At 43.0% G+C, this 72,089-nt stretch overlaps 1 long non-coding RNA gene and 11 other non-coding genes across 12 annotated transcripts; all 12 read left to right on the top strand.

The window, feature by feature from the left end:
* Nucleotides 1–40,341: 40,341 nt before the first annotated feature.
* On the top strand, nt 40,342–44,837 carry LOC109746116 (uncharacterized). The gene is made up of 2 exons (XR_002228692.4): nt 40,342–40,847; nt 44,030–44,837. It is a non-coding gene; the product is annotated as an uncharacterized lncRNA (long non-coding RNA).
* Nucleotides 40,944–41,039, top strand: LOC120973026 (small nucleolar RNA Z43). The gene has a single exon (XR_005767153.1). It is a non-coding gene; the product is annotated as a small nucleolar RNA Z43 (small nucleolar RNA).
* On the top strand, nt 41,671–41,757 carry LOC120973094 (small nucleolar RNA U31b). Its single transcript, XR_005767214.1, has one exon. It is a non-coding gene; the product is annotated as a small nucleolar RNA U31b (small nucleolar RNA).
* Nucleotides 41,918–42,022, top strand: LOC120973058 (small nucleolar RNA Z107/R87). The gene has a single exon (XR_005767181.1). It is a non-coding gene; the product is annotated as a small nucleolar RNA Z107/R87 (small nucleolar RNA).
* On the top strand, nt 42,110–42,205 carry LOC120972931 (small nucleolar RNA R30/Z108). The gene has a single exon (XR_005767064.1). It is a non-coding gene; the product is annotated as a small nucleolar RNA R30/Z108 (small nucleolar RNA).
* On the top strand, nt 42,258–42,342 carry LOC120973104 (small nucleolar RNA snoR31). Its single transcript, XR_005767223.1, has one exon. It is a non-coding gene; the product is annotated as a small nucleolar RNA snoR31 (small nucleolar RNA).
* On the top strand, nt 42,384–42,483 carry LOC120973044 (small nucleolar RNA snoR31/Z110/Z27). Its single transcript, XR_005767168.1, has one exon. It is a non-coding gene; the product is annotated as a small nucleolar RNA snoR31/Z110/Z27 (small nucleolar RNA).
* On the top strand, nt 42,524–42,604 carry LOC120973064 (small nucleolar RNA snoR77Y). Its single transcript, XR_005767187.1, has one exon. It is a non-coding gene; the product is annotated as a small nucleolar RNA snoR77Y (small nucleolar RNA).
* On the top strand, nt 42,663–42,842 carry LOC120973028 (small nucleolar RNA Z112). The gene has a single exon (XR_005767155.1). It is a non-coding gene; the product is annotated as a small nucleolar RNA Z112 (small nucleolar RNA).
* Nucleotides 42,990–43,108, top strand: LOC120972918 (small nucleolar RNA SNORD14). Its single transcript, XR_005767055.1, has one exon. It is a non-coding gene; the product is annotated as a small nucleolar RNA SNORD14 (small nucleolar RNA).
* A 2,030-nt stretch (nt 44,838–46,867) lies between the features above and the next one.
* LOC120973095 (small nucleolar RNA U31b) lies at nt 46,868–46,954 on the top strand. Its single transcript, XR_005767215.1, has one exon. It is a non-coding gene; the product is annotated as a small nucleolar RNA U31b (small nucleolar RNA).
* Nucleotides 46,955–47,082: 128 nt separating this feature from the next.
* Nucleotides 47,083–47,186, top strand: LOC120973060 (small nucleolar RNA Z107/R87). The gene has a single exon (XR_005767183.1). It is a non-coding gene; the product is annotated as a small nucleolar RNA Z107/R87 (small nucleolar RNA).
* Nucleotides 47,187–72,089: the final 24,903 nt, after the last annotated feature.

The following is a 72,089-nucleotide window of genomic DNA, read 5'->3' as shown; positions in this document are numbered from 1 at the left end:
GTCCGTAGGCAGTAGCTAGATGGCTTCTTCTCTCTTTTTGATTCTCAATACAATGTTCTCCTTGATGTTCTTGGAGATCTATTTGATGTAATGAATTTTTGCGGTGTGTTTGTTGGGATCCGATGAATTGTGAGTTTATGATCAGTTCTATCCATGAATATTATTTGAGTCTTCTTTGATATATTATATGCATGATTATTATAGCCTCGTATTTCTTCTCCGAAACCTTGGTTTGGTTTGGCCAACTAGATTGATTTTTCTTGCAATGGGAAGAGGTGCTTTATGATAGGTTCAATCTTGCGTTGTCCTCACCCAGTGACAGAAGGGGTAGCGAGGCACGCATGTATCGTTGCTATTAAGGATAAAAAGATGGAGTCTAATCCTACATGAATAGATCTTGTCTACAACATGTCATCGTTCTTATTGCATTACTCCGTTTCTCCATGATCTTAATACACTAGATGCATGCTGGATATCGGTCGATGTGTGGAGTAATAATAGTGGATGCAGGCAGGAGTCGGTCTACTAATCTTGGACGTGATGCCTTGATGTCTACTAGACAACCTTCTTCTTGTAGACATTGTTGGGCCTCCAAGTGCAGAGGTTTGTAGGACAGTAGCAAATTTCCCTCAAGTGGATGACCTAAGGTTTATCAATCCGTGGGAGGCTTAGGATGAAGATGGTCTCTCTCAAACAACCCTGCAACCAAATAACAAAGAGTCTCTTGTGTCCCCAACACACCCAATACAATGGTAAATTGTATAGGTGCACTAGTTCGGCGAAGAGATGGTGATACAAGTGCAATATGGATGGTAGATATAGGTTTTTGTAATTTGAAAAATATAAAAATAGCAAGGTAGCAAGTGGTAAAAGTGAGCGAAAATGGTATTGCAATGCTTTGAAACAAGGCCTAGGGTTCATACTTTCACTAGTGCAAGTTCTCTCAACAATAATAACATAATTGGATCATATAACAATCCCTCAACCTGAAATAAAGAGTCACTCCAAAGTCACTAATAGCGGAGAACAAACAAAGAGATTATTGTAGGGTACGAAACCACCTCAAAGTTATCCTTTCTGATCGATCTATTCAAGAGTTCGTAGTAAAATAACACGAAGCTATTATTTCCGTTCGATCTATCCTAGAGTTCGTACTAGAATAACACCTTAAGACACAAATCAACCAAAACCCTAATGTCACCTAGATACTCCAATGTCACCTCAAGTATCCGTGGGTATGATTATACGATATGCATCACACAATCTCAGATTCATCTATTCAACCAACACAAAGAACTTCAAAGAGTGCCCCAAAATTTCTACCGAAGAGTCAAGATGAAAACGTGTGCCAACCCCTATGCACAAGTTCACAAGGTCACTGAACCCGCAAGTTCCAAAACATACATCAAGTAGATCACGTGAATATCCCATTGTCACCACAGATAAGCACATGCAAGACATACATCAAGTGTTCTCAAATCCTTAAAGACTCAATCCGATAAGATAACTTCAAAGGGAAAACTTAATCCATTACAAGAGAGTAGAGGGGGAGAAACATCATAAGATCCAACTATAATAGTAAAGCTTGCGGTACATCAAGATCGTGCCATATCAAGAACACGAGAGAGAGAGAGAGAGAGATCAAACACATAGCTACTGGTACATACCCTCAGCCCCGAGTGTGAACTACTCCCTCCTCGTCATGGAGAACGCCGGGATGGTGAAGATGGCCACCGGTGATGATTCCCCTCCGGCAGGGTGCCGGAACAGGGTCCCGATTGGTTTTTGGTGGCTACAGAGGCTTGCGGCGGCGGAACTCCCCATCTAGGTTATGTTCTGGAAGTTTGGGTATATATAAGAGGTGTTGGCGTCGGGAACAAGTCAGGGAGGTCTTCGCGGCAGCCACGAGGTAGGGGGGTGCGCCCCCACCCTCGTGGGTGCCTCGGGACTCTTCTGGTCCATCTCAGATACTCCGTGGGCTTCTTCTGTTCCAAAAATAACCTCCATGATTTCAGGTCAATTGGACTCCGTTTGGTTTTCCTTTTCTGCGATACTAAAAAACAAGGAAAAAACTGGCACTGGGCTCTAGGTTAATAGGTTAGTCCCAAAAATCATATAAAATAGCATATAAAACATCCTAGATGGATAATATAATAGCATGGAACAATCAATAATTATAGATACGTTGGAGACGTATCAAGCACCCCAAGCTTAATTCCTGCTCGTCCTCGAGTAGGTAAATGATAAAAACAGAATTTTTGATGTGGAATGCTACCTAACATAATTATCAATGTAATTTTCTTTATTGTGGCATGAATTTTCAGATCCGAAAGATTCAAGACAAAAGTTTAATATTGACATAAATATAATAATACTTCAAGCATACTAACAAAGCAATTATGTCTTCTCAAAATAACATGGCCAAAGAAAGTTCATCCCTACAAAATCATATAGTTTGGCTATGATCCATGTTCGTCACACAAAATATTCAAATCATGCACAACCCCGGTTTCAGCCAAGCAATTATTTCATACTTTAGCCTTTTCAAACTTTTTCAACTTTCACGCAATACATGAGCGTGAGCCATGGACAAAGCACTATGGGTGGAACAGAATATGATAATGGGGGTTGTGTGGAGAAGACAAAAAAAGGGAAAGTCTCACATTGACGCGGCTAGTCAACGGGCTAGGGAGATGCCCATCAATTGATGTCAATGCAAGGAGTAGGGATTGCCATGCAACGGATGCACTAGAGCTATAAATGTATGAAGGCTCAACAAAAGAAACTAAGTGGGTGTGCATCCAACTTGCTTGCTCATGAAGACCTAGGGCATTTAAGGAAGCCCATTGTTGGAATATACAAGCCAAGTTCTATAATGAAAAATACCCACTAGTATATGAAAGTGACAAAATAAGAGACTCTCTATCATAAAGATCATGGTGCTACTTTGAAGCACAAGTGTGGAAAAAGGATAATAACATTGTCCCTTTTATTCATTTTCTTTTTTGGGGCCTTTCTTTTTTTTGCCTTTTTTTGCCTTCCCTTTTTTTTGGGACAATGCTCATAATGATGATCATCACACTTCTATTTAATTACAACTCGATACTAGAACAAAATATGACTCTATATGGATGCCTCCGACGGCGTACCGGGATGTGCAATGACTCAAGAGTGACATGTATGAAAAAATTATGAAGGGTGGCTTTGCCACAAATACGATGTCAACTACATGATCATGCAAAGCAATATGACAATGATGGAGCGTGTCATAATAAACAGAACGGTGGAAAGTTGCATGGAAATATATCTCGGAATGGCTATGGAAATGCCATAATAGGTAGGTATGGTGGCTGTTTTGAGGAAGATATATGGTGGCTGTATGGTACCGGCGAAAGTTGCGCGGTACTAGAGAGGCTAGCAATGGTGGAAGGGTGAGAGTGCGTATAATCCATGGACTCAACATTAGTCATAAAGAACTCACATACTTATTGCAAAAATCTACAAGTCATCAAAGCAAAGTACTACACGCATGCTCCTAGGGGAAGGGTTGGTAGGAGTTAACCATCGCGCGATCCCGACCTCCACACATAAGGAGGACAATCAAAGAGATACCTCATGCTTCAAATTTGTTACACAACACGTGCATGCTACGGGACTCACAAACCTCAACACAAGTATTTCTCAAATTCACAATTACTCCACCATGACTCTAATATCACCATCCTCATGTCTGAAAACAATCATAACGAATCAAACTTCTCATAGTATTCAATGCACTTTATATGAAAGTTTTTATTATACCCATCTTGAATGCCCATCATATTAGGACTAATTTTATAACCAAAGAAAATTACCATGCTGTTCTAAAAGAATCTCAAAATAATATAGGTGAAGCATGAGAGTTCATCTATTTCTTCAAATAAAACCACCGCCGTGCTCTAAAAGGATATAAGTGAAGCACTAGAGCAAATGACAAACTACTCCGAAAGATATAAGTGAAGATAAATGAGTAGTCGAATAATTACGTAACTATGTGAAGACTCTCTAACATTTAAGAATTTCAGATCATGGAATTTTATTCAAACAACAAGAAAATGCTAAAAAAAGAAAATGACGCTCCAAGCAAAACACATATCATGTGGTGAATAAAAATATAGCACCAAGTAAAGTTATCGATGAACGAAGACGAAAGAGGGGATGCCATCCGGGGCATCCCCAAGCTTAGGCTCTTGGTTGTCCTTGAATATTACCTTGGGGTGCCTTGGGCATCCCAAGCTTAGGATCTTGCCACTCCTTATTCCATAGTCCATCGAATCTTTACCCAAAACTTGAAAACTTCACAACACAAAACTCAACAGAAAACTCGTAAGCTCCATTAGTATAAGAAAATAAATCACCACTTTTGGTACTGTTGTGAACTCATTCTAAATTCATATTGGTGTAATATCTACTATATTCCAACTTCTCTATGGTCATACCCTCCGATACTACTCATAGATTCATCAAAATAAGCAAACAACACATAGAAAACAGAATCTGTCAAAAACAGAACAGTCTGCAGTAATCTGTAACTCTCGAATACTTCTGTAACTCCAAAAATCCTGAGAAATTAGGAAGTCCTAAGCAATCTGTTTATTAATCTTCTGCAAAAAGAATCAACTGAAAATCACGTTCTTGTGATTTATTAAAATTATTTTCGTGCGTGCAAAAGTTTCAGTTTTTCAGCAAGATCAAATTAACTATCACCGTAGGCTATCCTAAAGGTATTACTTGGCACTTTATTGAAACAAAAGCTATAAAACATGATTAATACAGTAGCTTAATCATGTGGACACACAAAAACAGTAAGGGTAAATATTGGGTTGTCTCCCAACAAGCGCTTTTCTTTAATGCCTTTTTAGCTAGGCATGATGATTTCAATGATGCTCACATAAAAGATAAGATTTGAAACATAAAGAGAGCATCATGAAGAATATAACTAGCACATTTAAGCCTAACCCACTTCCTATGCATAGGGATTTTGTGAGCAAACAACTTATGGGAACAAGAATCAACTAGCATAGGAAAGCAAAACAAGCATAGCTTCAAGATTTTCAACACATAGAGAGGAAACTTGATATTATTGCAATTCCTACAAGCATATATTCATCCCTCATAAAAAATTTCAGTAGCATCATGAATGAATTCAACAATATAACCATCAAATAAAGCATTATTTTCATGATGCATAAGCATAGAAATTTTACTACTCTCCACATAAGCAAATTTATTCTCATGAATAGTAGTGGGAGCAAACTCAACGAAATAACTATCATGTGATACTTTATTCACGTAATCAATTTGAGCATTAAAATCATGATGACAAGTTTCATGGATATCATTACTCTTTATAGCATAAATTTCATCACAATAATCATCATAGATAGGAGGCATGCTATCATCATAATATATTTTCTCATCAAAACTTGGGGGACTAAAAATATCATCTTCATCAAACATAGCATCCCCAATCTTGTAGCTTTGCATATCATTAGCATCATGGATATTCAAGGAATTCATACTAACAACATTGCAATCATGCTCATCATTCAAAGATTTAGTGCCAAACATTTTAATGCATTCTCCTTCTAGCAATTGAGCACAATTATCGGAATCCTTATTTTCACGGAAGACATTAAAAAGATGAAGCATATGAGGCACCCTCAATTCCATTTTTTTGTAATTTTCTTTTATAAACTAAACTAGTGATAAAACAAGAAACTAAAAGATTCGATTGCAAGATCTAAAGATATGCCTTCAAACACTCACCTCCCCGGCAACAGCGCCAGAAAAGAGCTTGATGTCTACTACACAACCTTCTTCTTGTAGACGTTGTTGGGCCTCCTAGTGCAGAGGTTTCTAGGACAGTAGCAAATTTCCCTCAACTGGATGACCTAAGGTTTATCAATCCGTGGGAGGCGTAGGATGAAGATGGTCTCTCTCAAACAACCCTGCAACCAAATAACAAAGAGTCTCTTGTGTCCCCAACACACCCAATACAATGGTAAATTGTATAGGTGCACTAGTTCGGCGAAGAGATGATGATACCAGTGCAATATGGATGGTAGATATATGTTTTTGTAATCTGAAAAATATAAAAAGAGCAAGGTAGCAAGTGGTAAAAGTGAGCGAAAACGGTATTGCAATGCTTTGAAACAAGGCCTAGGGTTCATACTTTCACTAGTGCAAGTTCTCTCAACAATAATAACATAATTGGATCATATAACAATCCCTCAACGTGCAACAAAGAGTCACTCCAAAGTCACTAATAGCGGAGAACAAACAAAGAGTTTTTTGTAGGGTATGAAACCACCTCAAAGTTATCCTTTCTGATCGATCTATTCAAGAGTCCGTAGTAAAATAACACGAAGCTATTCTTTCCATTCGATCTATCCTAGAGTTCATACTAGAATAACACCTTAAGACACAAATCAACCAAAACCCTAATGTCACCTAGATACTCCAATGTCACCTCAAGTATCCGTGGGTATGATTATACGATATGCATCACACAATCTCAGATTCATCTATTCAACCAACACAAAGAACTTCAAAGAGTGCCCCAAAGGTTCTACCGGAGAGTCAAGACAAAAACGTGTGCCAACCCCTATGCATAATTTCACAAGGTCACTGAACCCGCAAGTTGATCACCAAAACATACATCAAGTAGATCACGTGAATATCGCATTGTCACCACAGATAAGCACATGCGAGACATACATCAAGTGTTCTCAAATACTTAAAGACTTAATCTGATAAGATAACTTCAAAGGGAAAACTCAATCCATTACAAGAGAGTAGAGGGGGAGAAACATCATAAGATCCAACTATAATAGCAAAGCTTGCGGTACATCAAGATCGTGCCATATCAAGAACACGAGAGAGAGAGAGAGAGAGAGAGATCAAACACATAGCTACTGGTACATACCCTCAGCCCCAAGGGTGAACTACTCCCTCCTCGTCATGGAGAACGCCGGGATGATGAAGATGGCCACCGGTGATGATTCCCCCTCCGGCAGGGTGCCGGAACATGGTCCCGATTGGTTTTTGGTGGCTACAGAGGCTTGCGGCGCGGAACTCCCCATCTAGGTTATGTTATGGAAGTTTAGGTATATATAAGAGGTGTTGGCGTCGGGAACAAGTCAGGGGGGGTCTTCGAGGCGGCCATGAGGTAGGGGGCGCGCCCAGGGGGTGGGGCGCGCCCCCACCCTCATGGGTGCCTCGGGACTCTTCTGGTCCATCTCCAATTCTCCGTGGGCTTCTTCTGGTCCAAAAATAACCTCCGTGAATTTTCAGGTCAATTGGACTCCGTTTGGTTTTCTATTTCCGCGATACTCAAAAACAAGGAAAAAACAGAAACTGGCACTGGGCTCTAGGTTAATAGGTTAGTCCAAAAATCATATAAAATAGCATATAAATGCATATAAAACAACCTAGATGGATAATATAATAGCATGGAACAATAAAAAATTATAGATATGTTGGAGACGTATCATGCCTATATACATGATCATTTCCTTGGATATCGCCATATTATTTGCTCTTCTATCAATTGCCCAACAGTAATTTGTTTACCCACAGTATGCTATTTTCTCGAGAGAAGCCACTAGTGAAATCTAGGGTCCCCGGGTCTATTTTCTATCATATTGTTTTCAGATCTATTATTCCAAAAACCCAAAAATACCTTGCTGCACTTTTTCTTTATTTATTTTATTTTGTGTTTTTGTCAGATCTATTTATCCAATCTCATACAATTTAATCTATCTCAATACAGGGAGGGATTGACAACCCCTCTTACGCATTGGGCTACAAGTATTTGTTATTTGTGTCCAGGATCCGTTTACATAGTGTTGCTTGGTTCTCCTACTAGATTGATAACCTTGGTTTCATAGCCGAGGGAAATACTAACCGTTGTTGTGCTGCATCATCCTCTCCTCTTTGGGGAAATACCAACGCAGATACAAGCAATCAATCACCACTTTTCAAATATCATTGGGAAATAATATATGGAGTTGAGCACCATGTTTAAGTAGAGATTACAGCAGAGAGAAGAGGTGTTACACCGCTGTATAGAGGGGGAGAGAGTTGGTGTTGACGGTAGCAAGATTGTTGATGTAGATCGCCGTCATGATCCTTGCCCCGGCGGCACTCCTGCGCCACCGAGAGAGAGGGGGAGAGAGCTCCACTCCTTCTTCTTCTTACTTGGCCTCCCCCTAGATGGAAGGAGAGTTCCCCCTCTGGTCCATGGCCTCCATGGCGGTGGAGGGGCGGGAGCCCCTCCAAGATTGGATCTCCCTCCCTGTTCTCTTCTGTTTCGCGTTCCCCAGATCTGGCCGAAAACCGTTCTTATATTTCGGGAGATCCGTAACTCTGGGCTGAGATTTTAACACAATTTTTTTTCCAGATATAAGCTTCCTTGCGCCCGAAGTAGAGCTCCAACCGACGTACGAGGTGAGCACAACCCACCACCACGCGCCTGGCACCTAGGTCGCGCCCTCGTGTCTTGTGGGCTGTGTGGGCCTCCGTTTGCGTTGATTCCAAGTCGCAAAGATCACATATATTCCAAAATAATTCTCCGTAAAATTTTATTGCATTTGGACTTCGTTTGATATGGATTTTCTACTAAACAAAAAAAAACATGCAACAAACAGGAACTGGCAGTGGGCACTGGATCAATAAGTTAGTCCAAATAAATCATATAAAATGTTGCCAAAAGTATGTAAAACTTGTATAATATTGGCATGAAACAATCAAAAATTATAGATACGACGGAGACGTATCAGTATCCCCAAGCTTAATTCCTGCTCGTCCTCGAGTAGGTAAATGATAAAAAAGATAATTTTTGATGTGGAATGCTACCTAGCATAAACTTGATCATATATCTAATCATGGCATGAATATCAAGACATAAATGATTCAAAGCAATAGTCTATAATTTGACATAAAGACATCAATACTCAGGCATCCCAACAAACAATCATGTCTTCCAAAATATCAACGCTAAAGAAAGTTATCCCTACAAAATCATATAGTCTTGTCATGCTCTGTCTTCTTAACACAAAGTATTTATCATGCACAACCCCGATGACAAGCCGAGTCATGGATATAGCACTATGGGTGGAATAGAGTATGATGATAGGGGTGAATATAGAGAAGACAAAAAAGTAAGAAAGTCTCACATCGACGCGGCTAACCAACGGGCTGTGGAGATGCCCATCAATTGATATCAATGCGAGGAGTAGGGATTGCCATGCAACGAATGCACTAAGAGCTATAAGTGTATGAAAGCTCATCATGAAAACTAAGTGGGTGTGCATCTAATCCTATAATGAAAAATTCCCACTAGTATATGAAAGTGACAACATAGGAGACTCTCCATATGAAAAACATGGTGCTACTTTGAAGCACAAGTGTGGTAAAGGATACTAACAATGCCCCTTCTCTCTTTGTTTATTATTTTTTTATTTTTCCTTTTTTTCTTTTTCTTTTTTTCTCTCATTGTCTGGAGTCTCATCCCGACTTGTGGGGGAATCATAGTCTCCATCATCCTTTCCTCACCGGGGCACTGCTCTAAAAATGAATAATGATGATCATCACACTTCTATTTACTTATAACTCAAAAGAAATAAAAATTACAACTCGATACCTATGACAAAGTATGACTCTATATGAATGCCTCTGGCAGTGTACCAGGATGTGCAATGATCTAGCGTAACATATATGAAAAATGATGAACGGTGGCTGAGCCACAACTACTATGTCGGCTATATGATCATGCAAAGCAATATGACAATGAATGCTCAAGTCATCAAACGGAAGCGGTGGAAGTTGCATGGCAATATATCTCGGAATGGCCATGGAAAAGCCATAATAGGTAGGTATGGTGGCTGTTTTGAGAAAGATATAATAAGGCTTATGTGTGATAGAGCATATCATATCATGGGGTTTGGATGCACCGGTGAAGTTCACACCGACTCTCGAGGTGAGAAAGGGCAATGCACGGTACCGTAGAGGCTAGCAAATTGCGGAAAGGTAAGAGCGCGTATAATCCATGGACTCACATTAGTCATAAAGAACTCATATACTTATTGCAAAAGTCTGTTAGCCCTCGAAGCAAAGTACTACTACGCATGCCCCTAGGGGGATAGATTGGTAGGAAAAGACCATCGCTCGTCCCCGACCGCCACTCATAAGGAAGACAATCAATAATAAATCATGCTCCAACTTCATAGCATAACGAGAGACTATACGTGCATGCTTCGGGAATCACAAACCTTAACACCAATATTCCTACTAACCACAACCGTTTACTAGTACCTCCCACATATTATCATCTCTATATAGCAAAACTATTGCAAGGAATCAAACATATCATATTCAGTGATCCATAAGTTTTATGTAGGATTTCGTGACTAACCATGCAATTGACCAACTCCTGTTGACTCTCTAAATGGATATAAGTGAAGCATGAGAGTTTAATTCTTTCTACAAAAGATCATGCTCTAACAAATATAAGTGAAGAAAAAGAGCATTCTACGAGTAACGGTTTTCTATGTGAAGAGAAACAGGCAATCCAAACTTCAAATGATATAAGTGAAGCACATGAAGCATTCTATACAGCCACAGTCAAAAGATATAAGTGAAGTGCAATGAGAATTCTATAAATCAACCATGGACTATCTCATACCAGCATGGTGCATAAAAGAAAAGTGAAAAATAAACACAAAAGACGCTCCAAGATTTACACATATCACATGAACGAAACGAGAACGAAAACATACCGATACTTGTTGAAGAAAGATAGGATGCCTTCCGGGGCATCCCTAAGCTTAGACACTTGAGTCTCCTTGAATATTTACTTGGGGTGCCGTGGGCATCCCCAAGTTTGAGCTCTTTCCTCTCCTCCTTCTCCTCATATCGAGACCTCCTCGATCTTTGATCACTTCATCCACACAAAACTCAATAGAAAGCTCGGTAAGATCTGTTAGTATAATAAAGCAAATCACTACTCTAAGTACTTTTGCAAACCAATTCATATTTTGTTTTCGCATTGTAGCTACTGTAATGTAACTTTTCCATGGCTTATACCACCGATAGAATCGATAGTTTCATCAAAACAAGCAAAACAATGCATCAAAAACAGAATCTGTCTTAAACAGGACAGTCTGTAGCAATCTGAACATCTACCATACTTCTGGTACTCCAAAAATTCTGAAACATTAGGAAGAAATAAACAATTTGTATATCAATAGTGTGCAGGAAGTTTCAGGACCTTTTGATGTTCCAGTAAAAAATGAAAATTCACGCGCTATAGCCAAAGTTTCTGTTTCTGCACCGCACATACCAACAAGCAATTTTCCCATCCTAAAGGCAAATCTTGGCACAATAATTTTATAGGGGATAATTATTTTTGTTGAAAAGTTTCTGTAATTCAAGATTCACAAAGTTTCCATGGGCATGAACAAAGTTCAAGGCATGCTCCAACTTCCACAGTGCTCGTCCTTCTCACTTTCACTTTTCTTTTTGTGAAGTTTTAAGTTCCCCTCTATATTTTTTTGTTTTTAAACTTTATAAAAGCACTCAACAGTAAATGACTCTCTAAAACTTCCGGGTTGTCTCCCTGGCAGCGCTTTCTTTAAAGCCATTAAGCTAGGCATAAAGTGCTCAAGTAATGGATCCACCCGGATCCCAAGGTATATCAAAGCCAATTTTAATTAGCAATGATTTGGCATTTAGTAATGAGCACAAAGCAACATATATCATGCAATGACGAAGTCTAACTCTCTTCCTATGCATCGGCATGTCATACAAGAACAATTCATGCACATCAAGTAAAGGCCAATACATAGCATAAGTGGTTTCTTGGAATTTTATCGTGTTGGAAACATAGAGAGGTGGAGATATAGTTCCTCTCTCATAATAATTGCAAGTAGGAGCAGCAAGCACATGCATATTATACTCATCAAAATTATCATGTGCAACGGTAAAAGGCAACCCATCAATATAATCCTTAATAAGAACAAACTTCTCCGATATAGTGTAGTTTGGAGAATTCAAAAAGATAATAGGACTATCATGTGTGGGTGCAATAGCAACAATGTCATTCTTAACATAAGGAACTACAGCAAGTTCATCTCCATAAGCATAATTTAAATTGGCATCATGGCCACAAGCATAGCAAGCATCAAGTTCATCAAAAAGGGATATTTCAAAAGAATCAACGGATCATAGCATTCGTCCTTCGGTAAGAACGAAGGGGAATTAAACAATGTATGAGTTGAAGAGTTACTCTCATTAGAAGGTGGGCACGGGTGATCAAGCCGCTCTTCCTCCTTTTTTTCTTTGCTCTCTTCCTCACCTTTTTCATCCAATGGGCTCACAATATCATCAATTTCTTCTTCCATAGACTCCTGCAAAATATTAGTCTCTTCTTGGACAGCGGAGACTCTCTCAATAAATACATCAATATCGTAATTGCATTTATAATTATCATAGCAATATTTAAGGATAGCAAAATTTTCAGGTCCATAAACAGAATCATCAAAATCTTCACACTTTTCAAACAAAGATTCAATTTCATAAGCACCCTTAAAAGCAACAAATTCTTCTATTCGTTCCACATCATAATAATCATATATATCATTAGCATAAGAAGCCAAAGTTTCATTATCATTAAATTCACATGAAAAGGGAAGGTGTGGGGCCTTCGTCCTAGAGCAACAAGTATAATCATATCTCAAGCATAGCTCCTGAGCATACCAATGCAACATATGAATTTGATCCCATAACAATTTCCCTTTATGAGTCAAGCGATAATCTCTAAAGTATTCACGTTGATCCAACGTTACTCCCATTATATAGTTGAATGGGGTTTGCTCAGGATTATCAAAGTAGTGCATAATATCTTTCACATAACGAGCATCGAGGGTTTTAGGAGGTTCCCAATCTCCATGAGTAGCAAGTACCACTAATTTTTTTGGTGTTTCGTGTTCCATATCCAAAACTAAAGATAGAGAACAACTTAGAACAGGAAATAAAAACTACTTAGTGATAAAGCAAACAAGCACACACGAGAATATTCACCCGACGCTATTGCTCCCCGGTAACGGCGCTAGAAAAAGGTCTTGATAACCCACAAGTATAGGGGATCGTTTGTAGCCTTCTTCGATAAATAAGCGTGTCGAACCCAACGAGGAGCTAAAGGCAGAACAAATATTCCCTCAAGTTCTATCGACCACCGATACAACTCTACGCACACTAGACGTTTGCTTTACCTAGAACAAGTATGAAACTATTTTGCAAGAATAAAACTATGAGTACTTTGCGAGAATAAAACTATGAGTAAATTGTGAGGTAATAAAGGTGGATAGCTTTTGTCAATGAGAAAGTCGTTTGTCCCTAGGCAATCGATAACAAGTACCGGTAATCATTCTTGTAATTTTATATGAGGGAGAGGCATGAGCTAACATACTTTCTCTACTTGGATCATATGCACTTATGATTGGACCCCTAGCAAGCATCCGCAACTACTAAAGATCATTAAGGTCGTGAAACCCAACCATAGCATTAAGTATCAAGTCCTCTTTACTCCCATACGCCATGACCCACTTATCCGCGTTTAGGCTGATGTCACCCCCGCAACACCGACAATAAGCAAACCATGAACATATTGCAACACCCTACAGCGGGGGCCCCTCACATTTGCGCGATACGGGGGGAACCGTAGGACAGCACCATAAATAAAATATACAATCATACCAACAACCAAGATCACGATTAACCCACAGGACAAAACGGATCTACTCAAACATCATAGGATAGCCAAATATCATTGGGAAATAATATATGGAGTTGAGCACCATGTTTAAGTAGAGATTACAATGGAGAGAAGAGGTGTTACACCGCTGTATAGAGGGGGAGAGAGTTGGTGTTGACGGTAGCAAGATTGTTGATGTAGATCGCCATCACGATCCTTGCCCCGGCAGCACTCCGGCGCCACCGGGAGAGAGGGGGAGAGAGCCCCACTCCTTCTTCTTCTTCTTCTTCCTTGGCCTCTGATACGTCTCCAATGTATCTATAATTTTTTATTGTTCCATGCTATATTATATTCTGTTTTGGATGTTGAATGGGCTTATTTATACACTTCTATATTATTTTTGGGACTAACATATTAACCTGAGGCCCAGCCCAAATTGCTGTTTTTTTGCCTATTTCAGAGTTTTGAAGGAAAAGGATATCAAATGGAGTCCAAGCGGAATGAAACCTTCGGGAACGTGATTTTCGGAACAAATGTGATCCAGAGGACTTGGAGTGGACGTCAAGCAACCGACAAGGAAGCCACGAGGTAGGGGGGCGCGCCTACCCCCCTGGGCGCGCCCTCCACCCTCGTGGCTCCACCGACCTACTTCTTCCTCCTATATATACCTACGTACCCCCAAACCATCGGGGAGCACCACGAAAACCTAATTCCACCGCCACAACCTTCTGTACCCGTGAGATCCCATCTTGGGGCCTTTTCCGGCGCTCCGCGGGAGGGGGCATTGATCACGGAGGGCTTCTACATCAACACCATAGCCTCTTCGATGATGTGTGAGTAGTTTACCTCAGACCTTCGGGTCCATAGTTATTAGCTAGATGGCTTCTTCTCTCTCTTTGGATCTCAATACAAAGTTCTCCTTGATTCTCTTGGAGATCTATTTGATGTAACTCTTCTTTTTGCGGTGTGTTTGTCGAGATCCGATGAATTGTTGGTTTATGATCCAGATTATCTATGAACAATATTTGAATCTTCTCTGAATTCTTTTATGTATGATTGGTTATCTTTGCAAGTCTCTTTGAATTATCAGTTTGGTTTGGCCTACTAGATTGATCTTTCTTGCAATGGGATAAGTGCTTAGCTTTGGGTTCAATCTCGGTGCTCGATCCCAGTGACAGTAGGGGAAACGACACGTATTGTATTGTTGCCATCGAGGATAAAAAGATGGGGTTTATATCATATTGCATGAGTTTATCCCTCTACATCACGTCATCTTGCTTAAAGCGTTACTCTATTTTATGAACTTAATACTCTAGATGCATGCTGGATAGCGGTCGATGTGTGGAGTAATAGTAGTAGATGCAGGCAGGAGTCGGTCTACTTGTCACGGGCGTGATGCCTATATACATGATCATACCTAGATATTCTCATAACTATGCTCAATTCTATCAATTGCTCGATAGTAATTCGTTTACCCACCGTAATACTTATGCTATCGTGAGAGAAGCCACTAGTGAAACCTATGGCCCCGGGTCTATTTTCCATCATATTAATCTTCCAACAACAAGCTATTTCTATTACCGTTTATTTTGCTTTCTTTACTTTTAGTATTTATCATAAAAATACCAAAAATATTATCTTATCATCTCTATCAGATCTCACTCTCGTAAGTGACCATGAAGGGATTGACAACCCCTTTATCGCGTTGGTTGCGAGGTTCTTATTTGTTTGTGTAGGGGCGTGGGACTCGAGCGTGGTCTCCTACTGGATTGATACCTTGGTTCTCAAAAACTGAGGGAAATACTTACGCTACTTTACTGCATCACCCTTTCCTCTTCAAGGGAAAACCAACGCAGTGCTCAAGAGGTAGCAAGAAGGATTTCTGGCGCCAACCTACGCACAAGTCAAGACATACCAAGTACCCATCACAAACTCTTATCCCTCGCATTACATTATTTGCCATTTGCCTCTCGTTTTCCTCTCCCCCACTTCACATTTGCCGTTTAATTCGCCCTCTTTCCGTTTGATCTTGTGTTACCATGTGCCTTCTTTTTGCTTGCATCTTCGCTTGCTAAATGTTTATGGATCCTCATCCCCTTGCTAATCTCTTTAAGAGATCCAATTATGATGAGCCTATTGCTAGTGAGTTGAGTGCACTAGATTATCTTTATGAGGTTTTGCTTGAAATTCGTGAATCTGAAAATTGTGATGAAGTGCTTTATAAAGTGATTCACGATAGATCTTTGAATAAAAAGCATGATTGCAATGATGTTACTATAAATTCTATTGATGTCAATTGTGCTAATAATGTGCAAAACCCTAAGCTTGGGGATGCTAGTTTTGCTATGTCTACTACTTGTTGCAATGATCATGATTGGGGTGATTCTTTTTATGATCTTGAAAATTTATTTAAGCCCCATGATGAATATGAGATTGATAATAGTGTTTGCAATAATATTGAAAGTGGGTTTGGAAGAGTGTCAACTTTAGATCCCACTATTTTGGAAGAGTGTCAACTTTGCATGCATGTGGATCGTGTTGAAAATATTTTATGCGATAGCTATTTTGTTGAATTTGCTTATGATCCCACATGTAATTATTATGAGAGAGGAAAATATGGTTGTAGAAATTTTCATGATAATAAATTACCTCTCGTTATGTTGAGATTGCTATTGTTTCTTTCCGCTTCCTTGCATATGCTAGTTTTTGCTTGCCTTGATAATTTGTTTGCCTATAAAATGCCTATGCATAAGAAGTATGTTAGACTTAGATGTGTTTGTCACATGCTTTATGATGCTCCTTTTGTGCCTCAATTCTTGTCTTCCATGTGAGCATCATTAAAATTATCAATGCCTAGCTAGGGGCGTTAAACGATAGCGCTTGTTGGGAGGCAACCCAATTTTATTTTAGCTTTTTTCTTTTTGCTCCTGTTTAGTAATAAACCTTTGATCTAGCCTCTAGTTAGATTTGTTTTTGTGTTTTTATTAGTGTTTGTGCCAAGTTAAACCTATAGGATCTTCTCGGATGATAGTTATTTGATCTTGCTGAAAATTCCAGAAACTTTCTGTTCACGAAAACAATTGTTTAAAATCACCAGAACGTGATAAAATACTGATTCAAATTGCAGTAGATCAATAAGCAAATTATCTACGTCTTCCTATTTTGGTAGAGTTTTCTGAGTTCCAGAAGTTTGCGCTAGTTACAGATTACTACAGACTGTTCTGTTTTTGACAGATTCTGTTTTTCGTGTGTTGTTGCTTATTTTGATGAATCTATGGCTAGTAAAATAGTTTATAAACCATAGAGAAGTTGGAATACAGTAGGTTTAACACCAATATAAATAAAGAATGAGTTCAATACAGTACCTTGAAGTGGTGTTTTGTTTTCTTTCGCTAACGGAGCTCACGAGATTTCCTGTTAAGTTTTGTGTTGTGAAGTTTTCAAGTTTTGGGTAAGGATTTGATGGATTATGGAACAAGGAGTGGCAAGAGCCTAAGCTTGGGGATTACCAAGGCACCCCAAGGTAAATCTAAGGACACCAAAAAGCCAAAGCTTGGGGATGTCCCGGAAGGCATCCCCTCTTTCGTCTTCGTCCATCAGTAACTTTACTTGGAGCTATATTTTTATTCACCACATGATAAGGTTTTTGCTTGGAGCGTCTTGTATGATTTGAGTCTTTGCTTTTTCCACAATCATCCTTGCTGTACACACCTTTTGAGAGAGACACACATGATTCGGAATTTATTAGAATACTCTGTGTGCTTCACTTTTATCTTTTGAGCTATATAGTTTTTGCTCTAGTGCTTCACTTATATCTTTTAGAGCACGGCGGTGGTTTTGTTTTATAGAAACTATTGTTCTCTCATGATTCACTTATATCATTTTGAGAATCCTACAAAACAGCATGGTAATTTTCTTAAATTGAGAAATTAGTCCTAATATGATAGGCATCCAAGATTAGTAAAAACCTTCTTATAAGTGCGTTGAATACTAAGAAAAGTTTGATGCTTGATGATTGTTTTGAGATATGGAGGTAGTAATATTAAAGTTGTGCTAGTTGAATAATTGTGAATTTGAGAAATACTTGTGTTTAAGTTTGCAAGTCCCGTAGCATGCACGTATGGTAAACGTTGTGTAACAAATTTGAAACATGAGGTGTTCTTTGATTGTCCTCCTTATGAGTGGCGGTCCCGGACGAGTGATGGTCTTTTCCTACCAATCTATCCCCCTAGGAGCATGCGCGTAGTGCTTGGTTTTTTATGACTTGTAGATTTTTGCAATAAGTATGTGAGTTCTTTATGACTAATGTTGAGTCCATGGATTATACAGACTCTCACCCTTCCATCATTGCTAGCCTCTTCGGTACCGTGCATTGCCCTTTCTCACCTTAAGAGTTGGTGCAAACTTCACCGGTGCATCCAAACCCTGTGATACGATACGCTCTATCACACATAAACCTCCTTATATCTTCCTCAAAACAGCCACCATACCTACCTATTATGGCATTTCCATAGCCATTCCGAGATATATTTCCATGCAACTTTCCACCGTTCTGTTTATCATGACACATTTCATCATTGTCATATTGCCTTGCATGATCATGTAGTTGACATCGTATTTGTGGCAAAGCAACCATGCTATTATTCATACATGTCACTCTTGATTCATTGCCCATCCCGGTACACCGCCGGAGGCATTCATATAGAGTCATACTTTGTTCTAGTACGAGTTGTAATCATTGAGTTGTAAATAAATAGAAGTGTGATGATCATCATTCATAGAGCATTGTCCCAAAAAAAGAGAAAGGCCAAATAAAAAAAGGAAAGGCCCAAAAAAAAGAGAAAAGAAAATAAAGAAGGGACAATGCTACTATCCTTTTTTTCCACACTTGTGCTTCAAAGTAGCACCATGATCTTTATCATAGAGAGTCTCTTGTTTTGTCACTTTCATATACTAGTGGGAATTTTTCATTACAGAACTTGGCTTGTATATTCCAACAATGGGCTTCCTCAAATGCCCTAGGTCTTCGTGAGCAAGCAAGTTGGATGCACACCCACTTAGTTTCTTTTGTTGAGCTTTCATGCATTTATAGCTCTAGTGCATCTGTTGCATGGCAATCCCTACTCCTTGCGTTGACATCAATCGATGGGCATCTCCCTAGCTCGTTGATTAGCCGCGTCAATGTGAGACTTTCTCCTTTTTTGTCTTCTCCACATAACCCCCATCATCATATTCTATTCCACCCATAGTGATATATCCATGGCTCACGCTCATATATTACGTGAAAGTTGAAAAAAGTTTGAGATTACTAAAGTATGAAACAATTGCTTGGCTTGTCATCGGGGTTGTGCATGATGAGAGCATTCTTGTGTGACGAAAATGGAGCATGACCAAACTATATGATTTTGTAGGGATGAACTTTCTTTGGCCATGTTATTTTGAGAAGACATAATTGCTTAGTTAGTATGCTTGAAGTATTATTACTTTTATGTCAATATTAAACTTTTATCTTGAATCTTTCGGATCTGAATATTCATACCACAAATAAGAGGATTACCTTGAAAATTATGCTAATTAGCATTCCACATCAAAAGTTCTGTTTTTATCATTTACCTACTCGAGGACGAGCAGGAATTAAGCTTGGGGATGCTTGATACGTCTCCAACGTATCTATAATTTTTTATTGTTCCATGCTATATTATATTCTGTTTTGGATGTTTAATGGCTTATTTATACACTTTTATATTATTTTTGGGACTAACCTATTAACCGGAGGCCCAGCCCAAATTGCTATTTTTTTGCCTATTTCAGAGTTTCGAAGGAAAAGGATATCAAACGGAGTCCAAACGGAATGAAACCTTCGGGAACGTGATTTTCAGAACAAATGTGATCCAGAGGACTTGGAGTGGACGTCAAGCAACCGACGAGGAAGCCACGAGGTAGGGGGGCACGCCTACCCTCCCTGGGTGCGCCCTCCACCCTCGTGGGCCCCTCGTGGCTCCACCGACCTACTTCTTCCTCCTATATATACCTACGTACCCCCAAACCATCGAGGAGCACCACGAAAACCTAATTCCACCGCCGCAACCTTCTGTACCCGTGAGATCCCATCTTGGGGCCTTTTCCGGCGCTCTGCCGGAGGGGGCATTGATCACGGAGGGCTTCTACATCAACACCATAGCCTCTCCGATGATGTGTGAGTAGTTTACCTCAGACCTTCGGGTCCATAGTTATTAGCTAGATGGCTTCTTCTCTCTCTTTGGATCTCAATACAAAGTTCTCCTCGATTCTCTTGGAGATCTATTTGATGTAACTCTTCTTTTTGCGGTGTGTTTGTCGAGATCCGATGAATTGTGGGTTTATGATCCAGACTATCTATGAACAATATTTGAATGTTCTCTGAATTCTTTTATGTATGATTGGTTATCTTTGCAAGTCTCTTCGAATTATCAGTTTGGTTTGGCCTACTAGATTGATCTTTCTTGCAATGGGAGAAGTGCATAGCTTTGCGTTCAATCTTGCGGTGCTCGATCCCAATGACAAGTAGGGGAAACGACACGTATTGTATTGTTGCCATCGAGGATAAATAGATGGGGTTTATATCATATTGCATGAGTTTTTCCCTCTACCTCATGTCATCTTGCTTAAAGCGTTACTCTGTTCTTATGAACTTAATACTCTAGATGCATGCTGGATAGTGGTCGATGTGTGGAGTAATAGTAGTAGATGCAGGCAGGAGTCGGTCTACTTGTCACGTACGTGATGCCTATATACATGATCATACCTAGATATTCTCATAACTATGCTCAATTCTATCAATTGCTCGACAGTAATTCGTTTACCCACCGTAATACTTATGCTATCTTGAGAGAAGCCACTAGTGAAACCTATGGCCCTGGGGTCTATTTTCCATCATATTAATCTTCCAACAACAGGCTATTTCTATTACCGTTTATTTTGCTTTCTTTACTTTTAGTCTTTATCATAAAAATACCAAAAATATTATCTTATCATCTCTATCAGATCACACTCTTGTAAGTGACCGTGAAGGGATTGACAACCCCTTTATCGCGTTGGTTGCGAGGTTCTTATTTGTTTGTGTAGGTGCGTGGGACTCGAGCGTGGTCTCCTACTGGATTGATACCTTGGTTCTCAAAAACCGAGGGAAATACTTACGCTACTTTACTGCATCACCCTTTCCTCTTCAAGGGAAAACCAACGCAGTGCTCAAGAGGTAGCAGCCTCCCCCTAGATGGGAGGAGAGTTCCCCCTCTGGTCCATGGCCTCCATGGTGGTGGAGGGGCGGGAGCCCCTCCGAGATTGGATCTCCCTCCTTGTTCTCTTCTGTTTCACGTTCCCCAGATCTGGCCGAAAACCATTTCTTATATTCTGGGAGATCCGTAACTCCGATTGCGCTGAGATTTTAACACGATTTTTTCCCGGATATAAGCTTCCTTGCGCCCGAAGTAGAGCTCCAACCGACGTACGAGGTGAGCACAACCCACCACCACGCGCCTGGCACCTGGGGTGCGCCCTAGTGTCTTGTGGGCTATGTGGGCCAAGGTTTGCGTTGATTCCAAGTCCCAAAAATCACATATATTCCGAAACAATTGTCTGTAAAATTTTATTGCATTTGGACTTCGTTTTATATGGATTTTCTGCGAAACAAAAAACATGCAACAAACAGGAACTGGCACTGGGCACTGGATCAATAAGTTAGTCAAAATAAATCATATAAAATGTTGCCAAAAGTATGTAAAACTTGTATACTATTGGCATGAAACAATCAAAAATTATAGATACGACGGAGACGTATCAGTGGGTGAACAAATTACCGTTGAGTAATTGATAGAAAAGTGCAAAGTTATGACGATATCTAAGGCAATGATCATGAATATAGGCATCACGTCCGTGACAAGTAGACCGACTCCTGCCTGCATCTACAACTATTACTGCACACATCGACCGCTATCCAGCATGCATCTATTGTATTAAGTTAACAAGAATGGAGTAATGCCTTAAGCAAGATGACATGATGTAGAGGGATAGATCCAAGCAATAAAGTATGAACCCCATATTTCTATCCTTAATGGCAACAATGAAAATACGTGCCTCGCTACCCCTAGTGTCACTGGGTGAGGACATCGCAAGATTGAACCCATCACAAAGCACCTCTTCCATTGCAAGATAGATCAATCTAGTTGGCCAAACCAAATCAATAGATCAGAGAGAAATACAAAACTATCTTAATCATGCATAAAATACTTCAGAAAAGACTCAAATAATAGTCATAGATAATCTGATCATAAATCCGCAATTCATCGGATCTCAACAAACGCACCGCAAAAGAATATTACATCAAATAGAACTCCAAGAACATCGAGGAGAACATTGTATTGAAGATCAAAGAGAGAGAAGAAGCCATCTAGCTACTAGCTATGGACCCGTAGGTCTATGGTAAACTACTCACACATCATCAGAAGGGCAACAAGGTTGGTGTAGAGGCCCTCCGTGATCGAATCCCCCTCTGGTAGAGTGCCAGAAAAGGCCCCAAGATGGGATCTCACGAGAACAGAAGCTTCCGGCAGCGGAAAAGTATTTTTGGTGTGCCCTCTGGTGTAGGGTGAATATTTGGGTATTTATGGAGCTGAGATTAGGGTTAAGAGAGTCCCGAGGGGCCCACAAGCCCTGAGGGCGCCCCCCTGGGGCGCGGCCAGCGGGCTTGTGGCCTCCTCATGGCTCTTCTGTCCTCCTCCCGAAGCTTCGTGGGTGTCTTCTGGTCCAAGAAAAATCCTTAAAAAGTTTAGTTCCATTTGGTATTGATTTTCTGTAAAAGACAAAAACAAGGAAAAAACAGCAACTCGCACTTTGGCACTTTGTTAATAGGTTAGTCCAAAAAATGATATAAAATAGCACCAGAATGCATATAAAACATCCAAGATGGATAATATAATAGCTTGGAACAATAAAAAAATTATAGATACGTTGGAGACGTATCAGTATGCTTCCATGGATGTGCATCAAAAGGAAGATATCATATAACCCACGGAAGATGACATCAAGTGGTGATCGTCATCAAGGTTGTGGTGTGCAAGTTCAAGTGGAGCATCACGAAGAGATCGTGCTTGAAGCTTGCCATCCATTCTCGTGATAACGGACTTGTGAAGATGTGTCGAAGAGTGGCTCTCACATAGTGGAGTCTGAGGGAGCAATCTACTAGTCTTCATCGAGCCAGCGCAATCAAGAAAGTGTTGGGTTCTACGGTAGGGTGTGTCGACTACAAATTAAAAATTTCTACCTGCAGAACATCCAGGAACATGCTACGAGAGATAGATCACTGATCGTTACCACTAGACGCGCAGTGTCGTGCAGCAGAAGTAGAGTTGGGGCAGCGCGTCTTCGGAGTCGTCTCCTCCTTGTCCGATCTCCCTCGAACAGCCGGTCGTCAGATCCCATTAACAGGTTTGCTGGAGCGGCGCAAGCGCACCACCTCAAACGTATCCGCGCGTGTAGGAGGAACACCGTGCAGCGAACTGCTAGGTCCGATCACATAGTCGGCGGCGAGTGGAGGTGGCTACTTGCAACACATGCAAATCCCTAGTGACGCCGCCGAAGCGATCAACCAAATGAGTGTGCCGCACCTCCACTTTATATAGGCATCCGTCATGGGCTCAACACTTGGGCCTCAGACAGATCCTCAAGCCCAAAGTGTTTTCGGCCTGGATTCGAGTCCGAGTAGGATCACATCTGACTCGTGGAGTCGGACGATCCAGCCTCACTGGTTCCTTCCCTTAAGTGCGCGACCCCTTAGTTTCTCGTTCACTTGGTCGTGAGTCAGATCGCATCTGGCTCGGCTAGTCGGTAGCGTCCTCTAGCAAAGCATGCCGACTCCAAGTGTCTGATGAAGCTGGTTAGGCGAACCTGTACATGACACTTTTGTTCCCATTGCCACACAATATATGTTGTCGGGCTCAAGGCGAGTCTGTCATCCTTGTGCTAGCCCAACCTCTTTCTCTCGTTCCAGTGATGCCGACCACAAACTGGATTATCTCATAATCCTTGTCGCATGGCCATCCTTATCTTGGCCGGATCACACAAGGGCCCCAGAGTATATCTCTCCTGATCGGAGGGCCAAATCCCATCTTGCTCGACCATGCCTCGCAGCATGGGTCTGGACAAGCCCAAAACCTACCTTTGTAACTACCCAGTCATGAAGTAGCGTTTGGTTGACCCAAAGCAGGTCTATCACCATCCCGAGTACATGCATCAGCTCGGGTCTTAGGACATAGAACGTATGTTGTACTAGAGACTCACAGATGACCTATCGCTGCGTCTCATAGTTGGGACTGTTCAAATCGGACCTTATCTCAACTCAGATCTGACTATGTCGAATCCGACCAGATCCTTCCGAGTTCATATTATCCGGTTAGCATCCAATGCTCCATGGCTAGTGAGACCAAGCCATCGACCGTGTCATATGCTAGTCTAGTCGGCTGCGCATCCACACAACCCTTTCGACTAAGGACCTTTTAGGGCAGTCATCATGCAATGCATAGTCCCACAAACAAGTCACGTACTTGATGATATACATCATTGATAATGTCCAAGGACTATCTTTATTCATAAACACATAGGAAATATCATCATACATGATTGCCTCTAGGGCATATCTCCAACAGAAAGGTGGTCCATCTTGAGGAGGACAGGATCATCATCATCTAGCTCAAGTGGACTATGCACAAGGTAAAGGTTTCACCTTCATAGGTTTTCTATTTTACTAGTCTCATGGTGTTAGTTGGGAGACCGGGTTATAGGTTTGTTTACCGTACTATCAAGGGGGCTCTCGAGTGAGTGGCTTTATCGTATCGTTCATACAAAGCTCAAACCATCTCATCCTTGGCATCATCTTTCTTGGTTCTTGTTTTACTTTTCTCCATGTGAGTTTTTGAGCTTGTTGCCATCTTCATGACAATCTCAAGTTCATTGAGAATGGATTTCGTATGCATCATCTATTTGTGTTTTCGATGTTAAGAGTTTTTATCGGTTCTTCACTCATGGAGGTTTCACACCTATATATCATTGGCATATTTCTCTTGCCACTTCTAAAGATTGCCATCAAGCTCGAGCTCGTCAAAATCAAAGTTCATTTGCAAAAGTTATGACAGTTTTGGTCTTACTTGCATCCTTCTATTTGTGCTTGGGCCTTTTCGCAGAACCTAGGCGGTACTTCCGCTGGCTGGTACCGTGGCTACTTCCGCTTGGGATTAGTGTTCTATTTCCTCTTCAACATTTCGCGGTAGTTGGACGGTAGTAGCACGGTAGTACCGCTAGTGCGGTACTTCCTATTACCACCGCTACTACTTCCGCTTGTGATTGAGGGTGTGCAAGCTCTTTGTTGCCCAAATTGCTCTCGAGGCAGTTGGACGGTAGTTACACGGTACTTCCGCTCTGGTGCCTCTCCACTACCGCCGGTTCCTCTTTATCCACTGACAATTAGTGGTAGTACCGCTCATTGTAGTCGGTAGTACCGCTATGGCGAAACTACCGTGCGTGTACTACCACGGTACACACTCGCTAGCACTGGAACTACCGCTCTATAAGCGGTAGTACCGCTTGAGCACGAGCAGAGTGCATAACGGTTGGATTTGTGCCCCCTCTATAAAAGGGGTTCTTCTTCCCCATTGCTCCCAACGACTTTGGGCAAGATTTCTCCTCCATTGTTGACCTCCAAAAGCTTTGCTTTCTCTCCATTCCTCCTATGAATCTTGCATCTTTTTGAGGGAAAAGAGAGAGGTGAGGGGAACCCTTTGGATCTATATCTTGGAGTTCTTTGTGTTCTCTTCTTTGTTCTTCCTCTCATATTCCTCCATAGTTTTCTTTATTGTGGTGGGATTTGGGAGAGAAGGAATTGAGCACTCTGTGTGTTCTTGCCATTGCATTTGGTGCATCGGTTTGAGTTCTCCATGGTGATACATGGAAGTGAAAAGTTGAGTAGCTTATTACTCTTCGGTGTTTGGGCACGCTAGAGCTTATGCCTCTTGGGTTCTTGGGCTCCCTAGACGGTTGGTGGCGTCACAGAGCTCAATCATGTAAAGCTCCGGGCAAGCTTCGGGGTCTCCAATTAAGTTGTGGAGATCTCCTTAAGCAATTTGTACGTGTTTGGTTACCGCCTCCAAGGGTCGCCAATTGTACGGGTTCGGTGACCGTCCTCAAGGGCTGCCAATTGTACGGGTTTGGTGACCGCCCTCAAGGGTCCTTTAGTGTAATCACGACACCTTGCATTGTGCGAGGGCGTGAGGAGAATACGTGGCCCCAGTGGCATTTTGGGGAGCATTGTGCCTCCACACAGCTCTAATGAAGATTAGCATCCACAAGGGTGTGAACTTTGGGATACATCTCATCTCCTCGTGCCTCGGTTATCTCTTATCCGAGCTCTTTATTATGCACTTACTTTGTGATTGCCATAGTGATTCATGTTATATATCTTGCTATACCATACTTTTTTATATTGTAGCATAGGTTGTTGGTGTGCATAGTTGAGCCTAGTATATTTAGGATTTGTGCTTGACAAATTAAATGGTAGTTTTATTCCGCATTTGTTCAAGCCTAAACTATATTTGTTTTAAAGCGCCTATTCACCTCCCTCTAGGCGACATCCACGTCCTTTGAAAAGTAGTGTTGATACTCGTGGAAGCGAACAAAAAATCAAAGAAGAATCATATATACAAGACCCTTTATTTGGCCAATAGGAAGGATATCCAAAAAATATGCCTACTTTGGCACAGGGCGGAACCGTTCTATTTATGCCTAGTGACCTTGTGATTGCGGGCAAAGGGGTCCACAAACACGAAGATAAGAATAAGTGAGATTAGTATGAACAAGAACTTCATGGCCCGAGAACATGGGTGTTAGAATTTTATTGATGAAATACAATTCTAGCCAACTCTATATCCTTTCATTTGGATGAACGAATCATAATTTTACACCGTAGAATTCTATGCTGCTGGCGACGTTTTGAGGTCTAGTATTTTTCCTTCCCGTTGGGCAGTACCAAGGAAAGGAGTAAGCAAAAGAAGTCCAACCAGTTTGGATTTTTTAGCATGTCTCAAAGACCTAAATATAGACTAAATCGATTTTTTTGTTAAAAGACGCATTTGTTAATTTAGATGGAATCTATAAGTCGCTGGAAGGGAAGATTGTTTTTTTATTGGAGAGATTATTGGTTCACGTTGTCGTAGGCTTTCTGAAAGCAACACAGGGAATATATCATAGCTTCTTTCACAATGTTCTCCACCTCCCAACAAGAAACTTTTCTAGCGAGAGAAGAGTTGGCCTTAGGAATCATAATTTTTAATGAATAAAAAAGGGTTCATGTGAAGGATTGGTGTTAGAATCAGTCCTAAAAGTATGATAAGGATAAGATCACTTGCCAGACCTTTTCCTTGGCATCTTCAGAGCGGCAGTAGTAGGCACCGACATTCGGAGGACAGTCATTGTTGCTAGGTGTGCCAGAGGACTCGGGCGACGAGGGCTGATACATCTTCAAGATATCTATAATTTTTTATTGTTCCATGCTATTATAGTATCAACCTTGGATGTTTTATATGCAATTATATGTAATATTATATTATTTTTGGGACTAACCTATTAACCTAATGCCCAGTGCCAGTTGGTGTTTTTTGCTTGTTTTTGGCTTTTCAGAAAATCAATATCAAATAGAGTCCAAACGGAGAAAAATCTTTGATTAATTTTTTCTGGACTAGAAGGGACCCACGAAGGTTTGGGAGAAGACCAGAAGATCCATGAGGGAGTGATACGTCTCCATCGTATCTATAATTTTTGATTGTTCCATGCCAATATTATTCAACTTTCATATACTTTTTGGCAACTTTTTATATTATTTTTGGGACTAACATATTGATCCAGTGCCCAGTGCCAGTTCCTGTTTGTTGCATGTTTTATGTTTCGCAGAATATCCATATCAAACGGAATCCAAATGGGATAAAAACGGATGGAGCTTATTTTTGGAATATTTGGAAAATTCTAGAAGAAAAATCCACACGAGACGGTGCCCGAGGTGGCCACGAGGCAGGGGGCGCCCCTGCCCCCCTGGGCACGCCCCTGACCCTCATGGGCCACCCGTAAGGTGGTTAATGCCCTTCTTCGGCCGCAAGAAAGCTAATTTTTGGTAAAAAAATCATGGCGAGGGTTTCAGTCCAATCGGAGTTACGGATCTCCATATATATACGAAACGGTGAAAGGGCAGCGAATAGAACGTAGAAACAGAGGGAGACAGAGAGACAGATCCAATCTCGGAGGGGCTCTCGCCCCTCCCACGCCATGGAGGCCAAGGACCAGGGGGAAACCCTTCTCCCATCTAGGGAGGAGGTCAAGGAAGAAGAAGACGAAGGGGCCCCCTCTCCCCTTCTCTTCCGGTGGCGCCGGAACGCTGCCGTGGCCATCATCATCACCGCAATCTTCACCAACAACTTCACCGCCATCATCACCAACTCTTCCCCCCTCCATGCAGCGGTGTAACCTCTCTCTTACCCGCTGTAATCCCTACTTAAACATGGTGCTCAACGCTATATATTATTTCCCAATGATGTATGGCTATCCTATGATGTTTGAGTAGATCTGTTTTGTCCTACGGGCTATTTGATGATCAAGATTGGTTTGAGTTGCATGTTTTATTATTGGTGCTGTCCTATGGTGCTCTCCGTGTCGCCCAAGCATGAGGGATTCCCGTTGTAGGGTTTGCAATATGTTCATGATTTGCTTATGGTGGGTGGCGTGAGTGACAGAAGCACAGACCCGAGTAAGTAGGTTGTTTGCGTATGGGATAAAGGGGACTTGATGCTTTAATGCTATGGTTGGGTTTTACCTTAATGATCTTTAGTAGTTGCGAATGCTTGCTAGAGTTCCAATCATAAGTGCATATGATCCAAGTAGAGAAAGTATGTTAGCTTATGCCTCTCCCTCAAATAAAATTGCAATAATGATTACCGGTCTAGTTATCGATTGCCTAGGGACAAAATAACTTTCTCGTGACAAAAAGCTCTCTACTAAAACTAATTTAGTTGTGTCTTTATCTAAACAGCCCCTACTTTTTATTTACGCGCTCTTTATATTCTTGCAAGCTTATCCAAAAACACCTACAAAGTACTTCTAGTTTCATACTTGTTCTAGGTAAAGCGAACATCAAGCGTGCGTAGAGTTGTATCGGTGGTCGATAGAACTTGAGGGAATATTTGTTCTACCTTTAGCTCCTCGTTGGGTTCGACACTCTTACTTATTGAAAGAGGCTACAATTGATCCCCTATACTTGTGGGTTATCAAGACCTTTTTCTGGCGCCGTTGCCGGGGAGTCATAGCGTGGGGTGAATATTCTCGTGTGTGCTTGTTTGCTTTATCACTAAGTAATTTTTATTTGCTGTTCTTAGTTGTTCTTTATCTTTAGTTATGGATATGGAACACGAAATACCAAAAACATTAGGTGTACTTGCTACTCATGGAGATGAGGAACCTCCTAAAACCCTCGATGCTGGTTATGTGAAAGATATTATGTACTACTTTGATAATCCTGAGAAAACCCCATTCAACTATGTAGTGGGAGTAACGTTGGATCAACGTGAATACTTTAGGGATTATCGCTTGACTCAAAAAGGGAAACTATTATGGGATCAAATTCATATATTGAAGTGGTATGCTAGGCAACTATGCTTGAGTTATGATTATACTTGTTGCTCTAGGATGAAGGCTCCACACCTCCCTTTTCATGCAAATTTAATGATAATAAAACCTTAGCTTCTTATGCTAATGGTATATATGATTACTATGATGTGGAACAAATAGAAGAATTTGTTGCTTTTATGGGTGCTTATGAAATTGAATCTATGTTTAAAGAGTTTGAAGATTTTGATGATGCTGGTTATAGATCTGAAAATTTAGCTATCCTCAAATATTGCTATGAGAATTATGAATACAATTCCGATATTAATGCACTTATTGAGAAAGTCTCCGCTGTCCAAGAAGAGACTAATATTTTGCAGGAATCTATGGAAGAAGAAATTGATGAAACTGTGAGCTCATTGGATGAAAAAGATGAGGAGGAGAGCGAAGAACAAAAGGAGGAAGAGCGGATTGATCACCCATGCCCACCTTCTAATGATAGTAACTCTTCAACTCATACATTGTTTAATTTCCCTTCGTGCTTACCGAAGGATGATTGCTATGATGACTATTATGATCCCGTTGATTCTCTTGAAATATCCCTTTTTGATGATGCTTGCTATGCTTGTGGCCAAGATGCCAATATGGATTATGCTTATGGAGATGAACTTGCTATAGTTCCTTATGTTAAACATGAAATTGTTGTTATTGCACCCACACATGATAGTCCTATTATCTATTTGAATTCTCCAAACTACACTATATCGGAGAAGTTTGCACTTATTAAGGATTACATTGATGGGTTGCCTTTTACTGTTGCACATGATGATTTTGATAGATATAATATGCATGTGCTTGCTGCTCCTACTTGCAATTATTATGAGAGAGGAACTATATCTCCACCTCTCTATGTTTCCCACACGATAAAATTGCAAGAAACTGTTTATACTATGCATTGGCCTTTACTATGTGTGCATGAATTGTTCTTTTATGACATGCCGATGCATAGGAAGAGAGTTAGACTTCGTCATTACATGATCTATGTTACTTTGTGCTCACTACTAAATTACAAATCATTGCTAATTAAAATTGGCTTTGATATACCTTGGGATCCGGGTGGATTCACCACTTGAGCACTTTATGCCTAGCTTAATGGCTTTAAAGAAAGCGCTGCCAGGGAGACAACCCGGAAGTTTTAGAGAGTCATTTATTTCTGTTGTGTGCTTTCATAAAGTTTAAAAACAACAAAAATAAAGAGGGGAACCCAAAACTTTTTCAAAAAGGAAAGTGAAAGTGAGAAAGACAAGCATTGTTGAAGTGGGAGAGCTCCTTGAACTCTGTTCATGCTCACGGCAACTTTCTGAATCTTGATTAAAGAAACTTTTCAACAAAAATAATTATCCCCTTGTACAATTCCATTGTATTATAAAAATAATGTGCCAAGGTTTGCCTTTAGGATGTTTACAATGCTTGTTGGTTTGTGCGGTGCAGGACAGAAACTTTGGCTGTAGTGCGCGAATTTTACTTTTTTACTGGAACGTCAAACGGTTCTGATTCTTTTTGCACTGTCTTTCTGTACAAATTGTTTATTTTTCCTAATTTTTGCAGAATTTTTAAAGTATCAGAAGTATGTTGAATGTTCAGATTGCTACAGATTGTTCTGTTTTAGACAGATTCTGTTTTTGATGCATAGTTTGCTTGTTTTAATGAATCTATCAATTTATATCAGTGGATTAAGCCATGAAAAAGCTATATTACAGTAGACACAATGCAAAAATAAAGTATGAATTGGTTTGCAACAGTACTTAGAGTAGTGATTTACTTTATTATACTAACGGATCTTACCGAGTTTTCTGTTGAAGTTTTGTGTGGATGAAGTGTTCGATGATCGAGAAGGTTTCGATGTGAGAAGAAGGAAGAGAGGCAATAGCTCAAGCTTGGGGATGCCCGAGGCACCCCAAGTAAATATTCAAGGAGACTCAAGCGTCTAAGCTTGGGGATGCCCCGAAGGCATCCCCTCTTTCTTCAACAAATATCGGTATGTTTTCGGATTCGTTTCATTCATGTGATATGTGCAAATCTTGGAGCGTCTTTTGCATTTAGTTTTCACTTTTCTTTTATGCACCATGCTGGTATGAGATAGTCCTTGGTTGATTTATAGAATGCTCATTGCACTTCACTTATATCTTTTGAGTATGGCTTTATAGAATGCTTCATGTGCCTCACTTATATCATTTGAAGCTTGGATTGCCTGTTTCTCTTTACATAGACAACCGCCATTTGTAGAATGCTCTTTTGCTTCATTTATATTTGTTAGAGCGTGGGCATATCTTTTGTAGAAAGAATTAAACTCTCGTGCTTCACTTATATCTATTTAGAGGGATGACAGGAACTGGTCATTCACATGGTTAGTCATAAAACCCTACATAAAACTTGTAGATCACAGAATATGATATGTTTGATTCCTTGCAATAGTTTTGCGATATAAAGGTGGTGATATTAGAGTCGTGCTATTTGAGTAATTGTGAAATTGAGAAATACTTGTGTTGAGGTTTGCAAGTCCCGTAGCATGCACGTATGGTGAACCGTTATGTAACGAAGTTGGAGCATGAGGTGTTTATCGATTGTCTTCCTTATGAGTGGCGGTCGGGGACGAGCGATGGTCTTTTCCTACCAATATATCCCCCTAGGAGCAGGCGTGTAGTACTTTGTTTCGATAGCTAATAGACTTTTGCAATAAGTATGTGAGTTCTTTATGACTAATGTTGAGTCCATGGATTATACACACTCTCACCCTTCCATCATTGCTAGCCTCTTCGGTACCGTGCATTGCCCTTTCTCACCTCGAGAGTTGGTGCAAACTTCGCCGGTGCATCCAAACCCCGTGATACGATACGCTCTGTCACACATAAGCCTCATTATATCTTCCTCAAAACAGCCACCATACCTACCTATCATGGCATTTCCATAGCCATTCCGAGATATATTGCCATGCAACTTCCATCATCATCATATACATGACTTGAGCATTTATTGTCATATTGCTTTGCATGATCGTAAGATAGCTAGCATGATGTTTTCATGGCTTGTCCATTTTTTGATGTCATTGCTACGCTAGATCATTGCACATCCCGGTACACCGCCGGAGGCATTCATGTAGAGTCATATCTTTGTTCTAGATATCGAGTTGTAATATTGATTTGTAAGTAAATAAAAGTGTGATGATCATCATTATTAGAGCATTGCCCCAGTGAGGAAAGGATGATGGAGACTATGATTCCCCCACAAGTCGGGATGAGACTCTGGACGAAAAAGAAAAGAAAAGAGAAAGGCCAAAAAAAGAGAAGGCCAAAAAAATGAGAGAAAAAGAGAGAAGGGACAATGTTACTATCCTTTTACCACACTTGTGCTTCAAAGTAGCACCATGTTCTTCATATAGAGAGTCTCTTGAGTTATCACTTTCATATACTAGTGGGAATTTTCATTATAGAACTTGGCTTGTATATTCCAACGATGGGCTTCCTCAAATGCCCTAGGTCTTCATGAGCAAGCAAGTTGGATGCACACCCACTTAGTTTCAGTTTGAGCTTTCACATACTTATAGCTCTAGTGCATCCGTTGCATGGCAATCCCTACTCCTCACATTGACATCAATTGATGGGCATCTCCATAGCCCGTTGATTAGCCGCGTCGATGTGAGATTTCTCCTTTTTTGTCTTCTCCACATAACCACCATCATCATATTCTATTCCACCTATAGTGCTACGTCCATGGCTCACGCTCATGTATTGCGTGAAAGTTGAAAAGGTTTGAGAAACGTCAAAAGTATGAAACAATTGCTTGGCTTGTCATCGGGGTTGTGCATGATGTGAATATTTTGTGTGGTGAAGATGGAGCATAGCCAAACTATATGATTTTGTAGGGATGAGCTTTCTTTGGCTATGTAATTTTAATAAGACATAATTGCTTGGTTGGTATGCTTGAAGTATTATTGTTTCAAAGGATAGACTATTGCTTTGAATCACTCGTGTCTTAATATTCATGCCATGGTTATACATATGATCAAGATTATGCTAGGTAGCATTCCACATCAAAAATTATCTTTTTTATCATTTACCTACTCAAGGACGAGCAGGAATTAAGCTTGGGGATGCTGATACGTCTCCGTCGTATCTATCATTTTTGATTGTTCCATGCCAATATTATTCAACTTTCATATACTTTTTGGCAACTTTTTATACTATTTTTGGGACTAACATATTGATCCAGTGCCAGTTCCTCTTTGTTGCATGTTTTATGTTTCGTAGAATATCCATATCAAACGGAATAATAACGGACGGAGCTTATTTTTGGAATATTTGGAAATTTCGGAAGAAAAATCCACGCGAGACGGTGCCCGAGGTGGCCACGAGGCAGGGGGCGCCCCTGCCCCCTGGGCACGCCCCTGACCCTCGTGGGCCACCTGTAAGGCGGTTGATGCCCTTCTTCGGCCGCAAGAAAGCTAATTTTTGGTAAAAAATCACGGTGAAGGTTTCAGTCCAATCGGAGTTACGGATCTCCATATATATACGAAACGGTGAAAGGGCAGCGGAGAGAACGCAGAAACAGAGGGAGACAGAGAGATAGATCCAATCTCGGAGGGGCTCTCGCCCCTCCCATGCCATGGAGGCCAAGGACCAGGGGGAACCCTTCTCCCATCTAGGGAGGAGGTCAAGGAAGAAGAAGACGAAGGGGCCCCCTCTCCCCTTCTCTTCCGGTGGCGCCGGAACGCTGCCGTGGCCATCATCATCACCGCAATCTTCACCAACAACTTCACCGCCATCATCACCAACTCTTCCCCCCTCCATGCAGCGGTGTAACCTCTCTCTTACCCGCTGTAATCTCTACTTAAACATGGTGCTCAACGCTATATATTATTTCCCAATGATGTATGGCTATCCTATGATGTTTGAGTAGATCTGTTTTGTCCTACGGGCTATTTGATGATCAAGATTGGTTTGAGTTGCATGTTTTATTATTGGTGTTGTCCTATGGTGCTCTCCGTGTCGCGCAAGCGTGAGGGATTCCCGCTGTAGGGTTTGCAATATGTTCATGATTTGCTTATGGTGGGTGGCGTGAGTGACAGAAGCACATACCCGAGTAAGTAGATTGTTTGCGTATGGGATAAAGGGGACTTGATGCTTTAATGCTATGGTTGGGTTTTACCTGAATGATCTTTAGTAGTTGCGGATGCTTGCTAGAGTTCCAATCATAAGTGCATATGATCCAAGTAGAGGAAGTATGTTAGCTTATGCCTCTCCCTCAAATAAAATTGAAATAATGATTACTGGTCTAGTTATCGATTGCCTAGGGACAAATAACTTTCTCATGACAAAAAGCTCTCTACTAAAACTAATTTAGTTGTGTCTTTATCTAAAAAGCCCCTACTTTTTATTTACATGCTCTTTATATTCTTACAAGCTTATCCAAAAACACCTACAAAGTACTTCTAGTTTCATACTTGTTCTAGGTAAAGCGAACGTCAAGCGTGCGTAGAGTTGTATCGGTGGTCGATAGAACTTGAGGGAATATTTGTTCTACCTTTAGCTCCTCGTTGGGTTCGACACTCTTACTTATCGAAAGAGGCTACAATTGATCCCCTATAGTTGTGGGTTATCAGGGAGTGACAAGCTCATTAGGCGCGCCCTAGAGGGGCGCCCCTAAGCTTGTGGGCCCCTTGTGGCACCTCTTGACCTAATTGCGCTTCTATAAATTCCCAAATATTCCCAACATACCAGAGAGCCGCCCGAAACACTTTTTTCGCCGCCGCAAGCTTCTGTTTTCCGTGATCCCATCTGAAGGCCTTTTTCGGTACTCTACCGGAGGGGGAATCGATCACAGAGGGCTTCTACGTCATCCTTGTTGCCTTCAGATGATGCGTGAGTAGTTTACCATAGACCTATGGATCCATAGCTAGTAGCTAGATGGCTTCTTCACTCTCTTTGATCTTCAATACAACGTTCTCCTCGATGTTCTTGGAGTTCCATTCGATGTAATCTTGTTTTGCGGTGTGTTTGTTGGGATCCGGTGAATTGTGGGTTTATGATCTGAATATTTGTGAGAAGTAATGGAGTCTTCAAATTTATTATGCATGATTGTTATAGCTTTGTATTTCTCTCCGATCTATCCGTTTGGTTTGGCGAACTAGATTGATTTATCTTCACTGGGAGAGGTGCTTTGTGATGGCTTCAATCTTGCAGTGCTCTATCCCAGTGATAGAAAGGGACAAGACACGTATTTGTATTGTTGCCATTAAGGGTACAACGATGGGGTTTATTCATATTGCTTGGATTTACTTTGCCTACATCATGTCATCTTGCTTAGGCATTACTCTGTTTTATACTTAATACCATAGAAGCATGCTGGATAGCTGTCGATTGGTGGAGTAATAGTAGTAGATGCAGGCAGGAGTCGGTCTACTTGTCTCAGACGTGGTGCCTATATACATGATCATTACCTTGAATATCTTCATAACTATGCGTTTTTCTATCAATTGCCCAACAGTAATTTGTTACCCACTGTATGCTATGTGTTCGAGAGAGAAGGCTCTAGTGAAAACTATGGCTCGAGTCTACTTTTATCATATATAAAACACAAAATACTTTGCTACAATTTTACTTTATTTCTTTTATTTTGCAATTTACTTTATATTTATCCACCACTACAAGATTTGAGCCTTGCAAGTAAGTGCCAAGGGGATTGACAACCCTCTTGATCATGTTGGGTGAAAGTATTTGCTTTTGTGTGTGCAGGTGTTGTTCACGTGGTCTTGTGTGATTCTCCTACCGGATTGTTAACCTTGGTTCTTAACTGAGAGAAATACTTATCTCTACTTTACTGCATCTCCTTTCCTCTTCGGGGAAATCCCAACACAGCTCACAAGTAGGAAGGGCCTCTAGCTACCCCGTACCCCGAGATCATTGCCACCAAGACCAAGTTCAGTGACCGCTCCCGAAGTCGTGAACAACTTCCGACGACATGTGTACCACTACCGCCGTTGAACCCCCAAAACCGCATCGCCACGTGCTTCAAGGTATAACCTTTGAGAAAACTGCCGATGCGATGAACATGTGATGTATGAGATGCCGTATGTATGCACCAATAGTTGAAGGTACCTCGATCGTTGTATCACCGGCACGTGGGACTCCAGTTGATCGGGATCACCCTACTGTCACTTCTCACGACACATCCACACCCACACTTTAACCTTTGTGCCGGATATCTAGCGGGATACAGGGTCACCAAGACGCCGCCATGGCAAAAGAATGTGCCACCATGGTGATCAAAACATTAGATGGGGCATTATATATCGAACTACTCAGTAAATTGCATACATTCCAAATATGTTATTATCATGCATGTTGACAACATTTAAATTGGTTTGGGTCGCTAAACAAGAATGAGCTTTTCTTTAGATGTGAGTCTAGTTGAATAGCATTGCAAGTCACATTTCACTTAACTTATGAAATAATTGCATTGGATCATGTCAACATCATTTTTTTCATCTCATTAATTGCATGTCAATTTGCACCTGTTGTTCCTTTCAAGTGTTTTGCTTCTTCGTGGATAGGATCCAGAAATGATGTGAGCTACGAACTAGGATCTGGCCATGTATCAGGCTACTAGTCCATCTGGCAAGCAAACCCTCCTTCAAAATTATTACACACCCTATGCTTTCTTCCTTATTCATGCACTAGTATGCCGATGTTGTGTATTGAGTCTTGAATTCTTGATCACATGCATAGCCTAATTATTGTCAACATGAATTGCTTTTACCTTCCATTCCTAGCATGCTATGTTTTGCTCGATCCATTGACATGCCCTACATATCATAGTATGCATGCTTAGGCCAACTCTAGCCAACCCCCTATAAAATAGAGGAGGATCTGGTGGAGTAAAGCTTAGTGGAGTATATTTACTCCACTAACTTTTGGTCGGCCCTAGCCGATTGCCTAAATATAACAAAATATTTTTTTCGTTTGCATTTCAATTTCGACCACCAGAACAAACTTCATGGTTTCTTTATTTCATTAAACGACATTTTGATACATTGGAGTACATAGTTCACCATTTCTTCACTACAAGAAGGAAACAAAAAAAAACAAGAACCACAATTAGACACTTTAATAGATATCCAACTTCTATAACTGCTCCCACTAGTTGGACTAATATTTTCTCTATGCCTTCATTGTTGATTCTCTCCTTTGGCTTCTCGAGTTTGCACACTTCTTTCTTCTTCGGTTCACACGAATTCAACATTGCGTTGCATCTAGTCTCATCTCTATTATCTACTCTAGCAAGGAGTGCACGGACATCTATCAAATTTCTCGCTATTAATAGATCAATGTATTCTTCTTCCCAATACCAAAACTTGCATCCACCCTACACACAAATTTGAGCAAACAATGAGCTACGAATTGCGCCGAATCCGATGAACAACTGAATCAAAACAAGCACTCACCCCCTCTTTTGTGCACTTGAAGGTAACCCATTCGAGCTGCTCTAGCGTGGTCGAAACTCGGCGCACTACCCATCGCCGGCAGTCGTCGCACTTTATGACCAGCAACGGGGAGCCGACTAGTTGTTGGGCCAGTGTCGAGCCTGGCCGACAGTCAGGCGTGTCTTTGCCGGTGAACCGCCGACGAGTGAGATCCGAGCAGCCAGAGGAGGAGGCCATACCTGCATGCGGCACAGAGGCGTTGCCGAGGTTGTGCGGTTCGGTACCCGACCAATCCGTGACAAAAGCACCATCGTTGGCGGCCAGATGCTTCAAATCTGGCGGCGGAGGCAGCCGTAGATCTGTTGACTCTATGTTGGCAATGACGCAAGAGAGGCTCAAATCCGGGTGGTGAGGACCGCAGCGGGGCCTATGGAGCGTCCGCGATGGCGGGTGGTGGCCAGCGGGGGCGGGAAGGATGGCACCGGCGTAGATGCGGCGGGGAAGTGGAGTGGGGGAAGACAGCGAGGGGAGGGGATTTTTTTCCTCCAAGCGGTAGCGGCCTAGTAAATATAGGCGCCGAATAGGAGGCAGAGTAAAAATTATCCTTCTCTATTCGGTTTAGGGGATTGACTAGGTGCAGGTCAGAGTAGTAAAACCAAAATCTTACTCCTCTAACGCCGGATAGGGAATCGGCTAGAGTTGGCCTTAGGGCGTTGCCAAGTCATGTTATATCCTATTGTTGTTGCCTACGGGTAGCTGTTAACCTGGCTGCGACACACTCTTTAGCTATGTTATGCTACGATGTGAAATGTGGTAGTAATTTAGGATGATAACCTCAGGAGGCTATATATGGTTATGCATTGGTGTGTTTTTCCACACGAGCCGACTTAGGATCCGACTTCGTATTGTCTTGATCAAAGAAGAAGCACGCTGACCACATGTGAGTCTTTGTTTGACCCCCTTGATCGGGTATCTGAGGCCGTAGATTTTTTCAGGCGGCTTAAATTGGTTTTCCATTTTCTTTTCATACCTTTGAGCCATTAGGGGGGAATCTCCTGGTGTCTCGCAAACTTAGTGGCACGGTAGGCGGCTATTCCCGTGTTCGAGCGCTAGACAATCCTATTAGTTCTCACAAATGGTTGAGTTCGATTCGAAGACGTCAGGTGGCACATACAATCTCGTTGGCGAGGTGACTTGCTTTGGCGTGGTGGCCACAAGCTCTTTGGACTCCTCGATGCCGAGCCACAATGCTTTCGCATTTTTGCAGCGGCGGGCAGTCCGTCTTAGGGGCAAACCCTAAACGGCGCCCTCTGCGCCTGTTCCTTCAGTGTACGCAAACCGGCGCACACCCCCAGCGCTGAGATGGGCCGGCCCATATCGCGTCCCACTTTTTGGGGATAAGTGATGCAAAGAAGAGTGCGACTAGCGGGTTTCGAACCTACGACCTCGCCGTGCAAGCAAGCTGCATAAGCCAGCTCGACCAATAGCACACACATGTTTATAGACAACCTTTCCACTGCTTTATCATTCCTTCATTTTATTCTTCCTTTTCTTTTTTCTATTCTTTTTTTCCTTTCTACCAACAAGCAAATGCGACCTTTTTAAAATTTGTGAAATTTTTAAAATTGAATGAACTTTTATCAAATCGATGAATTTTTTTCAAAAATTCGATGAAAATTTAAAATTCCATGAACTTTTTAAAACGTGAACAATTATTGAGAACATGAACAAAACTTTATATACGACGAGCAATTTTCAAATATACACTGAACATTTTTTTCGGTGTACGATGAACAATTTTTAACTACACAGCGAACACTTTTTTGATATACATTGAAATAATTTAAAACATATTATACATTTTTTTATATAAGATGAACAAATTTTATACATTGAACATTTTTGTAATATAATCTGAACATTTTTTAACTACACATTGAACAATTTTGTGATATGCGCTGAAAAACCATTTAAATACCCATTGAACATATTTTGATGTACACTGAACGTTTTTGTTAAATTCGTGAACTTTTTTTGAAGTTTGTACAGTTTTTTTCAAAACCAATGAACTTTTTTTCAAAATCGGTGAACTTTTTTCAGAATCGATGAACTTTTTTCAAAATTGATGAACGCTTTTTTTCAAATTTGATGAACTTTTCACAGAACCGATGAACTTTTTTCCTAATTTGATGAACTTTTTCAACTTGATGAACTTTCTTTCAAATTCGATGAGCTTTTTTGAAAATCGATGAACTTTTTTCTAATTCACTCAACTTTTATTAAACATCAATGAACTGTTTTTTAAAATTTCGTTAAGTTTTTTCATAAAAAAAATCAACTTTTCCAAATTGTTTGCAAATAATTCGCAAATCTAATAAATAGCGCTGGTGCATTGGTTCATGACTATTTCGCGTTCTTTGTAAGTAGTCACTAGTCCTCACAAGCAGCAGTGGTTAGCGAAACAGTTCTTTTGTTGTAGCCGCAAGTCGTGAGGTCGAGTGCCTGTATCTGCACTTTTTTTCGCGAGACGTTTTTACCTTCTACTGCGCGCGGTGGGCCGGCCCATGGGGTGCGGCATGCGAGCGCCAGCTGCCTGAACCGGCGCTTAAGGCGCCGGTTAGGAGCTCCCCCCAAACGCATTTAGAAAAAAAACAAAGCGATGCGTTAGTGGGCCCCATCAGACGTGATCTATGGGCCGAGCAGATTACACCAGACTTATCGTACACATTTCTCTCGATCCTGGGCCGGTCGCCTGCGAGCCACGACGATCGGGTCTCAAAAAAAAAAAGGGGGGGAGCGACGACGATCCAACGGCACGGGTCGGCCGGGCGCCTCTGCGAAACCCTAACCACCAGCGAAGAGGGACCTTCTTCCCCGCGCCGCCACCTCCCGTCTCAACAGGTTCCCCCTCCCTCCCCCATTCCTCTGCAGTTTTCGATCTCTCTTTTCTCTGCGTTCTACTCTGAGGGATTTTACTTGTTTTTGCATCCGGTTTGAGGTCCGTGGCGATTGATATTTGGTCTCGTTCGTCGTAATTGGCATTCATTTCCCTTGCCGACCATCCCGCTGAATCACCACCCATATTCTGAGTCTTTTTATTACATATAGTACCATCTTCTTGGTTTGACATGTTAATTCTTTTTATTGATTGTCTAGGAGTAATAGACAAGCATATGTCTCAACTCATTTCCCTTCATGAGGTAAGTATAATTAATAATGAGGCCAGAATCTTTTTGTTTTTGTAGTTCAGATGACCAAACTGTGAACTTGAACAAAAGTCTTTAGCTCCTAGTTGACGACCTTTAGGTTTGCCTGTGTAGTTTCAATTCTAACTGCACATAAGAAACCATATCCTAAATTGAAGTTTTTTTTTTGCTTGGATTTTGAGCATTGATGCGAAAATTCACTCAATATGATCTATCTGGCGTGATTATCAATCGCTACTTTCTTACTGAGGTCCTTTCCGTTGACTTTTGCTTGACGTCATTGTGAGATGTCTTCTGGGTATTCTTTAAATATATAAACTAAGAACCTGTTTGTAAGATAGCAATTTGCAAATTGTTGGACAATTTGAAATCCTTTTACAACTTTCGTGTAGTACCAGCTGTAATAATTAATTATGTAGAGTACAAGATGATACAAATTGAGATAAAACAGAGCAGGTATAGTTGGAATGATTGAGGAGCATAGCTAGCTGATTTTGAATTGGCTATATTGTAGTTATGAGGATGATGAGTAAATATTTGTCGCCCCAGTCTTAGGATCTGCTTCGGTGGATCTGTGCTGATTGACATACTTGTGAATCTGACTTTGTAGATGAGAATTTGACTGCACAGCGGTCTTATGGTGCTATGCTTACTTCTATACTGTTTTATTTTTTAGTTATCGTGCCTTCGTGACGCCTTTTGTGAGTAGTGTGAACCTTTCTCATTTGGTTCGATATTCTTTCTAGATTTTTCTTTTCCTTGGATGATGGCAGTGGCGGTTTGCAAATATTCAAGCTCAACAGACCAAATCACAGGCTTTTCTCTCAGGAGTCGATATGTGTGCTGATTATCCCGCTGAACCAAGCCATCTGATACCTGGTTTTTAGTCTGATGCCCATTGTTGTTTTCTCTTTTATGCGTTTTTTTGTGTTTGATGTGTTTGTTTGCTTTGGAGGATGTAGTTGCGATGAGGATAACAAGCTCCCTCTTCTGAAAGCATTGACGACATCGCTGGCAGAATCGAACCAATTAAACATTGCCACAACTGAGCAACTATGTATCTTTCTTTACTGCTATTCATCGTTTGCTTCTTACAACATCTGTTTTGATTGTGAGGAGGTATCGACGCATAATCCAACACTTGATCCTAGGGTGGCTTGAGCCGCCTGTATCTTTGCAACTGAATCCATTAGAGATCAGCTTTTCCAATGTTTTGTTTCTTTATTCCGTTAGTATCATGGGATGAAACCTTGAAACAATCTTAGGACACTTTCTGACATAGTGCTTATTTTTACCTGTGAATGAGAAGGCATTTATATTCTGATGATACGCCTTGTTTCCATCGATTTTATTTGAGCTATAATGCAATTGAAGCCCATGATGATTAGCTTTTTGTTGGAATTACCATCAGATTCTGAATGACGATATTTTTGCGGCTTTCTGAGGCTTAATACCAATAGCTTCAGGTCCTAGTATAGTTTGTATAGTTAATTTTGTCCGTTCTTAAATTATCCTTGTGAAGATTCTCAGACCATAGGAAGTGCCGTATGACACTGTAAACAACAGCTGCTTCTCTCCACTGCAAGTGTCCTCCTTCGCCCATAACCTTTGTTGTTTGTGGGCTGGAATATCCATTTGCAGCTGGTTTGGTTCAGCTGTGTGCATGATTTTAAGCTGGTCTCTGAGGGATTCTCTTTGATCTTGTTTGCTCTGTTTTTTGCATCGTATCTAATTTTTTGTTGGTAGTAACCTGAGACTGTATTTTGGTCGGTGTACTGAACTGTTTATTGTGATTAAATTTTGTTACGACTAGCTAACATGATTTGAGGATAAGTTCTGGCGATGAGATAAATTTAAGGCTTGTTTCTCAAACATTCTCAGTTGCCACCTAAGAGCTTTTGCCCAGCTAGACTTTAGAGTTAATGCTGCTAATTCCTTCCTTGGATGTCTGAGCCTTGTTAACATCCCCATTTATTTCAATTTTACTTTGCTGTCTTCACTTATTCTTTGCATTGCAAATGTTGATAAATTAAAACTTGATTTTTTTTCTGAAAACATTCACACTTGCCGCCTAAGGCTCCTCTTTGATGCTTTCATTTTTATGTGTTGGTATTTCATTTGTTTGACTTGGGAATCACTGTCCCATTGTTTGGCCGCCATTCTCTTGGTGCATCTGAGTTTACAACAGTCCCGAGAGCTCTGTTTTTGAGTCGCCGACTAATCGCCGATTAGTCGCCGACTAATCGCCAAGTCGTCGTGGCGTGGCTGGCTCGCGCAGGCAACTTGACTCAGGGAGCAAGTCGCGCGACTCGCGCGGCTCGCCGGTGACTTGGGGCGATTAGTCGCACGACTCGCTGGCTCGCTGGCTCGCGTGGCTTGCTGCTGTTGTATATGTGATCATGTGGGGACTGGGGAAGGAGGAGGACCGAAGGAAAGAGAGCGCAGGGTGGGTCATATATGTGCTCTGCTTAGATATAGTATATGAAAGAGAGCGCAGGGTGGGCTCTATATGTGCTCTGCTTAGATGTAGTATATTTTCTCTGTTCTATATGTGCTCTTCTGCTGCTGTATATCTATGTGCTCTGCTGCTCTATGTACTGTTGTGCCATGGCGACTTGGGGCGACTAATCAAGCCAAGTCGCTGACTCAAGCCAGCAAGCCACTAGCCGCAGCCTTGGCGACTTGGCTTGACTTGGCGACTCAAAAACCTTGCCCGAGAGGTAATTCAGGTGGCGCTTAAGAGTGCAAATCCGTCTAGATGGATCTTGAGTTACGCTCGCCCCCATTCCAGTTTAATCTCCGTTATTTTTTTTTGTCTGTATAATTCTAGTTTTTGTGGGACTGCTGATTTAGCGATTTGAACCTTTTTTGGTGCAGTGATTACTGATGGGAAATCCCCTCCTATACACCCATAGAATCTGAGCACCAACAAACAATATTTTTCTTGGATTCCTCTGATCCAAACATGAAGATGCACCGCGCATGCAAAATCTGTGGAGAAATAGGACACACCGATAAGGAACACCAGGATGGATGCCCCTATTGTGAAGCGAGCCACTTGGGTGAAGAATGTCCCACTACGCAAGTCACCTGTTTCATGTGTGAAGGGACTAACCACAATCCAGCCCAGTGTCGTCTACTCACCACGACACAAGAAGTGGTTCAGCAACAGAGGAAAGGAATGAAGGAAGCTATCCAGGAATTCATGGCAGCACCCATGAAGAAAAGGAAGAAGAGGCGCTACGCCAAGAAGTGTAGAACAAGGGGCACTGTGCCAACGCGTGTCCAGAACTGAAAGGAGAGAGAGAGAAAGATGGGGGCGCTACTCCAGCCCGTGTCCAGAATTGAAAAGAGGGAGAGGGAGATGGGAACCTTGGAGCAAAGAAGCCCCATGACTTGTCAGGAGTAATTTGTTTGATACTCTTCCTTTCTGTAAGAATTCATTCAGTACACTATTCCAGGGGAGCCAATGTTAGTAATTGAGGACAGCTATCTGAGGCAAGCAATAAGTGTATTAGGAAACTTTTTACGTTATCTTGGAGATGCTGGGTTGATACGTGCAATGTCAATGGAAGAGGCTATACATTTCCTGTGTTGTAATTGCTATTTCTTTTGTGAGCAGAATATGACTAATGGGTCCTTGCGCGGTGCTTTGCTGGTATGTCAATGTACTGGGTTTTTTGTATTTGGCGTAAACTTGTATGCACTGGGCGCTTCGCTTGTACATCGTGCTGGAATATGTGGGGTTATACATATTTTTCTTCTTAATCACCATGCAGGCATAAATCTGTGGGCACACATTGTGCCGGAATGGGTGTTGTTGGTGAGATTCATAAGCATCAAGCTACAAAATTTGGCTTTGCCTGGTGCCGCAGCTGCTGTGCGGACTATAAGAGATGGCCCTACATTCCAATATCGATTGTGCTAACTGCTAAGTTGGTTGTGCAATATGCTCGGTGCTTTCCTGGGATGAGCACAAGGAAAACGTACGCGTTTATACTGTGTAAATGTTTGTTAGTTTGTGGAGTTTTGATTCGAATGACAAATTGATTTATAATAGAGCAAATAAAAGGGGTAGCCCTATTTATAAGCTGGTCATTTGACATGGATCTTCACACTTGTGCGGACATTACGATCTCTCAGGTCTCAGCCCTGGATGGCCAAGCTTGTGCGGACATGGATCAATATTTATAGCCGGCTCGTGGATGCACTGGCTGGTTTTGTCGCTCCTCTGTGTGTCTGTGGTAGAGCTTGTAACTTATGTTCCATCCAACATATGCAGACAGTGCGACCTACTAGAGTCTACAAACCATAGAGGTACAGCTTACGGTAAAACTACAGAATGTTCTTAAGAAAAACGTGCAGGAAATCTGTGCAATCAAAGGGGTAGTACTATCAGATTTAGATCCACTAAACTAATCCACGTCATGATCATCTAGCCATGGTTTCTGAAGTGAAAAAAACTTTAAATTTAATCATGACCAAATCCACATGCAATAGCACACAAGAAAGGCACTCTTCGGGCGCCACCGCATCAACATGAAGTATTTCATTTAGGCGAAGCAGAGGGCGAAATTCAAAGGCATGCTGACCGGATCTTATCAGGAACGGTCCAGAACTTAAAATCCGATGACCAACCGAGGCAGCAGAAGCCAATGCAGGTGAGCATGGACATCGCAGGGGTGTACTCTGTCAGCATTCTACTTCCACCACCTACCTGATGTGGAATTCGACGATCAGACCTGCAGAATTCGGACCTTTTAGTTATTGTTGGACCAACCCAAAGGCTAGCTTCAACGCCAGAGCTAGCCTATTTGTGGTGATGTTTATGTGGTCATGATGGATTCCAAATGGACAGAAGCATGGGTTCCAAATGGTACGAACTGGAAAATTGTGACTATCCGTTGGGGTAATCTCCTTTCAAAAATTGGGGACCTTATTGATCCCATCACAAGAAAATGGGATGTAGAGCTTGTGAAGCAGACTTTCTGGCAGGTTGATGTGCAGCGTATACTCGCAATCCCTTTACCGTCGTATGGTATGGAACATTTCGTGCCATGGAGTTTGATGAAGAACGACAGGTTTCTGGTCGAACTGCCTATTTTGAGGAGTGGGATCATCAACATGGGTCCAAGTTGAGGCGCACCAATGAGATGGGAGCTGCAGGCTCAAATATGATCTGGGAATGTATTTGGAGGTTAAAATGCCCTAACAAAGTAATATTCTGAAAGTCTGTTTTTTTAATAATGAGGTCAAAACCTGTTTGTTTTTGTAGTTTGGATGCCCAAACTGTGAACTTGAACAAAAGTATTTAGCTCCTAGTTGACGACCTTTAGCTTGCTTGTGCAGTTTCAATTCTAATTGCACATGAGAAACTGTATCCTAAATTGAAGTTTTTTTTTTGCTTGGATTTGGAGCACTGGTGCGAAAAATCACTCAGTATGATATATCAGGTGTGATTATCAATCTCTACGTCCTCACTGAGCTCCTATCCGTTTACTTTTGCTTGAAGTTATTGATTCAGTTTGCAAGAGACCTGTTTTTTTTTTGCATATTGTTGGACAACTAAAATTCGTTCAGAACTTTCATGTCATGCCAGCTGTAATCATTATGTAGCGCACAAGATGGTACAAATTGAGATAAAACAGAGTACATATGGTTGGGATGACTGAGGAACATAGCTACCCGATTGTGAATTGGCTATATTGTAGTTATGAGGATGATGAGTTCATATTTGTCGCCCCCGTCTTAAGTTCTGCTTGGGTGGATCTATGCTGATTGACATACTTATGAATCTGACTCTGTAGATGAAAAATTGACTACATAGTATGGTGCTATGCTAACTTCTATACTGTTAGTTGATCAAAATAAAACAGGGATTTTATATTAAGATATCGTGTATTATTTTTGAATTGTTCTTTTCCTTGGATAATGGCAATGACGATTTGCAAATATTCAAGCTCAACTGACCAAATCACAGGTTTTCTCTCAGGAGTTGATTTGTATGTGGATTATCCCGCTGAACTGAGACATCTAATATCTCATGAGCTTTTGTTTTTATTTGTTTGTTTGCTTGCTTGCTTTGGAGGGCATAGTTCATGAAAAAAGTTTCTGCCCTGTTTTATAGATAAAGCACAGACCACAAATACACGGCCAAATGATGTCACGTAAAAAGTGCAAAAATAACACCCACATGGTATATAGAATGATGATAACTCAGAAACACAAGATGTTACGTAGGAAACACAAGATAATGGCTCGTCATCTCTTTATCATGCAACCGTAGCACATGATGGGACTATGATTTAATTCAGTGCAGATTTATTGAGTAAGCAAAAAATTAAAGGCTTGGTCCTGAGAGAAAAGGAGAGGGTGAATTAGTTGTTTATATTTTTTGACATGACCATGCGGTAAAACTCATGTTGGGGTTGAAAATGCTCAAATATTGTTTGGAAATTTTTAAAGGAAATTATAGAGGAAAATAAATATGTTAACCCTATAAATACCATTTCTGGCCTTTGCAAAAGGATTTTTAATTAATATTTTTTAAAAAAAGAATTTTTTTAAGTAATAATGATCTTATATATAATAGACATTGGAAATGATTTTTAATAAATTACTTTTTTGAAAGATAAATATTTTTAGTTCAAACCTCTTTTTTGGGGTTTTCAAAAAGGGTTTATTTGCTTTTTGGCCAAAATAAATTTCAGTACAGATATTTTTGGGCTCTACCCACATGGCACGATCATTGGAAAATATTTGGGCCACATGATTGGAAGAGGATACCAAATAAAAATAATTAAAAGAAACCCTAAATTTAAACAAGGCAATAATAATATTCTAAAAAATTGAGTGAAGTAACGCAAAACACAAGATGTGAAAGATACCGCACGTCGAAGGTTATTTCCATAACAATAGGAACTAGCAGAACGTCCGTGCGTTGCTACGGGCTATCCGCAATATCTGTAACACCCAGGTTCAACCAAAAAATCCCATCCAATGACTCACCTTCCCTTTTTCCATCGGAACCTCACAGTCCCGACCAGTTTCCCGCCATAGTGGGACATTTCTCGTTTTTTTCTCGCTGGAGCCACCTCCTTTAAAAGCAGATGGCGTCCACCTCATCTTCGCTGTGCATTGCAATAAGGATGATTTTTTTCATGTTTACAATATAATAGAGTGGGTTAAACTAACACATACTATTGACACAAAACAAAAGTTAACTACAGAGATCATTCTCAAAGGTCCATTCAACTTTGCAAATGCAAATTGACATTGGAGGAGAGTGGCAACGTGAACGTATTCCTAGTCACCAATAAGCTCCACCTCCATCCCACATATGCTAGAAGGGATAATTGGCGTTCTTCTCTTCCTCGTCTTTCCCTACATCTTCTACTCATCGCCTCTTCGCCAACCCGTTTCATTGGCGCCAACCAGCACCACATCAACATTAGTGAGTTCGTCATCGACGCCTCACCTTCTTCTTTCTCCTTCCTCACCAACTTTAGTTCTCGTTCCTACTTATTTCCTAGTGAAAGATCGTGGATGTCGCCTAGAGGGGGGGGGGGGGGGGCGGTGAATAGGCGCTTTAAAATAATTACGGTTGAGGCTTGAACAAATGCGGAATAAACCTAGCGGTTAATTTGTCAAGCATAAAACCTACAACAACTAGGCTCACCTATGTGCACCAACAATTTATGCTAAGCAAGATAAACTACTAGGTGATAGCAAGATATATGACAAGAAACAATATGGCTATCACAAAATAAAGTGCATAAGTAAAGGGCCTGGCACTACAAAAAAAAGACACATCCGTGACATTTTGGGCCGAACGAAATTTTTTCTGTCATACATATGACACTTCTATGACGATAATTGTGACAAGACCCGGTATCATCATAGATGTGGTGGGCTCCTACTTCTATGATAAAAAATCATGACAGAAAATTGGCTTTTCGTCCTGGGCAGGCCGGAGACGCAGCTGCATGACATTCTTTGGGCCGTCCATGACGGAAAAACCGTGGTAGAAGCGAGGGCGAGGAAAATTTCAGGGAGTTCCCGGTTACGTTGGGAGGTCGGGGGCCGAGCGATGCGCGTTTCTCTCGTACACGTACGCGCGCGTGTGCGAGGCGTTGGCTCTAACTGAACCCGAGCGAGGCGTTGGGCTCTAACTGAACCCGAGCGATTGCTCTGCAGGCTACGCGTTACTGAACCCGAGCGATCGATCGATGGCTGTTAACTGAACCCGATCGAGCGATTCCTTCGCTACTGCTGCTAACTGAAGCCGATCGATGCTGTCTCTGGATGAACAGTGAGCGTTGCTGGGGGGATTTGGATGAACAGTTCCCGGTGGGGGTGGATGAACAGGATCCCGTGGTGTTGCCTCTGGATGAACAGGACCCCGATCGATCGAGCCGGTTGGGGCTGGTTGAACAGGACCCCGTGGAGGGCAGGATGAACAGGACCACCCCGTGGAGGGCAGAATGAACAGTAGACGGTGGAGGGCTGGATGAACAGTAGCCCGTGGAGGGGTGGTTGAACAGGAGCCCATGGAGAGGGCTGGTTGAACAGTAGCCCGTGGAGTAGCGCGTGGTGGAGGCTGAATGAACAGGAGCCCGTGGATGAACAGTCGCAGGTGGAGGCTGGAGGAGATCGACGGTGGATGAACAGTAGCACGTGGAGGCTGGAGGGGGTCGACGGTGGAGATGAACAGTATCCCGTGGAGTCCCGTTTTGTGGTACGCCACACCCCTCCCGATGAACAGGACCCCCGTTTCGACCGTAGCGCTCCAACACAAGTCCGTTTCCTCCGTTTTGCGGTACGCCACACCCCTCCCGATCTACAGGACCCCCGTTTCGACCGTAGGAGGTCCGTTTCCTCCGTTTTGCGGTACGCCAGACCCCTCCCGATGAACAGGATCCCGTTTCAAACATGGCCGGTCGAACACAAGGCCGTTTCCTCCGTTCTGCAGTATGCCATGCCTCGTTTCCATCGGCTGTTCCGTCCAAGCCCTCCCGATGAACACGACGACGCATTCCGTTCCGACCCAGCCGGTTGGCTCCCCATGAACACGACGACGACGCTGTTTCTCCGTTCCGACCCAGCCATGTACACGAGCCCTGGCCGTACGTATGCGCGAGTAGGCGTTCGAGACCCTGCCCGTATGTATGTACGTGGCCGTATTTTCTTTCTTGCACATTAGCCGCTGTACGTACGTGTACATGCTACGTGCGCGCCTCTACTACGACACGTGTGCGCCTCTACATCGACCAGTATATATGTATGTACACGTTCATGACCAGAATGACAACGCTACGTACGCTTCGACCAGGTGGGTCCTGACTGTCAGGCACTTCCTTGCCCGCAAAGATGTAGCTGGTGGGTCCCAGCAGTCAGGGGGGCGAATCATTTTTTTGCCCGGACGCACTTCCTTGCATGCGAAGATGTAGCTGGTGGGTCCCAGCAGTCAGGGGGAAACATTTTTTCGCGAAATACAGTAGCCCGTCCGGTGGGTCCCAGCTGTCAGGTGGAGGAATCATTATTTTCCATGTAATAAGGAGGCACTTCCTTGCTACGGCCATGGACCCAGCTGTCAGCCTCTCCACGTACAGTCCACGTCCGATGGAAGTCGTTCCTTGACCATGTTGACCACGCCGCGCCGAGAGCACCAGGGCGGTGGACGACGGCGAGGCCTAGGAAGGGGACGACGGGGAGCCGGGGAAGACGCGGCAGTGGAAGCCCGCGCGGAGAGGAGTACGAGGGTTCACTAGTTCGGCTGCGGTGTGAGGTTGCCGTCGCCGCAGGGCCTGGCCAGCGGTGGGAATAGTAGGGGGCGGTGAGGCCTCCGCGGCAGCACAGCCGGCCACGGGAGGCAGGAGCATGCGGCACGACCGGCGCTGCTTTGGGCGGCTGGAGCAAGAAGACCAGAGGTTGAAGAAGCACTACGGCCGTTGGATGGACATCGTACGGTCACTGGAGCTAGAATCGTTCATATTGACTAAAGTTGACAAAGGCCCCCGTCCCAGTCAACTTAGTAGGCCCACAAGTCAGCCTCCCACCATGGTGGGTCCCAGCTAGCAGGGGGAGTATTCATTTTTTTGTGCGTAATAAGGAGGCACTTCCTTGCGTGCGAAGATATAGCTGGTGGGTCCGAGCTGTCAGCGGCGGTAACGTTTTTTTCGCGAAATACAGAGGCCCTTTCGGTGGGTCCCTGATGTCAGGTGGAGGAATCATTATTTTGCGCGTAATAAGGAGGCATTTCCTTGCGTGCGGCCGTGGACCCAGCTATCGGACTCTCCACGTACAGTGCACTTCAGATGCATGTCGGTCGTTGACCACGTTGACCAGGCCGTGCCGAGAGCACCAGGGCGGTGGACGACCGCGAGGCCTAGGAAGGGAACGACACGGAGGCAGGGAAGACTCGGCAGTTGTTTCCCACGCGGAGGGGAGTACGACTGTACGAGGGTTTACTGGTTCGTCTGTCATCGCCGGAGAATAACAGCAGGTGTGGGTGAGTAGAAGGATGGCTAGGCCAGCGATGTGAGTACGGTGGGGCGGTGAGGCCTGCGCGGCAGCAGAGCCGGCTGCGGGGAGGAGGGAGCAGGCAGTCCCGCCGGCGCTTGTTTGAGCGGCTGGAGCAGGAAGAGCAGAGATTGAAGAAGCACGATGGCCGTTGGATGGCCATCCAACAGTCACTGCTTGTGCGTCAACCTTTTTTTAGGAAAGCCTCAAATCTGTGGAAAACAGCATACAACCCATCTGCCATTATTTCTAATAATTTACAGCCCATTTGCTAATTCTGAAGGTTTATTTTGGAGCCCATATTCTTTTTGTTAGCATTACAACCCATATTGTGGCCACGGTTAAAAAATTATACGAAATGTTGCATATTTCGGTGCGGTCCGAACTATTTTTAATCCCGAAATTTCGAGTCACATTCGAACTGATTTTAAAAATAAATGTATATCAATATAAAATTTAACAAATTGTCCACGCATAAAAATTAATGCAATTTAAAATCTTGAAATAAAAAAAAGAAATTTGAATGTAATTGCCGGTTTGATGTGTTTTAAAAATGTACAGCCCATTTCTCATTACTGATAGGCCATTTTCTCATCCAGCCGAATGAAACTCTCCTCGTCTTGAAATATTTGCAGCCCAATAGGCCTGACAAAGCGACTTACTTGGCAAATCACAAAAAAACTGGGCTAGCCATTTTCAGAAAGAAAAAAAACTACTGGGTTGGTCTGTGGTAAACATAAAAGAGAAGGCTGTCTAGACATGCCAGAGTGCCCCGCACAGCCCAGTTGACACCCTGCTTCCGTCTCAAAAACAAATTAGATAAATTCCACAACAAATATGGCGATTCATAAAAATGCCACTGCAATTTCCAAACTTTGAAAAATGCCACTGCAATTTTTGCAAACTTTGGAAAACGCCACTGCAATTTGCAAACTTTGAAAAACGCCACTCCAGACTTTGAAAAATGCCACTGGGGATGGCATGAAATGGCATTTTTCAAAGTTTGGAAATTGCAATGACATTTCTTAGAAACACCAGATTTAGAGTGGCATTTATCAAATTAACCCAAAACAAAAATAACTGGGCGAGCTGCTGGGTCCCTGATGTCAGCCGCTCGTTGTGCAACTCTCTCGTTTATTGACTACGTTGACAATGGCATGGGACCCAGATGTCAGAAATCCATTACGAGGAGCCATTTTTTTATTGGATTGAAATAAGGAGGCACTTTGCTTGCTTACTGCCATGACCTTGGCGGGCCCCTGCTGTCATCCTCTCCACATACAATCATCTCCTGGTTGTGTACGCGTCAACTTGGTAGGCCCACAAGTCAGCCTCTAAACCCGTGGAGGACAAATACAACCCATTAAAAAAATAACAGCCCATTTCATATGTTCAAAGGGAAAGTTCAACATTCGGAGCAAAGTAACAGGTTTGATCCACATATAGAGTACTGAACTTCCACGTTGACAACCATCATAGCCAAGTTAACTATCTACTTCCACTAATACTCTAGTAGCGTACAAGTACTAACTTACTCTTAGCTAACTAGACGATGCCGGCCGCCATCTGGGGTACACGCTAAACGCCGGCACCGGCGTCCTCCGCCTCGCCTCGGACTTGCCAGAGGTGCGATAGGGCGCGTTGCTCGCGCGCGTTGGCCCTTTCCATGCCGGCGTGGTCCACCGAAGCTTCGGCTTCTAAGCGGGAAACCCACTTGACGAGCTGGTAGTAAAAATCGGCGTCGCGAACGCGTGCGTGCCGGCAGCCTCCAGGGCTATTTGCCGGCGCCGGCCTCCACGTAGTCGGCCCACGTGCTGGCGCTCTGCTCGCGACTCAGAGCGTCGGTGCGCTACTGCTCCATGTCCCGCTGGCAGCGCAAATCGGCGATACGCTGCTCATCCGCCAAGCGGTCGCGTTCCAACAACTCCTGCTCCTCCGCCAGGCGGTCGCGCTCCAACAAGTCCTCGATCTCCGCATTGCCATCTAAAGACCGATAGAATGCCTCCTCCCTCCGTCTGCCTTCGGGTGAAAAACCGAACACTAGTTCGGCGGTGACCGCCTCCGGCCACGCCTATCGCGGACGGGCGGGGGCATGGCGGACGTGGCGAGAGCGAGGATAAGTGGCGAGCAACGTCGGGCCGGTGGGGGCTTATGAGGATAGGGAGTCACGGGGCCACCATAGAAGGCCGAGAAACAGTACTTATAAGCGGAAGGTAGCGCGACGGTCATCGGAATTCAATGCATAATGAAGCAGGCATGGCTTAGCACGCCAGCTTGCCGTGGAAAACTAGAGAAACTGAAATTTTGACTGTGCCGTCCAGTCCCGTTCGTGCTGGGTCGCACGCTTGCCGTAGAAAACTAGAGAAACTGAAATTCTGACTGTCTCGTCCCGTCCCGTCCGTGCTGGGTCGCACGCCGGCCTTACGGTCAAACGAGTGCACTCGAATCATCTCCCTCCTTGTCAATAATGATTTCACTGATTTAAAAGGCCCGCAACAATTAAAGCGCATCTTTTTTCGCATCAGTTAGCTGCCTTAATTACGGCCGGCTGCATGCGGGCACTCAAAATCGCTCGTAGCCAGTACGCGGAGCAACATGCAACGAGTCACAGCCGAGGGCATTAATTGATGAACTTTAGCTGGGAGATAAGGCATTTGCGAACGTTTTTGCTAGCAGTTTCTTCAGATTCGCATGGCATTTTCTTCACAGCAGCTTGTCAGTTTCTTCAGAGGTAGGCATTTATATTCAAAAAACTGCCACTTCGGATCTTGCGTCGCAACTAAAACAGCCAGGAGCGCATTAGTAGGCTAGCTAGTGATCGATCGGTAACTTGTAAACACTGAGCGAACAGATATAAGGAACTGTTAATGCATCTCAATGATTCACAGATCAAATACAAATATGTAGCTCCAAAAGCAAAGATCAGCCATAACAAAAACCAACTAGTACGATTCCCATACATAAGATCAACATGTTAATGCATCTCAATGATTCACAGATCATATACAAATATGTAGCTCCAAAAGCAAAGATCTAGAAACAACATATGTTCTTCCTACTAACATGGATGCTTCTCTTGGCCAACATTCAGTACAGACTGAATGACAAATTTGTTTGTGAAGTCTACAATTCCTCTTGCAAACGTAAGTGGTTTCACCAACAGCTGGAACCATGGGAATGAACCACACATGATGGAGGAACATCCACTGCAATATGATTTGGTCTTCTCTTAATCACACGGCGAGACTATTTTCGGAATACAAACTTTAACTTAGGCAAAATGATGCCCATTGTATAATCAGACCAAAGCAATGAAGCACCTAGTGTTGGCCAAAAAATTGCTATCCCAATCTTGATAATCGATCAAACATAAAAACTTGATCGAACGAATCAAGAGAACAGCCGGAGGAGGAGGTGCCCACTCTTAACCTTTTCTTTTGTCTTCATAATTTTTTGTGCAGTTTAACCAAAATAAAATGACATCAGCGCCTTGGCATTTTGGTGACACTGTACAAAAAAATTAACTTATCTCATGAAAGTGAGGTATGTAATCTATAAGTATTAACAGTGCAAAAATCTGAAGGTAGTAACTGTTGGGGAACGTAGTAATTTCAAAAAATTTCCTACGCACACGCAAGATCAGGGTGATGCATAGCAACGAGAGGGGAGAGTGTTGTCCACGTACCCTCGTAGACCGACAGTGGAAGCGTTATCACAATGCGATTGATGTAGTCGTACGTCTTCACGATCCGACCGATCAAGTACCGAACGTACGGCACCTCCGAGTTCTACACACGTTCAGCTCGATGACGTCCCTCGAACTCTGATCCAGCCGAGTGTTGAGGGAGAGTTTCGTCAGCACGACGGCGTGGTGACGATGATGATGTTCCATCGACGCAGGGCTTCGCCTAAGCTCCGCAACGGTATTATCGAGGTGTAATATGGTGGAGGGGGGCACCGCACACGGCTAAGAGATCTCAAGGATCAATTGTTGTGTCTCTGGGGTGCCCCCCTGCCCCCGTATATAAAGGAGCAAGGGGGAGGCAGCCGGCCAAGGGGAGAGGCCCGCCATAGGGGGGAGTCCTACTCCCACCGGGAGTAGGACTCCTCCTTTCCTTGTGGGAGTAGGAGAAGGGAAGGGGGAAGGAGAAAGAAGGAAGGGTGCGCCCCCTTCCCTAGTCCAATTCGGACCAGACCATGGGGAGGGGTGCGGCCACCTTTTGAGGCCTTTCTCTCCTTTCCCGTATGGCCCATTAAGGCCCAATACGAATTCCCGTAACTCTTCGGTACTCCAAAAAATACCCGAATCACTCGGAACCTTTCCGAAGTCCGAATATAGTCGTCCAATATATTGATCTTTACGTCTCGACCATTTCAAGACTCCTCGTCATATCCCCGATCTCATCCGGGACTCCGAACTCCTTCGGTACATCAAAACTCAATAAAACTGTCATCGTAACGTTAAGCGTGCGGACCCTATGGGTTCGAGAACTATGTAGACATGACCATATGGCTCCTGCCAGTTGCCGATAACTCGGTTACAAAACATGATCATCTCATACAACACATTATATCACATCATGTCTTGACCATATCACATCACAACATGCCCTGCAAAAACAAGTTAGACGTCCTCTACTTTGTTGTTGCATATTTTACGTGGCTGCTACGGGCTTAGCAAGAACCGTTCTTACCTACACATCAAAACCACAACGATAGTTTGTCAAGTTGGTGCTGTTTTAACCTTCGCAAGGACCGGGCGTAGCCACACTCGGTTCAACTAAAGCGAGAGAGACAGACACCCGCCGGTCACCTTTAAGCAACGAGTGCTCGCAATGGCGAAACCAGTCTCGCGTAAGCGTACGCGTAATGTCGGTCCGGGCCGCTTCATCTCACAATACCGCTGAACCAAAGTATGACATGCTGGTAAGCAGTATGACTTATATCGCCCACAACTCACTTGTGTTCTACTCGTGCATAGCATCAACGCATAAAACCAGGCTCGGATGCCACTGTTGGGGAACGTAGTAATTTCAAAAAATTTCCTACGCACACGCAAGATCATGGTGATGCATAGCAACGAGAGGGGAGAGTGTTGTCCACGTACCCTCGTAGACCGACAGCAGAAGCGTTATCACAACGCGGTTGATGTAGTCATACGTCTTCACGATCCGACCGATCAAGTACCGAACGTATGGCACCTCCGAGTTCTACACACGTTCAGCTCGATGACGTCCCTCGAACTCCGATCCAGCCGAGTGTTGAGGGAGAGTTTCGTCAGCACGACGGCGTGGTGACGATGATGATGTTCCACCGACGCAGGGCTTCGCCTAAGCTCCGCAACGGTATTATCGAGGTGTAATATGGTGGAGGGGGGCACCGCACACGGCTAAGAGATCTCAAGGATCAATTGTTGTGTCTCTGGGGTGCCCCCCTGCCCCCGTATATAAAGGAGCAAGGGGGAGGCAGCCGGCCAAGGGGAGAGGCCCGCCATAGGTGGGAGTCCTACTCCCACCGGGAGTAGGACTCCTCCTTTCCTTGTGGGAGTAGGAGAAGGGAAGGGGGAAGGAGAAAGAAGGAAGGGTGCGCATCCCTTCCCTAGTCCAATTCGGACCAGACCATGGGGAGGGGTGCGGCCACCTTTTGAGGCCTTTCTCTCCTTTCCCGTATGGCCCATTAAGGCCCAATACGAATTCCCGTAACTCTCCGGTACTCCAAAAAATACCCGAATCACTCGGAACCTTTCCGAAGTCCGAATATAGTCGTCCAATATATTGATCTTTACGTCTCGACCATTTCAAGACTCCTCGTCATATCCCCGATCTCATCCGGGACTCCGAACTCCTTCGGTACATCAAAACTCAATAAAACTGTCATCGTAACGTTAAGCGTGCGGACCCTATGGGTTCGAGAACTATGTAGACATGACCATATGGCTCCTGCCAGTTGCCGATAACTCGGTTACAAAACATGATCATCTCATACAACACATTATATCACATCATGTCTTGACCATATCACATCACAACATGCCCTGCAAAAACAAGTTAGACGTCCTCTACTTTGTTGTTGCATATTTTACGTGGCTGCTACGGGCTTAGCAAGAACCGTTCTTACCTACACATCAAAACCACAACGATAGTTTGTCAAGTTGGTGCTGTTTTAACCTTCGCAAGGACCGGGCGTAGCCACACTCGGTTCAACTAAAGCGAGAGAGACAGACACCCGCCGGTCACCTTTAAGCAACGAGTGCTCGCAATGGCGAAACCAGTCTCGCGTAAGCGTACGCGTAATGTCGGTCCGGGCCGCTTCATCTCACAATACCGCTGAACCAAAGTATGACATGCTGGTAAGCAGTATGACTTATATCGCCCACAACTCACTTGTGTTCTACTCGTGCATAGCATCAACGCATAAAACCAGGCTCGGATGCCACTGTTGGGGAACGTAGTAATTTTAAAAAATTTCCTACGCACACGCAAGATCATGGTGATGCATAGCAACGAGAGGGGAGAGTGTTGTCCACGTACCCTCGTAGACCGACAGCGGAAGCGTTATCACAACGCGGTTGATGTAGTCGTACGTCTTCACGATCCGACCGATCAAGTACCGAACGTATGGCACCTCCGAGTTCTACACACGTTCAGCTCGATGACGTCCCTCGAACTCCGATCCAGCCGAGTGTTGAGGGAGAGTTTCGTCAGCACGACGGCGTGGTGACGATGATGATGTTCCACCGACGCAGGGCTTCGCCTAAGCTCCGCAACGGTATTATCGAGGTGTAATATGGTGGAGGGGGGCACCGCACACGGCTAAGAGATCTCAAGGATCAATTGTTGTGTCTCTGGGGTGCCCCCCTGCCCCCGTATATAAAGGAGCAAGGGGGAGGCAGCCGGCCAAGGGGAGAGGCCCACCATAGGGGGGAGTCCTACTCCCACCGGGAGTAGGACTCCTCCTTTCCTTGTGGGAGTAGGAGAAGGGAAGGGGGAAGGAGAAAGAAGGAAGGGTGCGCCCCCCTTCCCTAGTCCAATTCGGACCAGACCATGGGGAGGGGTGCGGCCACCTTTTGAGGCCTTTCTCTCCTTTCCCGTATGGCCCATTAAGGCCCAATACGAATTCCCGTAACTCTCCGGTACTCTGAAAAATACCCGAATCACTCGGAACCTTTCCGAAGTCCGAATATAGTCGTCCAATATATCGATCTTTACGTCTCGACCATTTCGAGACTCCTCGTCATATCCCCGATCTCATCCGGGACTCCGAACTCCTTCGGTACATCAAAACTCAATAAAACTGTCATCGTAACGTTAAGCGTGCGGACCCTATGGGTTCGAGAACTATGTAGACATGACCGAGACACGTCTCTGGTCAATAACCAATAACGGGACCTGGATGCCCATATTGGCTCCCACATATTCTACGAAGATCTTTATCGGTCAGACCGCATAACAACATACGTTGTTCCCTTTGTCACCGGTATGTTACTTGCCCGAGATTTGATCGTCGGTATCTCGATACCTAGTTCAATCTCGTTACCGGCAAGTCTCTTTACTCGTTCCGTAACACATCATCCCGCAACTAACTCATTAGTCACAATGCTTGCAAGGCTTATAGTGATGTGCATTACCGAGTGGGCCCAGAGATACCTCTCCGACAATTGGAGTGACAAATCCTAATCTCGAAATACGCCAACCCAACAAGTACCTTTGGAGACACCTGTAGAGCACCTTTATAATCACCCATTTACGTTGTGACGTTTGGTAGCACACAAAGTGTTCCTCCGGTAAACGGGAGTTGCATAATCTCATAGTCATAGGAACATGTATAAGTCATGAAGAAAGCAATAGCAACATACTAAACGATCGGATGCTAAACTAACGGAATGGGTCAAGTCAATCACGTCATTCTCCTAATGAGGTGATCTCGTTAATCAAATGACAACTTATGTCTATGGCTAGGAAACATAACCATCTTTGATTAACGAGCTAGTCAAGTAGAGGCATACTAGTGACACTCTGTTTGTCTATGTATTCACACATGTATTATGTTTCCGGTTAATACAATTCTAGCATGAATAATAAACATTTATCATGATATAAGGAAATATATAATACTTTATTATTGCCTCTAGGGCATATTTCCTTCAGTCTCCCACTTGCACTAGAGTCAATAATCTAGTCACATCGCCATGTGATTTAACATCAATAATTCACATCACCATGTGATTAACACCCATAGTTCACATCTCTATGTGACCAACACTCAAAGGGTTTACTAGAGTCAATAATCTAGTTCACATCTCTATGTGATTAACACCCAAAGAGTACTAAGGTGTGATCATGCTTTGATTGTGAGATAATTTTAGTCAACGGGTCTGTCACATTCAGATCCGTAAGTATTTTGCAAATTTCTATGTTTACAATGCTCTGCACGGAGCTACTCTAGCTAATTGCTCCCACTTTCAATATGTATCTATACCGAGACTTAGAGTCATCTAGATTAGTGTCAAAAACTTGCATCGACGTAATCCTTTACGACGAACCTTTTGTCACTTCCATAATCGAGAAACATATCCTTATTCCACTAAGGATAATTTTGACCGCTGTCCAGTGATCTACTCCTAGATCACTATTGTACTCCCTTGCCAAAATCAGTGTAGGGTATACAATAGATTTGGTACACAGCATGGCATACTTTATAGAACCTATGGCCAAGGCATAGGGAATGACTTTCATTCTCTTTCTATCTTTTGCCGGGGTCGGGCTTTGAGTCTTTACTCAATTTCACACCTTGTAACACAGGCAAGAACTCTTTCTTTGACTGTTCTATTTTGAACTATTTCAAAATCTTGTTAAGGTATGTACTCATTGAAAAACTTATCAAGCGTCTTCATCTATCTCTATAGATCTTGATGCTCAATATGTAAGCAGCTTCACCGAGGTCTATCTTTGAAAAACTTCTTTCAAATACTCCTTTATGCTTTGCAGAATAATTCTACATTATTTCCGATCAACAATATGTCATTCACATATACTTATCAGAAATGCTGTAGTGCTCCCACTCACTTTCTTGTAAATACAGGCTTCACCGCAAGTCTGTATAATACTATATTCTTTGATCAACTTATCAAAGTGTATATTCCAACTCCGAGATGCTTGCACCAGTCCATAGATGGATCGTTGGAGCTTGCATATTTTGTTAGCACCTTTAGGATTGACAAAACCTCCTGGTTGCATCATATACAACTCTTCTTTAATAAATCCATTAAGGAATGCAGTTTTGTTTATCCCTTTGCCAGATTTCATAAAATGCGGCAATTGCTAACATGATTCGGACAGACTTAAGCATAGATACGAGTGAGAAACTCTCATCGTAGTCAACATCTTGAACTTGTCGAAAACCTTTTTGCGACAATTCTAGCTTTGTAGATAGTGACACTACTATCAGCGTCCGTCTTCCTCTTGAAGATCCATTTAATCTCAATGGCTCGCCGACCATTGGGCAAGTCAATCAAAGTCCATACTTTGTTCTCATACATGGATCTCATCTCAGATTTCATGGCCTCAAGCCATTTTGCGGAATCCGGGCTCACCATCGCTTCTTCATAGTCCGTAGGTTCGTCATGGTCTAGTAACATAACCTCCAGAACAGGATTACCGTACCACACTGGTGCGGATCTTACTCTGGTTGACCTACAAGGTTTAGTAACAACTTGATCTGAAGTTTCATGATCATCATCATTAACTTCCTCACTCATTGGTATAGACGTCACAGGAACCGTTTCTTGTGATGAACTACTTTCCAATAAGGGAGCAGGTACAGTTACCTTATCAAGTTCTACTTTCCTCCCACTCACTTCTTTCGAGAGAAACTCCTTCTCTAGAAAGGATCCATACTAAGCAACGAATGTTTTGCCTTCGGATCTGTGATAGAAGGTGTAACCAACTGTCTCCTTTGGGTATCCTATGAAGACACATTTCTCCGATTTGGGTTTGAGCTTATCAGGATGAAACTTTTTCACATAAGCATCGCAACCCCAAACTTTAAGAAACGACAACTTTGGTTTCTTGCCAAACCACAGTTCATAAGGCGTCGTCTCAACGGATTTTGATGGTGCCCTATTTAACGTGAATGTAGCTGTCTCTAATGCATAACCCCAAAACGATAGCGGTAAATCAGTAAGAGACATCATAGATCGCACCATATCTAGTAAAGTGCGATTACGACGTTCGGACACACCATTACGCTGTGGTGTTCCGGGTGGCGTGAGTTGCGAAACTATTCCGCATTGTTTCAAATGTAGACCAAACTCGTAACTCAAATATTCTCCTCCACGATCTGATCGTAGAAACTTTATTTTCTTGTTACGATAATTTTCAACTTCACTCTGAAATTCTTTGAACTTTTCAAATGTTTCAGACTTATGTTTCATTAAGTAGATATACCCATATCTGCTTAAATCATCTGTGAAGGTGAGAAAATAACGATATCCGCCACGAGCCTCAACATTCATCGGACCACATACATCTGTATGTATGATTTCCAACAAATCTGTTGCTCTCTCCATAGTTCCGGAGAACGGTGTTTTAGTCATCTTGCCCATGAGGCACGGTTCGCAAGTACCAAGTGATTCATAATCAAGTGGTTCCAAAAGTCCATCAGTATGGAGTTTCTTCATGCGCTTTACACCGATATGACCTAAACGGCAGTGCCACAAATAAGTTGCACTATCATTATTAACTTTGCATCTTTTGGCTTCATTATTATGAATATGTGTATCACTACGATCGAGATCCAACAAACCATTTTCGTTGGTGTGTATGACCATAAAAGGTTTTTATTCATGTAAACAGAACAACAATTGTTCTCTAACTTAAATGAATAACCGTATTGCAATAAACATGATCAAATCATATTCATGCTCAACGCAAACACCAAATAACACTTATTTAGTTTCAACACTAATCTCGAAAGTATAGGGAGTGTGCGATGATGATCATATCAATCTTGGAACTACTTCCAACACACATCGTCACCTCGCCTTTTACTAGTCTCTATTTATTCTGCAACTCCCGTTTTCGAGTTACTACTCTTTAGCAACTGAACCAGTATCAATTACCGAGGGGTTGCTATAAACACTAGTAAAGTACACATCAATAATCTGTATATCAAATATACCTTTGTTCACTTTTACTAGTCTCTGTTTATTCTGCAACTCCCGTTTCGAGTTACTACTCTTAGCAACTGAACCAGTATCAATTACCGAGGGGTTGCTATAAACACTAGTAAAGTATACATCAATAATCTGTATATCAAATATACCTTTGTTCACTTTGCCATCCTTCTTATCCACCAAATAGTTGGGGTAGTTCCGCTTCCAGTGACCAGTCCCTTTGCAGTAGAAGCACTTAGTCTCAGGCTTAGGACCAGACTTAGGCTTCTTCACTTGAGCAGCAACTTGCTTGCCGTTCTTTTTGAAGTTCCCCTTCTTCCCTTTGCCCTTTTCTTGAAACTAGTGGTCTCATCAACCATCAACACTTGAAGTGGTCTCATCAACCATCAACACTTGATGTTTTTCTTGATTTCTACCTTCGTCGATTTCAGCATCACGAAGAGCTCGGGAATTACTTTCGTCATCCCTTGCATACCATAGTTAATCACGAAGTTCTACTAACTTGGTGATGGTGACTAGAGAATTCTGTCAATCACTATTTTATCTGGAAGATAAACTCCCACTTGATTCAAGCGATTGTAGTACCCAGACAGTCTGAGCACATGCTCACTAGTTGAGCGATTCTCCTCCATCTTTTTGCTATAGAACTTGTTGGAGATTTCATATCTCTCAACTCGGGTATTTGCTTGAAATATTAACTTCAACTCCTGGAACATCTCATATGGTCCATGACGTTCAAAACGTCTTTGAAGTCCCGATTCTAAGCCGTTAAGCATGGTGCACTAAACTATCAAGTAGTCATCATATTGAGCTAGCCAAACGTTCATAACGTCTGCATCTGCTCCTGCAATAGGTCTCTCACCTAGCGGTGCATCAAGGACATAATTTTTCTGTGCAGCAATGAGGATAATCCTCAGATCACGGATCCAATCCGCATCTTTGCTACTAACATCTTTCAACATAATTTTTCTCTAGGAACATATCAAAAATAAACACAGGGAAGCAACAACGCGAGCTATTGATCTACAACATAATTTGCAAAATACTATCAGGACTAAGTTCATGATAAATTTAAGTTCAATTAATCATATTACTTAAGAACTCCCACTTAGATAGACATCCCTCTAATCCTCTAAGTGATCACGTGGTCCATATCAACTAAACCATGTCCGATCATCACGTGAGATGGAGTAGTTTCAATGGTGAACATCACTATGTTGATCATATCTACTATATGATTCACGCTCGACCTTTCGGTCTCCGTGTTCCGAGGCCATATCTGTTATATGCTAGGCTCGTCAAGTTTAACCTGAGTATTCCGCGTGTGCAACTGTTTTGCACCCGTTGTATTTGAACGTAGAGCCTATCACACCCGATCATCACGTGGTGTCTCAGCACGAAGAACTTTTGCAACGGTGCATACTCAGGGAGAACACTTATGCTTTGATAATTTAGTGAAGGATCATCTTATAATGCTACCGTCAAACAAAGCAAGATAAGATGCATAAAGGATTAACATCACATGCAATCAATATAAGTGATATGATATGGCCATCATCATCTTGTGCTTGTGATCTCCATCTCCGAAGCACCGTGCTTGTGATCTCCATCTCCGAAGCACCGTCATGATCACCATCGTCACCGGCGCGACACCTTGATCTCCATCGTAGCATCGCTGTCGTCTCGCCAACTTATTGCTTTTACGACTATCGCTACCGCTTAGTGATAAAGTAAAACTATTACATGGCGATTGCATCTCATACAATAAAGCGACAACCATATGGCTCCTGCCAGTTGCCGATAACTTGGTTACAAAACATGATCATCTCATACAACACATTATATCACATCATGTCTTGACCATATCACATCACAACATGCCCTGCAAAAACAAGTTAGACATCCTCTACTTTGTTGTTGCATATTTTACGTGGCTGCTACGGGCTTAGCAAGAACCGTTCTTACCTACACATCAAAACCACAACGATAGTTTGTCAAGTTGGTGCTGTTTTAACCTTCGCAAGGACCGGGCGTAGCCACACTCGGTTCAACTAAAGCGAGAGAGACAGACACCCGCCGGTCACCTTTAAGCAACGAGTGCTCGCAATGGCGAAACCAGTCTCGCGTAAGCGTACGCGTAATGTCGGTCCGGGCCGCTTCATCTCACAATACCGCTGAACCAAAGTATGACATGCTGGTAAGCAGTATGACTTATATCGCCCACAACTCACTTGTGTTCTACTCGTGCATAGCATCAACGCATAAAACCAGGCTCGGATGCCACTGTTGGGGAACGTAGTAATTTCAAAAAAATTTCCTACGCACACGCAAGATCATGGTGATGCATAGCAACGAGAGGGGAGAGTGTTGTCCACGTACCCTCGTAGACCGACAGCGGAAGCGTTATCACAACGCGGTTGATGTAGTCGTACGTCTTCACGATCCGACCGATCAAGTACCGAACGTACGACACCTCCGAGTTCTACACACGTTCAGCTCGATGACGTCCCTCGAACTCCGATCCAGCCGAGTGTTGAGGGAGAGTTTCGTCAGCACGACGGCGTGGTGACGATGATAATGTTCCACCGACGCAGGGCTTCGCCTAAGCTCCGGAACGGTATTATCGAGGTGTAATATGGTGGAGGGGGGCACCGCACACGGCTAAGAGATCTCAAGGATCAATTGTTGTGTCTCTGGGGTGCCCCCCTGCCCCCGTATATAAAGGAGCAAGGGGGAGGCAGCCGGCCAAGGGGAGAGGCCCGCCATAGGGGGGAGTCCTACTCCCACCGGGAGTAGGACTCCTCCTTTCCTTGTGGGAGTAGGAGAAGGGAAGGGGGAAGGAGAAAGAAGGAAGGGTGCGCCCCCCTTCCCTAGTCCAATTCGGACCAGACCATGGGGAGGGGTGCGGCCACCTTTTGAAGCCTTTCTCTCCTTTCCCGTATGGCCCATTAAGGCCCAATACGAATTCCCGTAACTCTCCGGTACTCTAAAAATACCCGAATCACTCGGAACCTTTCCGAAGTCCGAATATAGTCGTCCAATATATCGATCTTTACGTCTCGACCATTTCGAGACTCCTCGTCATATCCCCGATCTCATCCGGGACTCCGAACTCCTTCGGTACATCAAAACTCAATAAAACTGTCATCGTAACGTTAAGCGTGCGGACCCTATGGGTTCGAGAACTATGTAGACATGACCGAGACACGTCTCCGGTCAATAACCAATAACGGGACCTGGATTCCCATATTGGCTCCACATATTCTACGAAGATCTTTATCGGTCAGACCGCATAACAACATACGTTGTTCCCTTTGTCACCGGTATGTTACTTGCCCGAGATTTGATCGTCGGTATCTCGATACCTAGTTCAATCTCGTTACCGGCAAGTCTCTTTACTCGTTCCGTAACACATCATCCCGCAACTAACTCATTAGTCACAATGCTTGCAAGGCTTATAGTGATGTGCATTACCGAGTGGGCCCAGAGATACCTCTCCGACAATTGGAGTGACAACTCCTAATCTCGAAATACGCCAACCCAACAAGTACCTTTGGAGACACCTGTAGAGCACCTTTATAATCACCCATTTACGTTGTGACGTTTGGTAGCACACAAAGTGTTCCTCCGGTAAACGGGAGTTGCATAATCTCATAGTCATAGGAACATGTATAAGTCATGAAGAAAGCAATTGCAACATACTAAACGATCGGATGCTAAGCTAACGGAATGGGTCAAGTCAACCACGTCATTCTCCTAATGAGGTGATCTCGTTAATCAAATGACAACTTATGTCTATGGCTAGGAAACGTAACCATCTTTGATTAACGAGCTAGTCAAGTAGAGGCATACTAGTGACACTCTGTTTGTCTATGTATTCACACATGTATTATGTTTCCGGTTAATACAATTCTAGCATGAATAGTAAACATTTATCATGATATAAGGAAATATATAATACTTTATTATTGCCTCTAGGGCATATTTCCTTTAGTAACAAGTTTCATCGTTGGTATACTGGCTGTGCAACATCATTAGAATGCCTTAGTTGAAAAATCTTTAATACATCCACAATCAACAGCTAACCCTGAAATAATCCAGTGACATTAAATGGCATTGCTTAAATTTATCGGTGGCATTAGACTGAGTGCGGCATTAGTTAAATGTGGCATCACTTTAGCAGTAGCATTGCTTGACTTGACTGCTGGTGTTATACTAACAGCAAAAAAGTTAGACTAAGAGCTTGCGAGGCCCATTCGGACAGTGGGCGCACCATTACGATGTACCTCCACGGACGCATAGAGTGGTGAGGGAGGTATGGTTGCCCAGAGCAAAAATATCTAGGCAGCATATGTGGATTACGTCCCATTTTTGTTATGTTTAGCCACCTTTTTCCTATGTGAGGACAACAAACCGATCGACCTGGTCATTCTCTATTGCGTTGTCATGCCTTTCTACCCTTCTTTAACCAAGAGACATGAGACTCGTTCCTTAGCTACTGATTTTCCCCTTCTCAACCTAGATGCGGGTTCGATGCCTACTCTCTTGGACAGTACAGTCTCCCTTCCTTTCCTTATTCAACCCAGACATGGATTAGTCTGCATGAAGTAGGGTTTCCTTTAATAGTGAAATTAAGGTTTTCGTCTGCGTGACCAGCAGAGCAGAGGATAGCAAATTGGGAAGATGGTGGAGTGGAAAAAGATCCACATGCAGCGACATGGCAGGGGCAATAGAACAAGGGTATGGTTCGAAAAGAGGTAGCATACCTGAGGGTCGGCGGGAAGTGGCTTCGCTCGTGGTCATCGTCCTCCACACGCACTACGACAGCGAGCTTGGGGACGGAGGCCATCCCGCGCGGGCGCTAGGTCTGAGAGGACGGCCTTGTCGTCAGTGCGTGACCTCGCTCGCCGACGACGAGTGCGTTAACACTGCATGTCCTTTTCTTCCCCGGCGGATCTGTGACCACCGGTGAGGAGGGAGAGAGAGGCCGTCTTTTTTAGATCTAGAGAGAGGGTGATAGTGTGAGAAGCAAGTAGGTAGCCCTTAGCAAGAAAGCTCTGAAGCTCCAGCCTATATATCTTTTTTATACTACTAGTACTAGAGGTGGAGTAGTGGTAGAGTAGTTTAGATTTTCTCTGCAAACAGTACCAGTTAGTCGTGCTTCAAAACTGAACGGCACGCCATTAAAAAATAAAGTCGAGAAATAATGCGGCACCTCGGGCCAACGCGGCCAGATCGCATTTTGCATGAGAAATTACACACGATGTTTCGTTGACATGTGGTCCCATTCCAACATGTCAGTGAGACGACGGCGAGTCCATTTGTACAATTTCCGAAAGGACGTGTAGGCCGGGGCACCTCTTCGTGTACAGTGGCAAACTGGCAACCGTCCACCGACTCTTCGCCTTTCCCTCTCGATTTGGAACTGCTGTCGCACGCTCTTCCTCCCTCCTCCATTTGCCTTCACCCTTCCTTCTGCCATTGTTCGATCATCTTCTCCATGGAGGGAACAAGCCGGAAATGACCCCGTTATTCTTGCCCTGATCTGAAAGATGACGTGGTGGGGGAACTCATTGATCGGTGCGACGTCATCACCTCGGCTAGCATGGCAGGTTCGTTCAAGCCCATTCTCGACTCAACTAATAACATCATTACAAGGAACCCAAGGGTCCAGGAGCGGTTTGATCTCCCTTATCTTCTTCGCTATAAGCCTGTTCGCATGGGCGCGGACGAAGGAGGCCTCGCCTTGTGCAAGTTGATGCCGCTTGATAATGATACGTGTGATGTCAAGATGCCATCGCTTAAGGGTAAGTCCTGGGCTGGCACAAATGGAGATTGGGTTGTTTATATTGGGTACAATTGCGACTGGGAACTTGTGAATGTGTACACTCGTCAGCGGATTCCACTTCCAAAAATCTCCGAGTGCCCTGAGGTTGAGCACACAGATGATCTACGTACGTTCAAATACGATCATGGTGACTGTCGTCTACTGAAGATAGCAATTTGTCGAGTTCCCAACCGCTCTTGGAATTACAAGAACTATCAAGTTGTTGCTATCTTTGACAAGCTTGTTGCCATCCTTCGTGGTTCGACTGGATGGATATTGCTCAAAAATCAGTTTCTATACACGGATGTGTACTGTGATGCAATTGAATACGAGGATCTTGTGTTTGCTGCCACCACTCATGTCACTGTTTTTGCATGGGATCCTCGTAGTTTCGGTACGTTTGTCTTCCACCGTAATTATAATTGTTTCATCCACATGCATGCGGGTTAGCAAGTTTCCCTTTACTAATTAACCTTCTTCTTGTGTTTCCAAGGTCCTGTGAACATTCCACCACCTATACTTGAAAAAATTTATAAGCAAGGGGGAGATGACGATGGTGATGATCACGAGCATGAGGAGGAGCAGAACTTATATACTCAGTGGCGCCTGGCAACTAATTCCGATGGATCACCTCTTCTTGTCTGTATACAGTGCACTCAGACTGTTACTACTGAGGAAGCAGGTGTTGTCTCCCATGGTCGCCCTCTCCTGACCTATTCCAACACCCATTGCATGGTATTCAGGACGGATACTAGTGTGCTAGCGCAAACACCTTCTCCCTGGTTCAGTATTGATAGTCTTGGAACAAACTCGCTCTTCCTTGGACCAAACTATGCAATGATGGTGAAAGGCGATCCAGCTGCTATTGACACAACGTTACTACCATTTATGAGAAGCAACTATATCTATACCTCGGACATTTCGGTGGTTCCCTACCCTGGTCCTGATATATGCCGCTTCAGCCTGGATGATCAGTCCTGCGTTGCTCTCGATATTGACAATAGCTGGCCCTTCCCAGAGCACCCATGGTTCAAAGCAAGCGTTTCCAACGCTGAGGATTGGTTGAGTTGAAGTTCATTTCATTGCTTGTTATTTGTTGTGTGATGAAAACTTTAGTATTTGCTAGAATGTTTTGTTGGAAATAATCTATAATCCAACATGTATCCTCGTTGTCGTTGTGTGTTGATGACTTGTTGTATTTAATGAATGGTACATTTCAGTTGCGAATGCATGTCATAGACTCAATTTATGAATGGTTTTCGAGTCACTTCTTGGAGTGTGAGTACCGTAGTAGTATAGCCAGCATCCGGTTAGTATATGAAGTTGCCACATCACATAGAGCCAACCTAATATTGGAGTATGCTAGCCCTCCACCGGCGCACCGCTTCAAATGGCGGAGGAAGTGAGAGGTCGCGTCACCTTGTGTCCAGATCTGAGATGCCACGTGTACCAGATGAATGACTCCAAGTTCGACCACCGTAATGTTAGGTGCGAGCCCAGCAACACTGTTGGAGAGACCCCCCTCATAATTTTCCTACATTGGTCGTTTGATTCATAGGATAGAATGCTATAGGATTTTTTTCCTATGTAATCATATTTTAATTGGCAATCTAGCATCCACTCCAACTTTTGTTTCACTTCCTTTGTTCCTACGAAGAGAGTACTTGCTCTAAATGATGTGCCGCTGCAAGAGCCGCCTATATTTATTAACCATGCTCTAAAAAGGTGGACCAGCTTTGGCTATAGTAGTACTATACTAGGTTAGTAGGTGACCTTGCGCTTGGCTCTTCTCCTCTTCCGGAAGTCGAACAATAATGATGGTACTACAGTAGTACTTCTGGAAATTTGACACCAAATGAACTGCTGCACGTCCACCGCTTGTAAGCAAAAGTTTCTCCTCGTGCTGCGAGCCACCGCGCACGCGTTGGCGAGGGAGAAGGCGTAGTAAGCAAGCTTCTCGTCGTTCTGCGAGTTGACGAGACACATCAAAGTTATTTATTAGTACTCTCTTCAAAAAGAGCTGACCATGTCCATGGCTACCATCCCGTGCTCTGTCATTGAGTACGTGCACTATTCACATATCTTTGTTTCATCATTGATTTTTTGGTACATGGAAATACATCACCAAAATTTTGACTAGAAAAGCAAGACCAAAGAAAACAAGAACCACAAGAATACATTTTAGAAGATATCCAACTTCCATAACTGCTCCTGTAAGTTGGATTAGTGCGTTCTCGATGCATTCATTGTTGATCTGCGGAGGCTCGATCTTGCGTGCTTCTTTTTTCTTCGAGTGTAAAGAAGTAGACGTGTCTAGCCTCTATTCTATCAACAAGTGCACTAGTCTCATCTCTAGCCTCTATGCTAGCTAAAAGTGCTAGAACATCTACTAAATTGTGCTCTATCAATATATCATTGTACTCTTCTTCCCAATACCAAAACTTGCATCCATTCTACACAATAAAATTTTAAGTTAGCACAACTAGTCTAATCCGAGAGCACAACCGAAGATTTGGTCGAGTTCTTCCTCCTTTTGCCGACACGTGGGACATCCAGCATCCAGGTCGTGTCATGCAAGAAAATAGAGTGGTAGGTGAAGCCACGTGATGTGCATCTTGGGTTAAACTGTAAATGGAATCTTACTACTCTTGAGTAACTCCAAAAGCGGCCACCGAAGATCTTTATTGGATTTGTTTTTCATCACCAGCACGTCGAGGTGAAAGATGTGCAGGTTTAGTGGGTCCTCTTGCGTTTACACTGACATGTGGGACCGCATATGAGCAAACTGACGATGGGCTCCGCGCGTCTGCTGGCTGGCTGAGAAGAGAGATAGAGGAGGGCCGAGCACGGACTCCAGGAAATTTGTTCTACGTACTCGATATAGTGGAGTAACCAGCACCTCGATATAGTGGGGTGGCATGGGCCATAACTAGCATTCATGTCTAGCAGTACGGCACACGCCACCCACACGAGTCCCATCCAACACCAATTTTCTTGGAGTCCGTGCTAGCTACAGCCATCTCTTCTCCCTCCTGTTTTCTCAGCCATCGCGCAGTGGGCGGGGTGGGGGTTTGCCGATAGTCGGTTTGCTCAACTGTGGTCCCACTTGTAAGTGAAAATGCAACACATCACGCATTCCCCCTTGAGCGGCGTGCTGGACAAACCGTGTGGGGGTGCCACGCGAACACGGCAGGCTTTTCCTTTTGAACTTGTAACTTGTAAAATTTGGTTCTGCTCCATGGGGCGACCGATAGATAGAAATAACGATTTTCCCTAGAGTAATGAGAAGTTTGGTTCTGGCACAGTTCATGCATGGAGTACGTAGGAAAATTATGAAGTTGATGCAAAAGGTAAGATAATTACTAGTAGTACCATATACTACTACATGGATTTGATGGAAAGATAAAGATACATAC

Source organism: Aegilops tauschii, chromosome 1, assembly GCF_002575655.3.
Source record: "Aegilops tauschii subsp. strangulata cultivar AL8/78 chromosome 1, Aet v6.0, whole genome shotgun sequence".
NCBI lineage: Eukaryota > Viridiplantae > Streptophyta > Magnoliopsida > Poales > Poaceae > Aegilops > Aegilops tauschii.
This window is presented reverse-complemented; position numbering and strand designations above follow the sequence as displayed.